The sequence below is a fragment of the Dendrobium catenatum genome, unplaced genomic scaffold (genome assembly GCF_001605985.2).
Source record: "Dendrobium catenatum unplaced genomic scaffold, ASM160598v2 original_scaffold_237497, whole genome shotgun sequence".
NCBI lineage: Eukaryota > Viridiplantae > Streptophyta > Magnoliopsida > Asparagales > Orchidaceae > Dendrobium > Dendrobium catenatum.
The window spans coordinates 81,021-153,109 of record NW_021555905.1 but is presented as its reverse complement, the minus strand read 5'-3'; the positions used below and the strand labels follow the sequence as shown (position 1 = coordinate 153,109).

Below are 72,089 nucleotides of genomic sequence, written 5' to 3'. Positions count from 1 at the left end.
TCCTCAAAAAGTATAAAATGGACAATGCTAAAGTTGTTAGTACACCTATGAGTTCCTCAGTTCAGTTGGATAAGGATCTTAAGGGAAAATTTATTGATCAAAAGAAATTTAGGGAAATTATTAGATCTTTACTTTACTTGGCAGCTAGTAGACCCGATATTATATTTAGTGTTTGTTTGTATGCTAGATTTCAGTCCGATCTAAAATAATCATATTTGATAGCAGTAAAAATGATTTTGAGATATCTCTTGGGAACTTAGAACTTAGGAATTTGGTATCCTAAGTTTAGCTTTTCATTTGAAATAATTAGATATTCAGATTCAGACTTTGCAGGTTGTAGGGTTGATAGAAAGAGTACTTCTAGAATATGTCAATTTATTAAAAATTCTTTAGTTTCTTGGTCCAGTATAAAACAAAATTCTATAGCCCTATCTACTACTGAAACTGAATATATTGCCTTAGAAAGTTGTGTAGCATAAGTACTTTGGTTGAAACAATAGTTGATTGATTTAGGATTAATAATAAGCACAATTCCCATTTATTATGATAACACTAGTGCCATTTATATTTTTTAAAATCCTATTCAACATTCAAGAATCAAAAACATATAAACATCAGGCATCTTTTCATAAGAGATCATGTATCCAAAGGAGAAATTAAACTCAATCATGTTTCAACTGAAAATTAACTTGAAGATATTTTCACAAAATCACAAACCTTTGATACTTTTAACTCGTTAAGAATAAGGCTTAGTGTGATCTATTTGAATGCTTAAATAAATATTTTTACAACATTGATATGTGTTTTTATAAGTGTGCTTTTGGTTTTGTGATTTTCCTTGTGTGTTTTTCAACTTTTTTGCATGTTTGCTTTCGCAATTTTATATGTTTATTTTATGTATTTTCAAAATATTTTCACATTAAAATTCATGTTTTAAAGCAATCATATAAAAGTTTCTAAGTATGACATTCGTCTGTACAAAATATTTTTGTACTGGATGAATCATGTAGCATATCAATCGTTGAGTTGAATAGTCTACATGCAATTTTTTTAGTTTTTATTACCATTCATCTATACGATCCCTAGATCGTCCGGACGATGTGTATGCATTTGTATGTACGCATATAGATGGTTATACGGATATAATTAGTTTTAATTTTTGATTGTACGTATTAAACTTTAGTTCATACATACAAACACGTGGCATTTCTGAGTGGGTGACGTTTCAAACTATCATAAAAATGATCTTAAATAACTGATCATCCTGAACGAACACCTATTCATCTGTACAATCCTTTGGTCAAAAGTCTGTATGAAAGGACGCATCATAACTTACATGATTATGAAAAGTCATTTTATTTTGGACATATTTATTCATATATACAAAATTTTATTTCGTACGTATGAACTTGATATCGTACAGGATGAAACCAGTTTCATACGTACAAAAGTTTATTTTTTTTTCTTTAAATAGAAGGGTTTAAAACTCTATTTTCATACACTTCAAAAACCTTTCAAAATCTCTCGTCTTTCCAAACCAATTAACTGGCAAGCTCAAGCAAAAGGATTAGAGTGGCTAAGGAACTGACTAGGGGACCTTCCTCTAGAAATCCTGAAGAAAATTTTCTGTCCAAAGAAAATGAAGACTCTTTTCCTAGGTTCAATTCTGCTAAAATCACCCCTTCTAGAATTCTTCTCCATGAGCACCTTACCTTTCAAGTAATGCACATTTTTGCTTCTACCCAGTTTGCTTTTATTCTAACCCTAATCCACTTCAACAACAAGGAAACATTCCACTACTTCCTTGCAAACATGACTTTTAATACTGACCAAAATGTGATTAGACCTTAAACTGATCTTCAGCAGCATAATTTTTAATATCAGCAGGATATGGGCTGGGTAGGAGGTCAATTTGAACCAGTCAACACAAATATAGCTATGATGAATAACTATTTTAATTTATTCAACAAACCACCTCTTCCAGATCAGGGCTCCTCAAAATGATGATTGTACTTCTTTTATGATTCTCTACCAGTTGTGATGTGATGTGTTGTTAGTTTTTTATGTCTTTATATTTTATGTTTCATGAATATTTGTGTATTGATATCAATCGTGCTTAATGTATTATCATTTTACCTTGATATCGATAAAAACTATCTTGTCTTATTTTAGTTATTTTTGATCTCTTTCAAAAATGTTTGTTAGCCCATATGATTATCCTAACAAATTGATCTCACAAGTGGTATACTTTGAAATGCAATACAAAATTGAATTCATTAGAAAATCTAATTTTTTAAAAATTTAAGTTAAGTTATAACTCGATCAAGTTAAGGCCATCAAAATCATGTCTCTTATTAGACTAACATAATTTTAATATTATTATTGCAATTTTGATATTTTCTTATTTTTATTTCTCTTTTCAATATAAATATATTTATACTTAAAGAAATTTGAGATTTTAGATTATTGATTTTAGAAAGATCAATTAAAAACTTGAAAATGTATAAATATATAAAAATCAAAAGAATATGCAATGGTTCACAAATTAAAAAAGAGACACAAATTAGCCCATAAATATAAAAGATGAACAAAGTGTGTCACAAATATTGAAAAGATGCGTAAAGCACCATACGTATATGTTCTTTCCTCTATCTTTTAATCTTTAAATTCAAATGAATCTTCAGTTTAATTTTATTTTTTATTAAAATTTGAAATACATAAATTTTCATTTCATCTACTTTGTAATAATTTTATTTATCTTATTGTCTAAATTGATTCATAACCTTGATATTTTTTTCTTATCTATTTTATATTTATACTTAAATCATATGAATCCTTCATTTTCTCTAATGACATTTATCTTTTTTATTACAAATATAACTTAATCTTTTTCAGGATCAATTATCAAAGGCTTTTCATATGATTTCTTATATTTTTGTGTTTGTTCGTTTCTTCTTCTCTTTTTGTTGTTATCAAAAAGGGGAAGAAATATTGTTTGACATTTGATTGTGTTGTTCGTGTTCCTATATGTTTTGTTCATGTCTTTTAAAAAATTTTTAGTATTTGTTTTGGCGTTTTAGTGTCTTTTTTTGTGATTATTTGTGTGTGTTGAAAAACTTTAAAATTAAATTTTTGATTTGTTCAAAGTAAATGCCCCTTATTCTCACATGCTTATTAATTCAAGGGGAGTTTAGGAGAAACTTAGGACTTTCAAATTTACACAAATAATAATTATTTTTCTATCATCAAAAAGGGAGAGATTATTGAGAGAGTTGCTACTAAGCTTTGCATGTTTTACACTCTTGCAACTTTTATATTTTTTATGATTCTAAATATTATTATTTTGATTATTTATTTTCTCCAAACACATTTTGAAATATTTGTTTTTGCTCTTGTGTGTACTAACATTTTACTGAAATCATACTCCAGATTTTTGAAGACTTCAAATCAAGATTAGCTTAGAATATTTTGTTAATTTAAATTTGTATTTTTTATTTTTATTGAGCATGAGAGAGTATGATTTTAATTGAGTAACTAAGCGCACACATACACACCTGGGGAAGAGTTTTAAAATTCATAATGTTTAAACTGATCGTACAGTACGAACCATATTCGTATGGGACAATCTAGTTAGTTATATTTCCAAATGAGCAATGGAACAAACAGAGAAGGCAAAATTTTTTCTAAGTATAAATCGTCCAGACGATATTCTATATTTATCCTAGGATGATCTCCTCAGTACTTGCAAATAACTCTGTTCATCCAGATGATATTTATGATTCATCCCTAGACGAAGAGCTCTGCACTTGCCAAATGACCATTCATCCAGACAATATTTATGGTTCGTCCCAGAACGAAGGGCTCTGGACTTGCCAAAATGACCATTCATCCAGACGATATTCATGGTTCATCCCTGGACGAAGAGCTCTGGACTTGCCAAATGACTGATTCGTCCAGATGATATTTATGCCTCATCCCAGGACGAAGGGATCTAGACTTTCCAAATGACCATTTGTCCAGATAATATTCATGGTTCATCCCAGAATGAAGAGCTCTGGACTTGCCAAATGACCGGTTCGTCTAGACGATATTTGTGATTCGTCCCAAGGTGGAGGGCTATGGATTTGCCAAGTGACCGGTTCATCTAGATGATATTTGTGGTTCATACCAGGACGATCTTCTTTATTCTGTAAACTTGTAGTCCATCCTGTATTTTCGTACCAACAAACTTTGGGAATAACTGTTCATACCGGACGAACCCTATTCGTACGAGATGATGATCGGGTATGTAGGCAATTTGTACCAATTTTTTTTGAGTTCGTATGCAGAAGTTTTTATACTGTTCATACGTATGAAATTCGACTATACAGAACGATTGTGGACGGTCAAAAATTGAAAATTACAGTTTTTGGATGATTTTTCGTGTCTTTTCTATAAAAGGTCCACTTAAAACAGTCATGCAATCTTTTTGTCACTTGGTCTTCGTGCATACTAAAGGGATTTTGAAAGAGAGAGTGAGAGAGAGTGTTTGAAGAAGATTTCTTACTATTGGAGCATCAAGGGTTCACTTGGTTACTCAAAGATAAGGATCTCTGTGTGTAATTTGAGATTTCTTCACTCTTTTCTCTTGTCTTTCTAGATTTCTCGAAAGAAGATTTTTCAAGAAGATCCAGTTCTCTGCCGACACTTGAGGAGTGTGAATAACGAAAGGTTCTCTGTCTATACTTGGAGAGTGTGAATAGTGGAAGATACTCTGCCTACACTTGGAGAGTGTAAAAGGACGACGATACTCTACCTACACTTAGAGGGTGTAAAAGGAAAATGGTACTCTACCTCCACTTGGAGGGTGTAAAAGGACATCGGTTCTCTACCGCACCGAGTAGTGGGGTAAGAGAGTTTTTGTGAAGGCTTCTACGCCTTAGTGTGGGGGCAAAAGGAGAGACACTAGTGGTAATAGTGTAATACCTGAAGTGGGAGACTTCAGGGAGTGGATGTAGGTCGTGTTTGACCGAACCGCTATAAATCTTGTGTCTTTTATTTTCTACTGTTTTTTATTTTTCTATCTTGTTATCATCTGTGGTTGAAAATTAGTTTTAAAATTTACCAAAAAAATATTTCATCGATTTTAAACTTTTAAAATTTTAATTAAGAGGAGATTTTTAAATTACCAATTCACACCCCCCCCCCTCTTGGTTAGCCGTTGGGACATAAGCTTAGATCTAACAACTTAACTCATAATTAACAAATTTCAATAAATATTATAACCCTTTATAACATAACCTTCTTCAACCCAATCTTGAGCTTTGATTATTTGTTTGATGTTGCATAGTGTTCCTAAAATGTTAGTATACACACAAATAAAAATATATTGCAAATAACTGTAGATAATAGGATATGAGCCACAATATTTGTTATCATCAAAAATATAAACTCATAAGCTCGCATTGCAACACAAAGGAAGTAAGTGATTGAGCCAAGAAATTAAGGAAGAGATTTGAAATCAAGTAAAGGTGATTTGGGTTAATTTGGGTCAACCTAGGTTGATCTGGTCAACTAAGTTGACCCAAGGCCTCGATCTGGGCTCAATAGACCTGGTTTGACCCACTAAACACAAGGGAGGTGGTCTTAGGACCTGGCTTGGTCAATTTGACCAAGTTAACCCCTTGACCCAAGTTTGGGTGAAAATAAGGTCAACACCACCAAACTAGTGAACTGGTCCTAATTTTTAAGAATCCGTCGGTTCAATAATTATCAATTTTATATAATTAATTTTTTTTAAATAAATTTAATAATGTAAATTAAATTTAAACTTGAAATAACATTAAATTTATTGTAATAATCAATGTTTACATAAGAACCAAAAAAGATTACTCATATGACATTACCTTTGCTCATTTAATTCAGTAAAAGCTATATAAAGTTATAAATAATACTAATCTAAAATGTCTAGGTGACCTCAGACTAAAGAACTAAAACAAACATCTCATGTTAGCAACCTGAATTATAGATTTTTAAACATAACTTTTAATTAATCTTTGCAATGTAAATAATATTTATTTTTATTTAATAATATTTAATAATATTTATTAAGCTATTTAATTATAAATTATATTATCATTTAAATATTTTTAATATTTAGTACGTCAGGTAGTTCAACCCAAGTAAAACTATTTGAAAGTTCGTTAAGGATGTTAAGCTCTTATGAATTAGCCCAAGGCTAATTAAGAGAGAGGTGAATTAAAATTTTAAAAAATCATTCGCATTAAAAAAATCCTAAACCAAAATCCACCACAAAGAAAATCAAAGTGTGCAGATTAAATACGAAAATAATAAAGGAAAGAACACACCAGATTTATAATGGTTCAATTAAATCTTGACCTATGTCCACCCCTCGAAGGCACTCTCCGAGTATTGCACTAAACTCAGTGTCTCTCCTTTAGCCCGCACAGCTAGGCGGAGAAGCCCTTACAAAATCACTTCCACCTTCCTCGGTGCGGTAGAGTCGTCGGGTCCTTTGACATCAAAGAGATCTTCTTCTTCCCAAAACTTCCCTCAAGACAAGCCTTGAATTCGATGGTACTAAGGTGCAAGTTCGTCGGAGAAATCATGTGGAACCCCCTCCACACTCCCTTGAAACCCCCTCCACACTCCCTTGAAACCCCCTCCAAGGATCTTCTACCTCTCTCAAACTCCACCCTTTCCTCTCTCCCTTTCAAGCTCTCTTCAAGTTTCCTCCAAAAAATGAAGCTGCAATAGCTGCCAAAAACACTCTTCATGAGAAAGAAATATGTCTTTAAATAGATTTGTAAAACTGACATTATCATCCAAGATGATCGCTGGATTGTCCCGGACGATATGCATAAAAAGAGAGCTTTCGAAAACTCTAAAAACTCAATTTTGGGGCCAAACATCATCCAGGACGATCGTATGATCGTTATGTACGATGTTCTTAAAAAGAGGGCTTCAGAAAACCCTAAAAACTCAATTTTGGTGCCCAGAATCATCCTGGACGATCGCAGGATTGTCCAGAACGTTGTGCAGAATTTGACCTGATAGTCCTGGATGATATTAGGATAGTCCAGGACGGTTAGTACAAAAATGTACATATTGTCCAAGACGATATTTGGATCATCCGAGATGATGTAGAAGAGAAATTATGGTATTTCATCCTAATCAATTTGGAAAAATCAAGAATGTCGGCAAACATCGGCCTGGACGATATACAGATCGTCCAGGACAATATGATTGAGAAATTTAACCATGATTAGTCCCTTAATCACATGATCAATTTAGGCATGATTTGTATTGATCATCCTGGACGATCCAGATCGTCCGGGACGATTAGAACAAAAAATAAATCTTAAAATCTTGCCTAAATTGTCATTGTCGGCTCTTTTCCAAGATCATAAAGGATCGTCCTGAATGATCCAAAATCATCCAGTACGATTAGTTCAAAACATGATTTTTTAGATTTGACTAAATCTCACTTCCTTGAGTGTGTGTGTGCATAGTAACCAAGCAAGTATATACCCTCATAAGACTTGACTCAAGAAATCAAAAATTACATCAATGAATATTACAAACCCTTTTACATCATAACATTATTCAACCCAGTTTTGAGCTCTAATTCTTTGTTTGATGTTGCATGGTATTCCTGAAATATTAGTATACACACAAACAAATAAATATTATAAATATAAGTAGACAACATAAAGTGAGCCATAATATTTGTTATCATCAAAAACAGAAACTCATAAGCTTGAGTTGCAACAATCTCCCCATTTTTTATGATAACAAATATTACTGGTTGAATATGCAAAATTGAAAATATTTTCTCCTAATCTCCCCCTCACTAGAATAAAAATACAAAAATAAGGGAAGATAATTTTTTTTTGAAAGAAATAAAAGATACAAATACAACAGTACGTTCTCCCCCTTTGACATTAACAAAAAGAGAAGGGGCACGCAAAAGTTTAAAAAAAAAAAAGAAAAAGTTACCTATTAATTTTATTCAAAAAGACTTAGTAGGGAATGGATTGACACCGCATAATCCAGTAAATGTAAGAAATTCAAAAATTGTTAATCCAAGCTCAAGTTCTTTTAAATGATTAAAAAAATTTTAATTCAATATCTAAATCAAGGAATGAATTAGAAAAAGAAATACTGATTTTTTCCAAAAACTCCTTTCATAAAACATATCTCACAGAAGATTAATGCAAAAATTGGTGAATCAATAATCATGATTTTTAAGATCAAGTATCGAAAATATAAAGGGTTTTCTTAAGCTTTGAGTAAAACAAAAGAAGTAAGCATACTCTTTGTGGGCTCATTTTATGGCTCTTGTCAGGTTTTTGGCGCACTTTGCGAATCTTTTTCTTTTGATACACTTTGTCTATCTTTCTCAATTTGGTGTCATTGTACATCTTTTAATTTGGCATCATTGGACACTTTTTTATTTTGATTTGGCGTCATTGGCCCTTTTTTATAATATGCTACCTTCCTAAAATTTTAAAAACAAAAGTAAACCCATTCTATTGACACAACAAACTACTTGATTAAAAGAATAATGATGTAGATTCAACAACTTATAAAAGATTATTATGCGATAGATAAAATGTAGGGAGATGAAAAAGTTCAGTTTCAAAATTCAATTCAAAATATGATGAAGATTTTAAATCAAAAGTAGAATAACCTCTTTATGAAATAGAGATTGAGAGTCAAAATTATGAGTTTCTTTCTTATGACTATTTTTAGATAAGTCAATCATCACTTACATAAAAATTCAAGAAAAATAGGAGGTAGATTTTTCATTTTTAAAATTTTAATCCCCTTAAAAAAATTTAAAATAGAAAACACTACATAAAAGAAAAAGAAAAAACAAAATTAAAAATTTTAACAAAAAAGAAAATAAAGAAGGAAAAAAAGAGTGAAAAAGAAAAAAAAACACAGAAAACAAACAGAAATGAACAAAACATGCAAACATAGAAAAATAAAGCACACAAATAATGGTTTAAACATCATCTTGCTCCTGGTCAAATGATTCAGAAGCTAGGTCTGCCCAGGAGATTTTTTTATTTCATTATTTGTCATTTTTATAATTTGCTTAGTTTTACCATTTTCTTTTGTATGAAGAGTTCTCAAATTTGGGCACTGATTTTTCATATGTCCAAGTTTCTTATATCTAAAGAAAACAACATCAGAAGAAATCTTAGCATTCTTACCATTTTTACCTTTATTCCACTTTTGTTGAGGCTTATGCTTTGGTGAGCTTTTTAATTTGCTTGACAAGTTATCGCTTTCATCACCAACTAAGTCACTTTTCTCCGAGTCTTCAGCGTTTAGCACTATCATCTCACCTACATCATAAATTCTTTGACCCAAACTTTGTTCATATGCAATGATTGAGTCAATCAAATTATCAATAGAATATTCATTCAAATTTTTAGACTCACAAATAACAACAACTTTGGCATCAAACTTATAAAGTAGAAAACGAAGAATTGTATTGATTTTTTCAAAATTTGAAAACTCCTTACCTAAAGCATGTAATGATGACACAATTTGAATAAATCTAGTATACATCTCCAAGATCGTCTCATAAGGTTTCATGCAAAAAAGTTCATAATCATGCATTAAAATATTCAACTTGGATTGCTTGATTTCACTAGTACCTTCGAATATGGTGTGTAATTTATCCCAAATTTTCTTACCAAATATGCATGTTGAAACTAACATAAAATCATCAGAATTTAAAGCACAGAAAAAACAGTTTAAAGATTTTGCATTCAATTGAGCATCGATTCGTTCATCCCCATTCCATTGATTAAAAGGAATATCACTTTTAATTCCATCTATAACACGTGACGATAAAGAATTATCTGTTAAAATCATATACCACATATGAAAATCAATTAATTGTAAAAATATAGACATGTGAATTTTCTAAAAATCAAATATAATATTTTTAAACAAAGGCGGTCTGGTGATTGAATAACCTTCTGTAAAATTAAGATTATAAAAATTAGCCATGGATCAAAATTCAAAAGTTTTCAAAAACTTGTTTTTATGAAACCCTCTTTGATACCACTTGAAAGTTCGTTAGAGATGTTAAGCTCTTATGAACTAGCCCAAAGCTAATTAAGAGAGAGGTGAATTGATATTTTAAAAAATCTTTCGCAATAAAAAAAAAAGCTAAACCAAAATCCACCACAAAGAAAATCAAAGTCCGTAAATTAAATGCGGAAATAATAAATGAAAGAACACACCAAATTTATAGTGGTTCGATCAAACCTTGACCTATGTCCACTCCTCTGAGGCACCCTCCAAGTATTGCACTAAACTCAGTGTCTCTCCTTTAGCCCCCACAGCTAGGCAGAGAAGCCCTTATAAAATCACTTCCACCTTCTCCGGTGTGGCGGAGTCGCAGGGTCCTTTGACATCAAAGAGATCTTCTTCTTCCCAAAACTTCTCTCAAGACAAGCCTTGAATCCGATGGTACTAAGGTGCAAGCTCACCGAAGAAATCGTGTGGAACCACCTCCACACTCCCTTGAAACCCCCTCCAAGGATCATCTCCCTCTCTCAAACTCCACCCTTTTCTCTCTCTCTTTTAAGCTCTCTCTTCAATTTTCCTCTAGAAGAAAGAAGCTACAATGGCTATCAAAGACACTTTTCATGAGAAAGCAGGATGTTTTTAAATAGATTTACAAAATTGACATTATCATCCAGGACGATCGCCGGATTGTCCCGGACCATATGCATAAAAAGAGAGCTTTCGAAAACACTAAAAACTCAATTTTGGTGCCAAACATCATCCGGGATGATCATATGATCGTCCTGTACGATATGCTTAAAAAGAGGGCTTCAGAAAACCCTAAAAACTCAATTTCAGCGCCCAGAATTGTCCTGGACGATCGCAGGATCGTCTAGTACGATGTGCAGAATTTGACCTGATAGTCCTAGACGATATTAGGATAGTCCATGACGATTAGTACAAAAAATGTACATATCATACAGGATGATATTTGGATTGTATGGGATGATACAGAAGAGAAATTATGGTATTTCGTCCTAACCAATTTAGAAAAATCAAGTATGTTGGCAAACATCGGCTAGGACGAAATACAGTTCGTCCAGGACAATCTGATTGAGAAATTTAACCATAATTAGTCCCTTAAACACATGATCAATTTATGCATGATTTGTATTGATCGTCATGGATGATCCAGATCGTCCAGGATGATTAGAATAAAAAATAAATCTTAAATCTAGCCTAAATTGTCATTGTCAGCTCTTTTCCAAGATCATAAAGGATCATCCTGGACGATCCAAAATCGTCCAGTACAATTCATTCAAAACATAATCTTCTGGATTTGATTAGATCTCACTCCCTTGAGAGTGTGTGTGTGCATGATCACCAAGCAAGCATACACCCTCATAAGACTTGACTCAAGAAATCAAAAATTACATCAATGAATATTATAAACCTTTTTACAACATAACATTATTCAGCCCAGTCTTGAGCTCTGATTCTTTGTTTGATGTTGCATGGTATTCCTGAAATATTAGTATACACAAATAAATATATATTGTAAATACAAGTAGACAACATAAAGTGAGTCATAATATTTGTTATCATCAAAAATATAAACTCATAAGCTTGAGTTGCAACACCATTGAATCTTGAACCTCTTGCTTTTTCAGTTTTATCTCTGATCCAATTTTTACAATCTTGGATTTTGTCATAGGATTGCCCAGTACAACACGAGGATATGATAACTTTTGTAGTAGTTGATATGTTCTCTAAAATGACCCATTTCCTAATGTGTTTGAAAATAAATGATACTTCTCATATTGCTAGACTATTCTTTAAGAAAAATGTATGTTTAAATTGCATTCCTATAAACATTATCTCTGATCATAATGTTAGGTTTTTCATACTTTTAGAAGGCCTAATGAAAATTTTTTGGCACTAAATTTAAATTCCTTTATGATTTTCATCCTCAAAGTGATGGATAAATTGTAGTAAATCGAATAATAGGAAATCTACTAGGATGCCTCGTAGGAAAAAGCTTAAGAAATTAGGACTTAAATTTGCCTACATTTGAATTTGTATCTAATAGTACTATCTCTAGATCAACAAAAGCATCACCTTTTGAAATATTATTTAGTTAAACCCTAGGTGACAAATTGATGTAACCAATCTCCCATCACATACATTTTTTGATTCTGCATTCACTTTTGCTAAGGACTTTCTATTGTAAATTCGGTTTCATGGATTATGTTTTGATGATTAGCAAACACTCTTGCTTCTTTTCGACTATCTTTTATTACTGACATTTTTAGGATTCAAAGATCAGACGGAAATTGGAATCAGCTCAAGACTGGGTAAATTAGAGGTTGAGTCAGTTTGTAATTTTCTTTTTTCCCTTTCTTGAGTCAATTGTAAATATTTGAAGTGACTGATGTTAAGTAACCCTACACACACATGAGAGATTTAGAATTTCTATTTTTACTCACATCGTCCTGAATGATATTTATATCGGCCAGGACAATCGAGTTCAAAATAGAAGTTCTAATCAGAATTTCTTAGTTAAGGCAACCGTAATTAACTGATCGTCCTGGACGATACATTTATCGGACAGGACAATATGTTCAAAATAGAAAGAAATAGTCGCCATGATCAATTTAAGTATTCTGTATTTTTGGAAATAGGCTAGGACGATCGTGAAATCGGCCTGGACAATATGGCACAATTATGCCTAAATTGATCTGGTAATTAAGGCAGCAATTAAGGATGATTGATACGATCATATCATCCTGGACGATCACAGGATCAGCCGAGACGACATAGTCAAAAATCCTTAGTTGCTCCTGGACGATAAATATTGGCCAGCACAAATTCAGGGCGATGTTCTGGCCGATCATAATCAGACAGTTCGAATTCAGGGCGATGCTATGGACGATTTGTTTCTGATTTGAACTAATCGTCCGGGATGATCGTGAGATCGGCCTGGACGATCAAGCCAATTTTCAATCATCCAGATCATTTTCAAGGCGATGTTCTGGCCGATCATCTCTGATTTGAACTGATCGTACATGACGATATGATGATCATCTTGAATGATAAAGTCGGCAACTTATAATTATTGAGCTCCTTTTAAGCTCTTCTATTTAAGAGCTCTTGTTCAACATTTTTGAACATCTTTGGCTGCTGCCTTGACCTGAGAAAACCTAAAGGAGAGAGAGAGAGGGAGAGAGAGAGAGAGAGGATCTTGTGAGAGAGTTCACAAGGGTTCTCCAAGCATTGTTCCCCCTCTTCTTCCCTAGAGTCTCTTGTCCTTGGAAGGGTTGGGAGAGGAAATCTTCAGCGATCGATCGAGGTTCTCTGCATGCTTCAGGAGGAAGCAAAAGGAGTGGGGTTCTCTGCCTCGCCGGAGTGGTAAAAAGGAGGCATTTTTGTAAGGGCTTCTCTACCTAGCTGTGGGGGCTAAAGGAGAGTCACATTGGTAGTGCAATACTCGGAGGGCGCCTCCGGGGAGTGGACGTAGGTCAAGTTGACCGAACCACTACAAACCCTTGTGTTCTTTTTACTACTTCCGCACTTTAATTTTCGCACTTGTTTTTTTGTGGTGACTTTGGTTTGAGATAATTGTCCTTTTTAAAGATTTTTAAAATACCAATTCACCCCCCCCCCCCTTGGTTAGCCTCGAGACTAGTTCATATGGCCTAACATCCCTAACGAACTTTCAAGTGGTATCAGAGCGGGATTCATAAAAACTGAGTTTGAAAACTTTTTGAATTTTGATCCATGGCTACTTTGGGAATCGTAATACAACTGAAGGATATTCTATTACATGACCTCCATTGTTTGACAACCTCCCTTTTGATTTTTGAAAAACTCGCATGTCTCCTTTTCTACAATCACTGACTATCGCATGTGGATGCCTATTAAAGAAGAATATTCTCCACCTTCTCGTGAAATTAATGGAATTAAAACTGAAGTTGCTTTTACTGAATGGAATTTTGATGAAAGAGATTTAGCTCAATTAAGTGCGAAGTATTTGAACTATTTTTATTGTGCCTTAAAATCTGAGGATTACATGTGTGTCTCTACTTGCTCTATTGATAAAAAGATTTAGGATAGGTTATACATTACTTATGAAGGAACCAATAAAGTGAAATAATCTTGTTTGAATATTCTCTTGCATGATTATGAACTTTTTCGTATGAAGCCTTCTAAATCAATTTCTGATATGTATATAAGGTTCACTCAAATTATTACTTATTTGCATGCCTAGGAAGAGAACTTTCAAATTATGAAAAAGTAAATAAGATTTTGAGATGCTTGCCTTCGTCTTTTGATGCTAAAATTATTGTAATAACTAAATATAAGGATTTAAACATATATTCGATTGATAACTTACTTGGCTCACTCATTGCTTACAAGCAAGGGGTAAATCAAATAAATCTTAATGCATGTCAAAAAAAAGAGAAAATAGTGGCACTGAAGGCACACAAATCAGACTCTGACTCTTCCAGGTCTGAAAGTGATGACTTTGTCTTAATCACAAGGCAATTTAAAAGCTTTCTAAGGAAGAATCAAAAGCATCACCAAAATTAGAGAAAAGGTAAGGATAACAAATATTCTAAAGGATCGTCTGATGTGGTTTGTTATGAATGCAGGAAGCTCGAACACGTGAAAGCTGATTGCCCTACACTTAAGACGCACACAAGCAAGGAAAAGAGTGAGAAGAAATCCAAGTCTAGAAAATACAAAAAGAGACTTCAAAAGGCATTTTGGGCGGATTCTGCATCGGATTCATCGAAGATGGAACCAGAAGATGAGACAATAAACTTGTGTTTAATGGCGATGACCATCTTGATCAAGAAGAGGTATGTGAACTTCCCTAAGATCAACTTCTTGAAGTTTCTAAAAAAATTCATACATCATATAAAAAACTTAAGAAAACACATACTAACTTGAAATTAGAATTTTTGAATTTACAAAAAGAGCATGAAATTTTGACTAAAGATCACTCAACAATTGATTCAAATCATATGTCTCTACTTGATGAATTTGATGAGTTAAATAAAAAGCATTGTGAATTAATTGAAGAGTATGATTCACTAAAAACTTCACACATCTCACTTGAATTTGATCTTAAGAAATCAAAAGAGATAGAGAAGAATTTGAGGATTGAGAATGAGGTTATAAAAGGTACTAACTTGAGGATTCAAAAAGAATTAGATACATGTAAGAAAACTCGGATGACACCCACACTTAATCAAAATCCAAAACCTAGGAAGAGACATTATAACTCAAACCATTTAAGAAATCCTTTTCCTAGAGTTAGATGTTTTTCATGTGGCATGTTAGGACACATCTCACACACTTGCACAGTTCATCATAGTACACATTGGGTGTGGAGATCTAAGGTGCATGATCCACAACATACCACACATGCATTGCATTCTACTTTTCATAAGAAGGGACCCAAACCTGTTTAGGTTCCTATATCTGACATTTGATGATCTTGTAGGTAGACTCTCACAAAAGGCCTCGTGAGAGTATGTGATACCTGGACAGCGGATGCTCTCGAAATATGATTAGTGATGCCAATCAATTTATTTTACTGGAGGCAAGGTTACTCTTGGAGACAACACCACTATGAAGGTGGTAGGCTCAGGTATAATTGGTAATTCCAAGAACCTTATGATTGAAAATATTTTGCTTGTAGATGGATTAAAACACAACCTACTCAGCATCAGTCAACTCTTTGACAAGGGCTTCATCATATAATTCTTTGCAAATTCATGCATTGTAAGTTTAAGTAACAACACTATTTTACAGGGAAAAAGGATCAACAACGTGTACATGCTTGATTTAAATAACATAGAATGCGCTGCATCATTTTGCTTAGAAATTGATGTTGATGATTCATGGTTGTGGCACAGTAGATTATGTCATGCAAGTATGAAAACCCTTAGGAAAGTGACCCAAAAAGACCTAGTTAGAGGTGTCCCCAAACTCAAGTTTTCAAAATACTACCTTTGTGATGACTACCAACTAGGAAAGCAAGTCCACTCCACTTTTCACCCCATTATGGACATTAACACCTCTAGACCTTTAGAAGTCCTTCACATGGATTTGTTTGAACCCATTAGCACTGCCAGCTTGGGAGGAAAAGTCTATGATTTTGTGATTGTTGATGACTACTCGATGTTCACTTGGATTAGATTTCTTTCATATAAAAATGAGTCTTTTGAAAAGTTTAGAACATTTTCTACTTAGATTCAGAAAAAGCTAGGTTGTGAGATCTTGACCAACCATAGTGACCATGGGGGAGAGTTTGAGAATGAAAGATTTGGAGATTTTATTGAGGACAAGGGGATTAGGCACAACTTCTTAGCTCCTAGGACCCCTCAGCAGAACGGGGTAGCTGAAAGGAAGAATCGGACCTTGGTAGAAGCCGTTAGAGTCATGTTTACTGAGTATTCACTTTCAAAATACTTTTGGACTGAAGCGGTTAACACAACTTATTATGTATTGAATAGGGTAAATGTTAGAGCCAAACTAGATAAGACACCCTATGAGATCCTTAAGGGTAGGACACCCAATCTTTCCCACCTTCATGTCTTTGGTTGTAAGATTTTTATTCACAATAATGGGAAGTCTCACTTGGGCAAATTTGATCCTAAATCTGATGAAGGAATATTCTTGGAATATTCTAGTGTTGAGAAGTCTTTTAGGGTGTTTAACAAGAGGACTTTGATGGTGGAAGAGACTACACATGTAGTATTTGATAAGTCTGATCCTAAAAAGCCTGGAGTTGAGGATGATGATGATGTTGGAGAGATTACCACTGGAGTAGAAAATTTGGAGAAGGGAGTAGGTCATCAAAATATTGATGGAGTAGGAGATGTCACCCAAGGAGTAGAAAATATAGATCTGGAGGAAAGGGTTGGACCTTCTCACACCTTGCCTAGAGATTGGAGATGCTCTACAAGTCATCCTAAGGATTTGATCTTAGGAGACCCTTCTGATGGAGTTAGGACTAGACATGGACTTAGGAAGGATGTGAACCACTCTGTCTTTATCTCAATGACTGAACCCACTAACATAAACTAAGACCTTACTGATGAGTTTTGAATTTTAGCCAAACAAGAGGAGTTGAATCAATTTGTTAAGAATGATGTTTGGGAGCTTGTAGAAAGACCTAAGGGACAAAGTGTAGTTGGAACAAAGTGGGTCTTTAAGAACAAGGTGAATGATTCTGGAGTGATGGTTAGGAATAAAGCATGATTAGTGGCTAAGGGGTATAACCAAATAGAAGGGATAGACTTTGAGGAGACTTTTGCCCCTGTAGCTAGATTGGAAGCCATTAAAGTGCTATTAGCCTTTGCCTGTTATGAAGGATTTAAACTTTTTCAAATGGATGTTAAGAGTGCCTTTTTAAATGGGGAAATAAAAGAGGATATGCTTGTAGAATAACGACCATGTTTTGAGAGTTCTCAATTTCTAAATCATGTGTTTAAATTAAAAAAGACTTTGTATGGTTTAAAGCAGGCACCAAAATCTTGGTATAAGAGGCTTAGCACATTCTAACTAGAAAGGGAGTTTGTTAAGGGGAGCGTAGACACCACCCTTTTTTTTAGGAAAGTTGGAGATGATTTGCTCATTGTTCAGATTTATGTGGATGATATACTTTTTGGATCTTCTGATAAGAAACTTTGTGATGAGTTCTCTAAAATAATGAGTAGAGAGTTTGAGATGAGTATGATAGGAGAGTTATCCTACTTTTTGGGATTTAGCATAAAATAATTGGAAGATGGAACCTTTCTAAATCAAACAAAATATATTAAGGAAATTTTGAAGAAGTTTGAGATGGATAAAGCTAAGTCAATTAATACTCCCATGACTTCTAGTGTTCCGTTAGATAAATACCCAAGTGGTAAGTCTGTTAATCAGAAGAAGTACAAAGGCATGATTGGATCCTTATTTTACCTGAATGCTAGCCGACCTGATATGATGTTTAGTGTTTGCCTTTGTGCTAGGTTTCAAGCTGAACCCAAGGAGTCTCACCTGACTGCAGTTAAGAGAATTTTTAGATACCTTTTGGAGAACCAAAGCTTAGGGATTTGGTATCCAAGGCACAGCACTTCTTTTGAGATTATTGGATTTTCTGACTCTGATTTTGCAGGATGCAAGGTGGATAGGAAAAGCACTTCATGAACTTATCAATTCATAGGATAATCTTTGGTCTCATGGTTTAATAGAAAATAAAACTATGTTGCACTTTTCACTGCTGAAACTGAGTACATTGCTCTTGGAAGTTGTGTGGCCCAAGTCCTTTGGTTGAAACAACAGGCATTGGATTTAGGATTACCTGTAGGCACCATCTCAATCTTTTGTGACAACACTAGTGCCATATGCATCTCTAAGAATCCTATCCAACATTCAAGGACTAAAAACATTGACATTAGGCATCACTTTATTAGAGATCATGTGACTAAGGGAGACATTGAGTTACACCATTACACTATGTGACAACTGAAAATCAACTAGCTGACATCTTTACTAAACCACTGGCCTTCGACACTTTCAGCTCTTTAAGGATCAGATTGGGTGTGATTGACATAAATGCATGAACTTGATATGTTACTTGCTTTCTTTCTATTTTGTTCTTTTTCATTTCTTTTATTTGCTTTTCTTTTTTTACTCTTTGTTTTCTTTTCTTCTTTTTGCTTTACTTTTAGTTTTTGTTTGGTTTAATTTACTTTCATATTTTTTTTAAATTTGATTTTCAAAATCATCGCTGAAATAATATCATATGCCTTGTCCTTACTTTTGAAAATTTGTAGTCATTGTTTTACATCTCTTAATCTATTAGATGGTAAAAATATACCGTTGATTGTGTCTCTTTCTTTAACCTATTTTAGTGGCATAGTTTTCTTTTCTAATCAAAAATCTATTTCAAATTAATGATTGTGTATGAAATTAAGATTTTTTCTAATCTTGCTAAAGCAAATCTATCTTATATTTATAATGATACTTTTTATCACATCAAGATCCTTCGTTACTCTTGTTATTGATTATTAATTCTATTTTGTGAATTATTCTTCCCTATGTTAGAGAGAGAGCTCCTTTTCTCTAATATCTAGAAGATATACTCACAAATAAGGTTATTTTTAAGAGTTGTTGAAAGATAATGGAGCTTGCAAAAATTAAAAAAAAAATTGGTCAATGATGCCAACAAAAGATGTGCAATAACGCCAAATTGAAAAAGAATATATACAAAGTGTATCAAAAATATACGCAAAGTGCCATTCAATTGACAAGAGGCATAAAATGAGCCCACTAAAAGCAAGCTCTCCTCTTTTTTCAAATATTTTAAAACTTAGAAATTTTCATATATCAAAGGCTTGATTTCAATTATTTTGCGATTATGACAAATTTACTTTGGTACATTATTCTATAAGATATTTTTTCTTAAAACAAGTGATGAATGGATCTTTTTTTCTTATATCCAATTGAATTTTTGAGTTAGATCATTGATTTCCAAAGACAATTCTACTCTAAAAGAAAGTCTGAACTAAGGGCAACCATGATCGGATATTATACTGTTTTATGGATTTTTTTATGTTGATTTATTAGCTTATAAATTTTTTAAATCAATCACATGGAATACTACATCATGTTAATGCCTTGGTAAAAAAAAAGGGGGGGGGGGGTCTTTTGATTGCTTTGTTTCTTAGTTTCCTCCTCCTTTTTGAGATTCAAAAGGGGGAGAGGTGTCTTTTGTATGCTTGCACTTTCAATTCCGTGTTTTACACTACTATTTTTGAAATAATTGTCAAAGTGTTTACCATCATTAAAAAGGGAGAGATTGTTGCAAATTCGATTTCATGGATTATGTTTTGATGATTAGCAAACACTCTTGCTTCTTTTCGATTGTCTTTTACTACTGACATTTTCAGGATTCAAAGATCGGACGGAAATCAGAATCAGCTTAAGACTGGGTAGATTAGGGTTGAGTCAGTCTGTAATTTTCTTTTTTCCCTTTCTTGAGTCAATTGTAAATGTTTGAACTGGCTGATGTTAAGTAACCCTACACACTCACACTTGAGAGATTTAGAATTTCTATTTTTACTCACATCGTCCCGAACGATATTTATATCGGCCTGAACGATCGAGTTCAAAACAGAAGTTCTAATTAGGATTTCTTAGTTAAGGAAACCGTAATTAACTGATCATCCTGGATTATACATTTATCGGATAGGACAATATGCTCAAAATAGAAAGAAATAGCCACCATGATCAATTTAAGTATTCTGTATTTTTGAAAATCAGCCAGGACGATCGTGAGATCGGCCTGGATGATATGGCATAATTATGTCTAAATTGATCGAGCAATCAAGGAAGCAATTAAGGATGATTGATACGATCACATCGTCCTGGACGTTCGCATGATCGGCCAAAACGATATACTCAAAAATCCTTAGTTTCTTCTGGACGATAAATATTGGCCAGCACAAATTCTGGACAATGTTCTGGCCGATCATAATCGAACAGTTCGAATTCTGGGCGATGCTCTGGACGATTTGTCTCTGATTTGAACTAATCATCCGGGACGATCGTGAGATCGGCCTGGATGATCAAGCCAATTTTCAATCATCCAGATCATTTTCAGGGCGATGTTCTGGCCGATCATCTGTGATTTGAACTGATCATACAGGACAATATGATGATCGTCCTGGACGATAAAGTCGACAACTTGCAATTATTGAGCTCCTTTGAAGCTTTTCTTTTTAAGAGCTCTTGTTCAACATTTTTTAACATCCTTGGCAGGTCTTGACCTGAGAAAACCTAAAGGAGAGAGAGAGGGAGGATCTTGTGAGGGGGATCTTATAAGGGAGTTCACAAGGGTTGCTCCAAGCATTGTTCCACTTCTTCTTCCCTAGAGTCTCTTGTCCTTAGAAGGGTTGGGAGAGATAAGCTTTAGCGATCGATCGAGGTTCTCTGCCTACTTCAGGAGGAAGCAAAAGGAGTGGGGTTCTCTGCCTCGTCGGGGTGGCAAAAAGGAGGCGTTTTTGTAAGGGCTTCTCTACCTAGCTGTGGGGGCTAAAGGAGAGTCACGTTGGTAGTGCAATACTCGGAGAGCGCCTCTGGGGAGTGGACATAGGTCAAGTTGACCAAACCACTATAAACCCTTGAGTTCTTTTTACTGCTTCCGCACTTGTTTTTTTGTGGTGACTTTGGTTTGAGATAATTATTCTTTTTGTTTAAAGATTTTTAAAATACCAATTCACCCCTCCCCCCCCCTCTTGGTTAGCCTCGGGACTAATTCATAGGGCCTAACATTCCTAACGAACTTTTACTTTCAAAGCTTACATAATACCATAAGACAACAAATAACTTCAAGTAATGATAAATATGCTTCTAAGATAAACCATAATCGGTTAATAAAAGAATTTTGAAAAAGTTTATTATATTTTAATTTTCATCCACCTTGAGCGTTATCAAACATTAAAGTTCAAGAACTTACATGCCAAGGCTTATCGTACATTCAAAATTCTTAAAAAAATTAAATCAAATGCTTATCAAATTAATTTTTTTACAGATATATTAATCCATATTACTATTAATATTTAATATACTATATCATATGAAGATATTAACAAACCTCGACTTATTCAATCTAACTCTTTAATAACAAACATAGTTCCCCACTTAAAAAATCCTTTATTCTTGGAGGTCGATTATATCATCACTAAGGAAGCACCAACAAATCTAGCTGTTGAGAGGAAACTAATGCATCTTTCACAAATTATGTTCTAGTTTGAGAAACTCCCATTTCTAGTGAGAGAAACTCCCATTTGTTTTGAAATTCCGCTCTTCCTGGTTATGGCAGGAGTTGATCGCAAGATTTCGTAGGTGATCCCTCCGCCGCCTTTGTTAATTCCATATCATAAATCTTGGGGTGAATCTCCATTGATTATCAAAGATGTTGCAGAACCACCCATTTCATCATCTATCGGCATTCAAATGAATTCGTTGGAAAGGGCAAAGGCCTTATGTTTAATGAGAATGGGATTCCTCTGAAAAAGAACGTCCCTGATGAGATAATGATCCATAATAATAATCTTGAAGCTTCTTCATCCTCTAGTGCCAAACTATTTGTTAATATGTCTTCAAAACCTATAAAGAATGAGGTTGCAGCCCCCACTTCTTACGCTCATGCAGTTCGTAGTTCATCAAATGAAAATCCAAATACTGGTGTTTTGACTTCTATAAATAAAATGATTCTCAACTCTCCAATGAGAGTTATTGCCTCGGAGAATAACACTGAAGTTTGTAAATCAAATGTGCTTCCTCAAAGAGAAACAAATGCTTGGAAAAGGTTGTCGAATATCATGATTGTTGATTTCTTAAATACCATAGAAATGTCTGAGGATGGTGTCGCAGTTAAGTTATATGAAGAAAATGAGAAAGCCAATATTCATAAACTCCACAATTCGTTGGTGGTGAAAATCTTTGGAAATTCAGTCCCTATATCAGTTATTAGCAATGACCTAAGGAAGCAATGGAGCCAATATGGTGCATTTCATTTAACCAATCTAGGAATGGATTGGTTAATGTGTTCTTTTCATTCAGATGAAGTGAAGGAAGCAATGCTTAGTGGAGGCCCTTGGTATGTAGGAGGGCACATCATCGGTATGGAAAATTGGAGCACTGAGTTCTCTCCATTAACTATGAAGAATATTTTCTCATCGATATGGATCAAATTTCCACACCTTCCATTATTCTCTTGGGATGAGATGAATATCTCTAGAATAGCATCAATGGTGGGCACACCATTATATCTGGATGGTAATATGTTCAATTTGGGAAGAAGAGAATTTGCAAGGGTATTTGTTCGTATGAAGCTAGATGAGAAACTACCTCTAGATGTTTGGGTGGAAGGTAGTTCAAGGAGATTTTTTCAAAAAATCCAGTATGAAAAAATTTCTTCATTCTGTTATAAATGTGATATGATCTATCATGATCAAACAAAGTGTAGTAAGAGGGAAATGTAAGTTAAATGTTCTGGAGATGTCCCTTCTTGACAAGTAGGTAATGTCTAAAGTAGTGTTCAAACTAGAGGTTCTTTTGTTGTTAACAAAGGCATATTACCTAAGCAAGATGGTATGAAGGAAACTCTCAATTATAAGGACCCTGAAGAAAATGGCCCATGGATTCACATGAGCTATGGAAGGAAGAAATATTACAACAGTGTTAAACCAAGAAATGTCGTTAACCCCTCAGTTGGTAATGTTGGTAGTAAAGCAAAAGCAAGCATTTATAAGCCAGTTAATGTCACTCATAATGTTGTTTGTGTGACAGATGATAATGTTCTTGCATGTTTGAAGAATCAAAACATCAACTTGAAGCAAGATGGAACAAAAGGAACCAAGGTGATGGATGGCGATGCAGTTGTTATTTCGGCTGTGGAAGAAGCTAAATTGGTTTATGCTACACAAGAAGTTGTTAATAAAATGTCAGTTCATGAGGCTGATTATTATGCTAAGCAAAATATTGTGAATAAAGTGAACATAACTATCGATAATGCTGTCACAAAGGCCAATGTGGAGGAAAGTTGCGAGGACAACTAGAGAGGATGGTGGATTTCTCCATGAAGATGGTGTCTGTAATGATGTTGGAGAAATTTCAGAGGCACTCAAAGCAGGGTCTGAAGTGGTGTCCTCCCAGATGCTGCTTGGTGGTGATAAATGTTTGGATATGGCTCCTATTCATGCTATTCTAGATGCTGATGTGGAAGATAGCTTTAATACAGGTAGATGGATTGAGGCAGATAAACATGTATTAGAAGGTTTATCCTGCAAGGTTTTGCTTGAGGGTGATGTATGCTCAGAAAAGATGTTGTATCCATTCATTTTTAGTTGCCAAAGGTACTATAAGCAAAGTAAGAGGTGTTCTAAAGAATTCAGGATCATCAAACTCTATTAATCTCAAGAGAAGACTAAAGAAAGACGGAGGTTCATTTGGTCCCATTAAAGGAAGTATCAAAGGCACGAGAGGAGATGACAAGTTAGATAGTGCTGGGGGCCCATCCCCATTGGATTTATAATGTCTTCTATACTATTTTGGAATTGCTGGGAAGCAAAGAAAAAAGAGGCTTCCCATTACTTACATGGTTTGGTTGGTGATTATGGTATTTTTTTCATTGGCCTTTTGAAAACTAAGTTAAGCTCTATGTATACTAATGAGGAGAAAAGAATCATTGGTAGTGAGTGGGATTTTTTCATGTCAATGCAAGAAGGACTTCAGGTGGCATTTTGGTGTTGTGGAGAAGTAAGATTTCTTCCTTTAATATCTTAAACTCTTCTATTCAATGTGTTATTGGCTGTTTAAAAAGTCCTAATGGTATTTTGTGGAACATTTTCATTGTATATGGTAATAAGGATAAATATGAGAGGAGGAAATTATGGGAGTTAATTGAAGGTTATATTCCTAAGGATATGCCTTGTATTATAGGAGGTGATTTTAATTGCATTCTTTCCAAAGGTGATAAAAAGGGTAGAAAGAGGTTTATGTTCACTCAAGGGCCTCAAGAGATGAAGGAATTCCTTTCAAAAAATAATTTTCATGATATAGGGGCTGTTGGTCCCAAATTTACTTGGTGCAACAATAAAGAAGGGCTTGCTCGGATTTGGGAGAGATTGGATAGAATTTGTCTAAATTCAAAAGCTTTATATCATATTCCTTTTGCTGTTACTAAGCATTTGCCTAGAGTTGCCTCTGATCATTGCCCTCTTCTTCTTAATATCTTCAATTCGATTGTGGTCAATCAAAAACCCATTAAATTTGAGAATGCTTGGTGCTCCTATGAAGCCTTGAGGGGTGTAGTAATCAATGCTTGGAGTAAGAATGATTTTGGCAACCCATCTGAAATCCTCCAAAGGAAATTAAAAAGGTCCCTTAAAAACCTTTTCTTTTGGAGTAAGAACAAGCTTAAAGAACTAAACAAGTCCAAGGTTGAGTTGCAGAAGGATATCCTATCTTTACAAGAAGAGGAAAGTTTGAGTTGGTTGGATTCGGTTAAGCTACTTGAGCTGAGTAGAAAGGTGAATGATCTCAATGTGACACTTGCTAGATTGGCTATGTGGTGGAAACAGCGTTCCAAATCTAACCGGATGGAGAAGGGAGATCGAAATTCACACTTCTTCCATGCTTTTGCATCACCTAGAAGGAATAGTAACGTGATCAATCAGGTGGTAGATTCGGATGGTTTCTTGATTATGGAACTTGAGGAGATTCATGCTTTGTTTGAAAACTTCTTTAGAAAGAAATGGAGGAAAAGACAATGCTCTTTCTCTGATTTGTCTGGTTTCTCGACTGAAGGTGTGTTAAATGATGTTCAGAAGGCTCAATTAACTGCAACTATATGAAATAAGAGCTTTTCTCGGTGGTAATGAAAATGAATAATAATACATCACCCGACAATGATGGAGTGAATGCCTACTTTTTCAAACACTTTTGGAATATTATTAATGCTGAGTTGTGGAATGCAGCCCTTAACTTCTTTAATACGAGTGTAATACCTGATAATTGGAAGGATACATTGGTCGTGATGATTCCAAAGACTCCAAATGCTTCTGAACTTGATAATATCCGTCCTATTAGCTAATGTAAAATGCTTTACAAGATGGTTGATGGCATGATGTTTAGTAGGTTGAAAGTTTGTCTTCCTACAATTATATCAGAGTCTCAAGGTGCTTTTTTTCCAGGAAGAATGATTTTAGAAAACTGCCTTTTGGCCCATGAGTTGGTCAATAAGCTAAGAATTACTAAATATAAACTTGGCTTTATGTTACTTAAGCTTGATATGGAACAAGTATATGATAACATGTGCTGGGAGACTATTTATAAGATCATGTATGAAATTGGATTTCCTGATGTGTTCATAAATCTTATCAAACAATGTATTAGTAACCCAAGATTTTTTGTTATTATCAATGGGAAAAGAAGCATATGGATTAATGCAGAATGTGGTTTTAGACAAGGATGCCTGTTATCTCCTAGTTTTTTTATTATATGTTATGAACTTTTGTCAAAAGCTTTTGTGGAAAGAGGCAATGAACTTGGTGTAAGTTGGCTCCTAACACACCTAAGGTAACGCACTTGTTATATGCTGATGATGTTTTTATTGCAGCCAAAGCTTTATGAAGAAGTACAAAGATCATTTCATCAATCCTCTCTAATTATAGTGCCTGGACAGGACCGAGCATTAATAGAAGCAAATCAATTGTCATGTATGGAAGATCTGTAACTCGGCGTAGAAGGAAGAAGTTGAATAAATTATTTTGCTATAGAATGGTGGATGAATTTAATTATCTTGGCATAAAGATGGCTCTCAGAAGATTGAAGGAAATTCTGGAGAAGGTTATGGACAGACTCAACACTTAGGGCTCACGCAATCTTTCCATGGCTGGGAAGTTGGTGTTAATAAATTTTATTTAATCTTCCATCCCTTTATTTAGCATGGCTCGCTCTTTGATTCCTAAAATTATTCTTAAGGAATTGGACAAGTATTGTAGGAGTTATTTGTGGCAAAAAGAGCAAGGGCGGAATGGTATGCATTATGTTTCTTAGGACATGCTATGTACATCGGTGACGCAAGGTGGTATTGGCATTCAAGGTGCAGCAGAGAGATAAGATCTGGTAAGAGCACACGTTGCTTGGAATTTTGTTAATTGGAAAGAGGTCCTTCTAAATAAAATCTTTTCAAGCAAATATGGTAAGGATATTTGGGACTCTGAAGTGAAGCAATCATCAACACCTGCGTGGCGAATTATCATAGATGGTGTTCGTTTCTTGAAGCCAATTATCAGGTGGAAAGTATCTAATGGAGCAAGAATCAATATCCTAAATAATAATTGGATACTTGATAGCAGCTTGAATAGGTGGCCAGCTTTGTGTGACTTTGAGGAGATGGAACATAATTATGTTTCTATATTGATCGATAGAGAAGGAAATTGGGATAAGGTGATGCTAAGTAAGCTATTTTCTAAAGAGTTAATGGAGATCATTTGAGTATCCCAATTCATCCTAAAGATGGGGAAGACACACTGTAATTGATGCAGAGTGATTCTGGTAAGTCTATTGTTTCTTGGCTTGTCAAGCTTCGGGTGAACATCCAACTCTTGTTAATGAAGTAAATTAGTTGAGGAAACTAAAAGTATCCCCCAAGGAGTTCTTATTTTGGTGGAGATTGATTAATCAGTCTATACCAACAAAATTGTGGCTGTGCAGTAGGAAATTAAGTTATTCTTGTAATTGTCAGTGGGGATGTTTAGCACTGTAAGATAGTTGCCACATAGTTTTCCAGTGTACAAAGCTCAAAGGATTTTTTTCTTCGTTGAATAAGTGGGGTATTTTCCTCCCCATGTTTAATGATTTTACTCATTGTGTGAATATGTTGGAGAACTTTGCTGGAAGTAATCCAGGAACTGTTAGGCTATATATATCTGCAATATACCATAATTGGAAAGAAAGGAACCTTTTTACTCATGGGATCAAGGCAAGGAGTGTTGGACTGGCTGTTGTTAAAATAATGGCTGGTTTTGTGTATCCGATCACACTTCCAATTTGTAAGAACTGGGAAACTAACCAGTATAAGCTATCTAAAACTTGGTTTCCCTTTCCTAGAAGTTGGATCAAGTTGAATATTAATGCGTCCTTAATGCAAAACAGGGAAGCAAGTATAGCTGGAGTCTTAAGGGATCACAAAGGCAGATTCTTGATGGCATATGAAAGGAAATTGGTGCATTGGGATATCTCTATGTTAGAACTGATTTTGATTTTTAACTTCAAAGAGGTTATTAAAGATTGGATGACTAAAAAGCAAGGAATTGGGATTGAAGGTGATAACATTAATATTACCAAATTGCTACACAAGTCGCTTTGTTTGGAGAATCGAAGCAACAAGGTTCTAAACTTGGATTTTTCTTTTCTTGATGTTTTTATAAATGTAAATTTTCACTATGTTTCTAGAGATAGCAATTGTGTGGCGGAATCTTGTGCCCACTTTTCTCTTTTGGGTGATTTTATTTGGGAGGATTTTCTTTTGGATGAACTTCCATCAAGCATTTCTGACTTGATTAGGAAGGATTGTGATAGGGTAGCTATCAACTTAGGTTCTTTATATTTCTCTCTTTTTTATGGTTTAATACAATTTGCACATCTTCAAAAATAAATAAATAAATCTAGCTGTTGAGCATCATTTTTTTAGTTCATTGGAAGAATAAACCACCTAGCAATGATATGTGAGTGATGCATACTGACTTAGACACTTTAGCCTTATAATTAGTAGAAGACTACTTGGATTTTAACTTTACATATCAGAGTTCAACTGAGCCCAAGAGAGTTGATGTAGAATATCACGTGGATAAAGATAATCAAAATAAAAACACAATTATAAGAGCTAAGACCAAAGCCAGACAAAAGGATCAAATAAAATGACCAATTACAAAAGCTCAGTCAAGAGCATAATAATGAGCTCATAGTTTAAAATACTTTAAATGTAATATATGTTTTATTTACTATCTTGAAGCTTGTATGATCAACCATGAAATGATTTGGTATGGATGAGGCAATTAGTCAAAATGGGTTGGTTGAATGTGTAGGTGAAATGGGTAGGTGGAACTCCTCTTTAATAGCCACCTACCCCCTCCATTTTTTTTTCTTTTTATTCAATTTTTCAATAGTTATATTGTAATGCCTATAAATATAAGTTGATATGTATTATAGTTTTTATCTTTTAAATGAAATAATTTTGTGAAAAAGTTCTCATTTTTTTGGTGCTTTGTGACTTCAATTGTGTGCGTTTTCTTTAGTGAGATTAAGTACTTATCCTTCTCTCTTTTATGCTACTTATAAAATATCTTAAATACCTGCTCTAAACTATTCACAAATCCTCCACCACTTTATAAGCATCACCTAAGATCAATAACCTAGCAATTAAAATCATAAAGCATTATAAATACCTCTATGTAGTCATTAGCCCAAATAGGGAACACCAATACCTAGTCATATTCCCTATACTTGAACATCCACTTAAACTCTACCAAACTCTACCATTAACTTCATATCACAAGTTCACATTCTAATCTAACATTTCACTATCATTTACAGCCATTTATCTCACATAAAGGTCAATCTCTAAAGTAATTTTCCAAATCATTCCAAATTGGACTAGTCTTGGCATTTCTACTAATATACCTCTCTAAACCTCTCATCATTCCATCATAAACTCTAGAACACTTCTATAAATATTAAATTAAAGATTCATAGCCTTTTCAAGCCATTAATCTCACTAAAAGGCTACCCACCACCATCACTTAGTGTTTATACTATGAATTTTATGATAAAATGGCTAAGAAAAGACAATTAAATTAAGTAAAACAGTTGTGGAGTGAAGTGTGGGTCGGCCAAGCAAGTGACTAAGGAGAGTAGAGTGACTGGCCAAGCATGAAGGAGGGAGTAGTTAAGATGGTTGCAAGTGAGTAGCCCCTCATTCTTTTCGTCAACTTTTCTGATTTCAAATTTATATTAAATAATTTATATAAATATTTAATTGGTTATAGAATGAAGAAAATTGATGTGTTTTGTTATTGAATTTTGAAGAAAAATTTGTTGGTGGAGCATGGTAGTTAACCAAATTAGGATAGGTTGGATGATCCTTCCCAATATTACTATTTGAGTGAGTATGTCTAGAGGTATCGATATTTAACACAACCCAAAAACTCAACCCAAATATCTTGGGTTTAGGTCAACCCATTTAAAAAATGGGTCGAGTTCAAGTTTCAAATTCGAACCATATTACAAATTCTGGTCAAGTTTAGGTCAACTCAAAGCCTCAAAATCAACCTACCAACTCGCTCTCGACCTCCTTCTTGCATAATGCACTCGCACTCCCGGTCACCCGCACATGCTTGCCCACACATTATACATGCTTGCATGCATGCCAACTCACCTGTTCCCTCTCACCCTCCCATGCTCGCCTGCACCAACTCATCCCAAACACATCAACTCATCGCACTCATAGTTACCCTCGCTAGGTCAACAATTTATGTTGATTCGACCTAGATTCGAACCGGGTTGAGTTCGACTCTAGTTCTATGACCCATTTTCCTAATTGGGTTGGGTTCAAGTCATCACAGTTGATGGCTGGTCATTTTCTGTTTGGACCCAAACTCAACCCGAAACACATTTTAACACCCCTAAGTATTTTTTTTTTTCTTTTATGTTTTTTTTTTTTTTTTTTTTTTTTTATTCCTACACCAGATTTTTTTTTTTTTGTTAGTTATTCCTACACCAGAAAATTATAATCATAATTTCCTAGCAATCATATCCATCATTTAAGGGATTTGTGAGAATCAACCAAACTAGGTTAGAACTAACCTAACTTTAGATAAACTTTACTTAGGTGACTTCAACTCCTTTAAATAATTCAAAAATCTCCATATATATAGTATACCCCCTAAGCTTTAATCTTCATATATTTTTTTAGGGCTCTTATTCACCAAAATCCAACATTCTATAAGCCCTAAGTCACTTACTGCCTTTAGTCAAAAAGACCCAATGTTAAAGACAAAGTTCTGAGTCTTTTTTATATTAATATGCTTTCTATCAAGAGCTTTAAGAACAACTACTTTGTTGCTACTGACTTAGGCCTCAGCTAGGGTGAGGTCTAACCCTATCTCAAAACTTCATTATGTGTATTGGGTAAACCTTCTATGAACTGTTATAAACTGAATGTTGGTGGTTTTGATAAAGGGTACACCTTGGGGTGTGGTGGGATCATCAGAGACAGTCAAGGGAATATTATTTTGGCTTTTGCGGTTCCTTTACATAATGATAATTTGCAATTTATTATGCTTAATGCTATCCTTTATGAGCTGAGAATTTGTATGTCTCTTGATATTCCTAACATTGGAATTGAGGTTGATTCTATTTATAGTATTCAAAGCATTAACAATGTTGAGGAGTCGGTTTCCAATCCTGCGATTTTATATTTGGTTAGGGATATTAAACAGTTGATGATCTTTGTTAATGCTTCCTTCTCTCAAGTTTATAGGGAGGGTAATGCATGTGCTAATTGGCTTGCCAATTTTGGGAGTGAGTTAGATTGTTTCATTGATTTTATGGCTGCTAATTTACCTAGCCCTTTAAAAGGGCTCTTAAGACTGGATAAAATCATTATGCCTTATGTCAGGTGATAATTTGGCTGTTTTTCTAGTGTTTGTGGGATTTTCCCTCTTGCTGTTGTGCTATGATGTGCGTTCTTGCAGGTTGTGTTGCTTGGTTGGTTCTTTTCTGGTGGTTCTAGGACCTTGTTGCTGGTTTCCTTCTGGAGCCTTTCTATGATGGTTTTTGTTGAGATATGTGGCAATTTAGTGTTATTATTTTTCATCTGGTGGTTGGTTTTTATCGCTGTGTTCTGATGCGGGATCCAGGTTTTATTAGGATATTTTTCTTCTATCATTTTGTCTTTGCGCTGTTTGGTGGGTTTTAATTGGCCTGCCTTTTCGTGGTCTCTGGTGGGGCCTGCCTTTTCCTTGGGAGCTCCATATGAGTAATATCTTCTCTTATTATTCTGCTCTTCAGTTAATTAACTTCCATTTATATTACCCTGCTTCTTTGTACTTTAGCTTTTTTATTTTGCAGCCTTTTTGATTCTCATGAGGATTCCTTTATGGTTGTGATCAGGATTTTTTTTAGAAAGATTGTGCTTCATGTTTCTATCAGTATCTTTTTTTTTATGCTTTTCTTTAGCATCATTAGCATGTTACTAGGTATTCTTGTATTTTGACTTAGTGGGGACTATCGGCTTATAGGTTTTCTTTTGCTTTGTTTTGTAGCTTTTTTGAGCATTAGAGAGTTGAGGGGTCTCCTTTAAGGACTTTGTAATTATTTTGTTATTTAACATGTAGGTTCCTCAGTGGGTTTTAACTAAAAAAATAAAAAAAATAAAAAAAGAGAAATCTCAAACCAATTTGTGGGGAATTAAAAAAAAAAAATTATGAAACCTCTCCCAAATTCTCCATATTCTAACTAGACATCTTAGCATTTAATTTGGTTTTATTTCATATCATTTGGACTTCTGGGGAGAAAGTTATATGGTTTTGAACATAAGAAACAAGATAATGGTCAGTTGCTAGAATTGGATTGACCGACCGTTAACGTCTTCCCTACCATGATTCCACTCAAATTTAAACTCCACAAAACATAGAATTAGTCTCCTAAGCATCCACCAATTGGATCACATCAATGATCTAAATCCCACATAAGCAGCATTAATCAACTGGTTTAAGATATCCTTTTCTAGCTGAAGGCTGTAAGTAACTTAGGGCTTCTAGACTTTAGATTTTAGTGAATAAAACCCCCACATAAATACATAAAGATTAACATATAATGTATCTACTATGGATCTAGAGTTGTTGGGAATTTTTAGAGGAGTTTTAAGTCACGCAAAAGAAGGCAATTTAAGACCAGGTTAGTTTTAACCTAATTTGGCTAATCCTCACAAAAGCCCTCAAATTATGTGTTTGATTGTTAGGAAAATAATGATTATAATTTTTCGGAGTGGAGAATGATTGATGGGTCAACTAAAAAAGAAAACATGAAGTAAAGCAAGATAAATCCTACTCCTCACTCAAGTACTAATACCATAAAGGATTAGCAACCTCTCCTAATTTGGTCGGCTACCAAGATCGAACCAATAATTTTTTTCTTCAAATTTTGAAAAATAGTAAGGTTCGAGCAACGCTAAAGGAGATTGGGAGTAGATGAAACAAATGAAAAATAAATTTTTTTTTAAATTAAATTTTTTTAGATCTTATCTAATAATTAATTAATATATTATTATTTGAAACTATTCAATTTTTAGTATTTGTAAATTCTTAATAAAAGTTTGAATAAATTTAGAAGATGCTATTATTAAAATTTAATTTAAAACTTTTATGACCTTATATTTTGAAAAATATTAAAGTTACAAATTAAAAGATAAATTTAAATAACATAATAAATAAATTTTATTTAAATTTGAAATGTGTTATTATACTTAGGTATATATACATAGAGAGAGAGAGAGAGCAATTTATATTGTATGAAAATAGTATTTAAGATTTTAATTATTATTATTAATTATTAAATTTATGATATTTTAAGTAATAAATTGAATTTATGCAGGGGTTAGATACTAGAAGTGAAGAATATCTTTTAAATAGAGAGAAATTATAATATATGGCAGTCAGAATGCAATTATATATAGGTATTAATTTGATAACAGGGTGATGATTAAAGCAAATTGTCAAGACATCTTATTACAATAATAATGCTGCTTCCTCTGATCTAATTGCATTGAATCAATTGATAATTGTCCGGTTAATGTTTATTATAAATTTCATGTAATTTTTTATCTCTTTTTTTTTAACTAAAATGGTGATTTCAAAGTTATTTATAGCATGATAATTCAACATATATACTATATAAAGTTCTTGAATAACATATGAATGAAATAACTAAATGACTAGACGAAAATATTTGCATGCACATTTTGATTAATGAAATACACCCCCTTATGTGATAAAATATACCCGCATGTCAATTATTTTATTTAATAACAAAATTACGCATATGTTAAATATGCCATTTTTTATTCTACAAATCTTTTTTTTTTTTTCTATTCAAACTTCAATTTATTTGCTCGCTCTTTGCTCATTCTAATTCAAACAAAGGCCTCATAATAAACCTAAGAATTCTATTTTACATCTCGGGATTACAACACAGTTTCAACATTATTTCTAAATATTCAGAATACATAATGTGTCTTTTATTGTGGTGCATTTTAGACTAAGGCTTCGTCTGTGACGATTTTTAACTGCTTTCTAAAGTAGCTTTATAGTATTAAAAATTTATTTTTTGTGCTATAAAATTGCTTCAAGAAGCAGTAAGAGAACCGTCCCAAACAAAACCAAAGGATTAGTTTGGGACAATTTTCTCACTGCTTCTTAAAGCAGCTTTTTAATATAAAAATTTTAATTTTGTACTAAAAAGTTTCGTTAAGAATCAGTGAGAAAGCCATCCGAGGCTTCGTTTAGGATAGTTTTTTTACTGCTGTCTAAACCAGTTTTCTAGTTCAAAAAATTGTTATTCTAAAAAGTTGCTTTATAAAGTTATAAGAAAGCTAAAACATAGTTTTAGAACTAAAAATTTTCATACTAAAAGGTTGTTTTAAAAAGCAATAAAAAAGCCGTCCGAAACGAGCTTTTTTTTTTTTTTTTTTGTAAAATCTCACTAATAAGTTAATGAAAGCATATTTATATACAAAATGTGAGGGCATAACTTGTCAGGTGAATCAAACTTACGCCATGTTTAACATCGAGTTCCTGGGAAAAATAATTCCACTCCATTCTCCTTCACTTGGAAGTGAAAGTTGCTCGCTTTGTCTGTGTATTGGCTGTCGTTGAAAGTTCCTTTCTTCAAAACGGTCAACTGAGAAAAAAACCAGTCAGCAAAAACAAGAGGAAAGAAAAAATTTTGAGCTGGAAAGCCATTTTATTTGAATGTTTGTAATGAGCGCAGTTTGTTTATTATAGAGGACTTCTAAAACAAAACTTCGAATTCAAAAGAAATTGAGAATGTGATAGGAAATACTTGATTTCAAGTATTTCCTAATCACTCTGGCAACAAATCACAAATCCAACCGCTGTCCACAGCAGGAAAACAGCCCAAATCTGAAGAAAAACAGAAAAAAACTGCAGGAAACGTGGAGAAAGGACTTGTATTTTACTAATAGATGCAAGGAAAATAGCAAAGATACAAGGATCCTCTATTCGAGAGGAGGATCGCACTCTCCCAATCTCTAGAATTCGATCTAGAGCCTAGCCACCAAAGAAGAACAAGAAAGAACTACAAGCAAATTCAACATAACCCTAATCTATCCTTTCTCTACCTATTTAATGCATATAATTCAAAAATAACATAAAAGGACTTAATTGCCCTTGCTTCCCCTCCTTTTGGCTCCAAGATTCAATTTGAAAAACAAGTGGACCCCACCTATTGCTTCCCTGCTGTGTCCGCCGGCTCCCTGGCTCCCTCCGCCTGTTTTCTTCTCCCGTAAACTTTTATAGCCGGTCCTCTATGGACCGGCTGGACCGGTCCTCTCTGGACCGGTCTAACAGAATGATAAGCACCACGGATCCTATTCATCATTATATTTTCTTATTGGAAAAAAGATTAAACAACATGGTTTTGTTACATATAAAATCATTGCGCTAATACTTTCAAGGGAAAACTAAGCGCGGAAAATTTTCCTTGGAAAGCTTTAGAAGGGAAGAGGATGTTAAGCCTCATATGGTGGCGAAAATGAAAGAATAATTGATCGCAGGCAAAAAAGAACAGTCCTTAGATGGGTTTCTTAACATTAATCGATTTAGATTGGCAGCAGGTGATGCATATGGATTTTCTTTCCTTTTTTTTATGACTATTTTATATTCCAAGCCTAAAAGCGACTACATCCTTAGATATAGCTTGAGATATAGAGTTGAAGTTGCAAGGTCATGACTACTCACTCTTCATCTAAGCCCATCTTTTAAGCAATTCAAAGCATTTCAAACTGTCCTACAATTGTAAGACGGTCTGCCTACAGATGCCATGCCCTCATACACTCATTCTCGCACATCTCTCCAAGTCCTTCGTTTTTCTATCTTGTTTAGCAGCCTCTTGCAAGCTCAAAATACAATGTTGGGATGCCCCCTTTAAATTATGATTGAACACCACCAAGGATATATGGAAATTCAAAACCTAATATGAAGCCCTGGAATAAAGTTCAGTAATATCCTTTATGGTTCTGGCCTCCACAGGGCATACATATGGTTGAAAATCAAAGTATCGTTTGCAAAGAACAAATAAGAGTATTTCGATGCACCCCTGGATGCAACAACAATTCATTCAAATGGGAAATGGCCATCCCTTTTAGATTTTTAAAGCACGCATGACAATGCCTCAATGTAAATGATCAAGAGAGAAATCAACAATGAATCACCCTAGCAGATATCCCTATCTAGATGTATGTTCCCAAAAGTCCCTACCTTTAACAATAAATGAATATTTTACAGTCATCGTGCAGAGCTTAACTAGCCTAACCGGATGCCCAACCTTCTAAGCATGCCTAAAAAAAAATACCATTCCATTCTGTCATATGCCTTGCTCCTACCCAAGCTTGATAGCCATGGACCCAACTGCTTCCCCTCCTATTGTTATGATCAATTTCAAAAGAACCAGTCACATTGTCAGAGAGATCAACTTTATTGGCATTATGAAATACTGCAAGGAAGAAGAGGCTTCAACATATTGACCAACACCTTTGTTACGATTTTATGCAACACATTTGCAAAGCAAATGGGCCTTACAAATAATGGGACAAGTCCATAGGAAACGAACACTAGAGAATAAGAAGATTATGATTTTTTATTAAAGTTAAATCATAAATTAAAATTAATTGCTCAGCTCATTAGTTTAAATTTTAAATGTATTTCAAAATTATTTAGTTATTTTAATTTGATTATTAATTAAATTGGTTGTTCAAATTTAAAGATTTAATTTTAAATCAATTAGTCCAATTAATTAGGGTTTTCATTTGTTTTAATTAATTATGATTAAATTGTAATTTCATCATTTTTTAATTAATTAAAGTTTAGTAAATTTATTTAATTTAAGTGAATTTATTTTTTAAGTTTTATTTTAAATATGATAATTAATATTTAATTAATTGATTAATTAATATTTTAATGAATTTAAATTGTTTAATTAATGTTTAATTAATTAGGACTCTCCAATTTTTTAATTTGGTAGCCTCCTCGTCTAATTTCGGAAGCCTTCCGGCTCCCCCTCACCATGAAAGGAGGTCGAGAGGGCGCTTGCCCTTTCAAGTATGCTCAGCTGGATCAAATCAACGACAAGAGCTTTGAGAGAGCGAATCAACCCTGGTATCGGCCTTCGAGCACCTGTTTGCAAATTTGGTATTTTCCTAAATTTTCGGTAGCCTTTCAGCACCCCCTTCCTGTGAGGGGAGGCTGGGGAGGGCGCTTGCCCTTTTGATCGGATCAACTGGATCAAATAGACGGCCGAGGGCTTCGGGGGATATATCAACCTTGAAATGCGTCTTCAGATCTTCCAATTGATGATCATGGGGCCTGCCTTTTTATAATCATTCTTATCATTATTAATTATAGTAATTATTATTAATAATTTTTAATTAATAATAATTATAACATATAATACACCTCTCTTCTTCCTCAATCACTTGGGTTTCAAGAAGCAGAGAGGCCAAGCACCGGATGTGGGTTTCGTTTATGGGAGAAGGTAGATCGGGAACAAAGGGCTCAGCCAGATGCAGGTCGCATTCACCTAATGAGGTGGACGGTGAAAGAGGGGCTCAGCCAGAGGCGAAGCCCGATTGAGCTTGGATTGTGGACTGGGACTGGACAGCGTGTCTACAGTAGGCGGATCGAGAAGTTTGGGCTCGGGAGATCAGTCGTTCGTTCCCATATAGAACGTGTGGGAGGCAGACAAGTGGCTTGAGAGATCGGAATCGGTGAGTTTGGTCGGATCGAAGGTTTTAGCCTTGCTCGGAATCGGACACATACGTAGGAAGGAGATCGGAGAGGGTCTGTCGCGTGGATTCGTGCTAAGGCGGATGGCGACTGGGGCTTTCATCTAAGCACGTAAGGATCGGAGCAAAGAGGACGAGAATAGGTGCTCGGTTCTAATAGAGTTCGAATGTTTTTGGGCCTTTGGATCGTGCCGCATGAGGGAGTTTTTGTGCCGTGAAGAGCGAACGTGGGGAGTTATGTGGAGATCGTGGGATTGTAAGAGCCGGCTAGTTAAAGATCAATACTCATCAGCCCAACTCTAGGCATTAGCAAGAATTTGATTCTAGATTCAACTCATAGATTTAACAACAAGCCAAACCAAATCCTAAAGAAAATTAAACACGAATTCGCCGTATCACAAGAGCAAGTAAACACTCACAACACAATAATATATGTAGTACTCAAAAACATAAATATAAAGAAAATTTGAAGATTCTCATGATATCTGAAGAAGACACTTGAGCAATAAGGATCTAACCCAATCCCATACCTCAAGGGATAAAGAACCAGGAAAAAGCCGAAAATTCCCGCATAAAATGTAAGAATTAAGGGTTACATCAACAAACCTAATCCTAGAGAATCAAAGAAAAGAGATTACCACGCAGCATTTCCACAGTTTGACCATGTCATCAGCCTCACCATAGAACAATCGAGAACAGGAGGGAAGGGTTCTATGGCATTCGAGTGAACATCATGCAGAGAAGAGACTCACAAGAATGAGATACCAAAATACATGAATTTGTTGGTGAACCGTCAAGTTCAGTAAGAACCTTTGATCAACTGAAAATTGAAGTTTCTCAGATCATGCATTAAGATAACGCCTAAATCTAGCTATTTGCTCATGTTCGGATTTTTTCATCAAGATGCTTTGGCTTTTCTAAGAGAAATCTGCCAGTAATAGGCAAGGGTTGCTTGTTGACTTACAGGCTAAGAAACCTTTGTTTGATTGCGAAGCTTAGAAGTAGGAAGAACATAAGTTGAATACGTAATTCTATTCACCTAGAATACTGGCTATGAAGATGTTTGCTCGTGAAGCCCTTCAATGCTTTTGACAGTGTAAAGTAATAATGTGAAATGCCACTCATCTACTTTTTCTCACAATCAAAAGATGTTGGCAGGGATCGAAACACAGCATAATCAAATGTGAATTTACCAAAATACATCATATATTGCAGTATTGGCAATCCAACCATCACAATAACATTTACAGGAAATTAAAATTCATGAGATTGTTAAGCATGGGGATTTACAGCTAAAAAGAAAACTGATGCATCTTCTGCTCTCTCCCATTCAAGCTAAAAGTAAATTGTCGGGCTTGATAATATTTTCATATTATTCTTATTATAAAAACAAAATTCTATATATTGCATTTGGGTCCATATGCGAACTAAAATTCGAGTTAGAAGTTTAGAAGGTTAATTGAAAGTCTTTACACAAAACAAGTGGTTGTCATCATCACCACTGATACTATCATGTGATTAATAATTATCTACCTGCAAACACCAGAAAAATTGAAGCAAACCTGTCCATGCACATCAGCAGCTATGCCAGTAACCAGTGGCTCTGCCTTTATAACAAAATCTGCTAGGTATATTAGATGGGAAAGAAGCCTTGGAGCTTCCATTTCTGGATAGATATCTTCATGATTCAGAATCACCAGTGAACAATCCTGAAATATACATGATTAAGGAAAGAAGAATGAAGCACGCTAAAAAGAAAGCATGTGTTAGAAAAAAAAATTAAAAACATATAAAATAAGCAAAGGGATTTAGCAAACCTGTTCTGATGTAAGGGTAATACAATAGTGCAGAAAGTCTAACACATGATCCACTGAACCATGAGCAACTATCTCCAAAATCGACAGGTCATCTATCACAATAGAAATGTGAGCCCTACTGTAGTCCCCTGAGGAGCTAACTTCTACGGCCTTCAGGATCTTTGAATACAAATCAACTAGTCCGTGTTCTACGGCATTTTTCTGGATCTCATCTATATAGTTCAAGCATAACATAATAAATTCATGCTTACTATCCTGTAGTTCAAGCTATTAACAAAATAAATGAAGGAAAACAGAACAAATGATGAAAATGCCAATTTGTCTTGCAACTCACTTGGAAACTCCACTTTAAGCATATCTACGAAATGAAACCTATTGTGCTCCCTATGCATTGAAAGATTGCATCCCTGGTTAACATTATAGGAAAAGATTCATCCCCGCCTCTACCAAAGCATAGCAAACAGAATATATAAACATTAAAAAAATTCTAGAAACAACACGTAATAAAGGAAAGAGGAATGAGTACCCAAGTAACATTTCGATGTATTATGGATACACATATGTCAGAAAATGGCTAAAAAAAGCTTCTATAACTACAATGCAAATCATGATTCCTTTAATTATGTTGAGTGTTCTATGGGTGTCAACTCTATTTTTGTGCAGATTTAAACACCGCATAAACAATATTACCTTTGGTCCGAATATTTTTCATTATTGTTCTTTCAAAATGAGCATATACGTGAAAAGGTTGGAGTAGCTCCAGTAGAAGATAAGATTAGAGAGAGTCGCCTTAGATGGTTTGGTCACATAAAAAGGCGGCCTTCCGACGACCCAGTTAGGAGAGTAGAGGTATTAGAGTTGACTTGTGTTAAGAAAGGTAGGGGTAGACCTAAAAAGACTTGGTTAGAAAATATTAGGAATGACCTTTCTTTATTAGATTTAAACGAGAATTTGGCTTTTAATAGGACACAATGGAGAAAAAGGATTCATGTAGCCGACCCCACGTAGTGGGATAAAGGCTTGATGTTGTTGTTGTTGTATTGTTCTTTCAAACAATTTTATTTAGCTACCTAACTGGTTCATCAACTACTCTCCATTGTACATGTGAAAAACAACTTAGACAATTTTTAGTATTTTAAACTTGATAGGTGCCATTGCTTCAACAATCTCTCAAACAATCATATAACATTCTGATAGGAAGTGGATGCACTTTTCACAAAAATCAGTGAATGAAATATGAAAAATTGGGAAGAAAAATACCCCAAAATAATTTGTATTGAAAGAACTATAAAAAAAAATGTAAGATATAATTGGATATTCAATTGTAGAGGAAGATTTGCCCCTTTCAAATCCCTAGCCGCCTGCTAGAGCCCAAATAACTTAAGAATAATCTAAATTCAGCAAACTCCAAAACATCATCCTGAAACCACCCCATACCTGTTAACGGCGAATGGCGCACTACGGTGCAAAGGTCCCTTTGGAATCATGGCGCATAGCACACGGCGAGGCGCACGCCATTTTGAACATGGCGCAAACTATATAAGAACTATAAAATAATAAGTATGAATATGAAATATAATTAAAAATGAAAAACAAGCTATCATAATAATGAAAAATAACCATAACATATATAAGTTCGACTAAGCAACATCCAAATATCTCATAATTCGAATATTACAATATTTTTTAAAAGATAAAATAAGAATTTAATATACTCTTTTTTGGAATCATCATCAGCAGCAAATGTTAAAAAAACTTCATTATCTTCATCAACATTGTCTCCTACTTCATAATCCTCTTCATCACCCTCCTCATCCTCATTCTCAATAGCAACATCATGCCTAATTTAAGATTCTCTCTTTCCCTTTCGATCTTTCACAAATATTATAGCTTTTATCATAAACACCAGTAGTCTTAGCAACACTTGTCCAAGTTAAATTTTCCTCTCCAACAATAAAGTCATTTTCTTCATCAAAATCATCATCTAATTTTCCTATTAAGTACTCATTTGCATCATCTATCTCAGTCAAAGAAATAGGATCAATCACATCACGATGATTGAATCTCTGAATCAGTGCTCTATTATATTTCACATAAACTAAATCCTTTAAGCAACCATGATCCAATTTGCTTCTTCGTTTGCTATGACGCTGCAATTAAAATATTATTACATTACTATATTATGAACATATATAAAAAAGCAACACATATATTGTAAAATACTTACATGTTCAAAAATACTTCAATTGCGTTCGCATATAAATAAACTACATCTTAGACTTAGGACTTTGATAGCAAATTGGGAGCTCCTTGTCCATATGCCAACCATGAATCAACTGGAAGAAATGAATTTTTTTTCAATATCGATTCCCGAAATGCCTTTTTGGATCTTCCTTTATATACTTGCAAATCAGTCTTAATTTTTTTTGTAAATAATAATACATGGAGATCAGATAATTCTTTGTCTTACAACTGGAGAAATACTAAATAGTCCTTCACCCCTAATGTATAAACTTGATTCATTACTGATTTTATCTTCTTTAACTACATCTTGAGATAATCTTTGAATACATTAATAAAGACCATCAGTTATTTCCTTATCCTTGGCAATATCAGAGTTATTAAAGAAATATTCAGAATTTTAAAAATGTTCCAACTAACCTAAGAATAAATTAAATTCAACAAACTCCAAAACATCATCTTGAAATCACCCTATTGTTAGCCTTAAATAGGTTCTCATAATTCCCTCCCAAATCAGCCCGCTTTTTCTAAATAATTCCCTCTCATATTTGTATTCAAATTAGATTTATTTTTCTAATTAATTCCCTCCTAATTGTGATTAAAACTTTTCTAAACAATCTCCCCTTGAATCTTCCTCCTTTTCCCTAAATAATTCTATCTTAAATTTCAAATTCAAAATATCTCTTGCCCTAAATAATTTTCTCCCAATTATAATTTAAACATTCCTAAACAATTCCCTTTCGAATAATAACCTTCCAAAATAGCTACCTCTTTATTAGAAAACTTCCTAATTTCATCCTAATCAAATCGACCAGTCCATCACATTCTCATACTATCTCTTCTAAATTATCATAGATTTATCTTAAAATTCTCACTTTTTCATACATAAGTTGGCTATAAGTGACTCGTTTGTTATATAACACTTGGATAAATATAGTTGATTTATTTGTAATTTCATAGAATTTATTTTAAATCTCCATAATATTTTATTAATGCACTAGAATCCTAAAGCATGTATCCATGTCACCCACATATCTTTTAGCAAAATTTTTATGCCACCATTTATATCATCATTCTTTAATATGATAAGTCCAAAAGGCAAAAATGTCACAATTAAATATCTCTTAACATTTCAACATTAATAATTATTGGATTTCATATTATTACGATAATGTAAAATATGCTTATGGTTGTTAAAAATAATAAAAAATGTGATCTGAGATTTAGCTCTATCAAAAATTGAGAAGAGTCAAAACTCCACTCCAAATAACTAAAAAGTACTTGATTTTGAGTTGATTTCAAGCTCGCCTGAATATAGTGTACAACAATAAAGAAACAAAACATGATTCACTTGAAAATAGTTAGAGTAAACATGTATGTATATTTATATATATGAACGCGCACGCAAGCATTCCATTATTGATAACTTTCTCTTTCATAAAAACTTAGTCCTTAAATCCCATGTATTTTATATATATATAAAGGTCTATATATATATATATATATATATATATATATATATAAGTGATTAAATGTACAACAAAAAGAAACATAACATTCCATTATTGATAGAAATGTCCCCCTCAAACATAATGAAAAATTTTATAAGATGGTAGTTAGACCTACAATGCTTTATGGTGCAAAATGTTGGTCATTAAAAGAGAAGCATAATATTAAGTTAAGTGTTGCAAAGATGAGGATGCTCAGGTGGATGAGTGGCTTTACTCTTAGAGACAAGATATGAAATGAGCATATATGTGAAAAGGTTAGAGTAGCTCCAGTGGAAGATAAGATTCGAGAGAGTCGCCTTAGATGGTTTGGTCACATAAAACGGCAACCTTCTGATGACCAGGTTAGGAAAGTAGATGTGTTATATTTTACTTATGTCAAAAAAAGGTAGATGTAGACCTAAAAAGACTTGATTAGAAAATATTAGAATGACCTTTCTTTATTAGATTTAAATGAGAATTTAACTTTTAACATTGCACAATAAAGAAAAAGGATTAGCCAACCACACATGATGGGATAAAGGCTTGATGTTGTTGTTTTTGTATATAAAAGTCCATATAGTTTAACTTTGTTGTAAAAGGGATGTCATTGTTAGTAACTTAGTGCTCAAGTTTTCAACTTTTTATAAACAAAAACCATGAAAAAATTCTAATGATTTTTGAACCCTAACAAATACACTAAGGTTGAACAAACTATTATAAATTTACTAAAAAAAAATAATATAAATTTACTAAGGTTATCTAGAACTTGGGAAATTTGATTGGGCTTGATGATGAATTACTAAATTGCATCAATCATGGAAAATTTTTTAGGTTATAGAAACCCAAATAATTTTACAAAGGTTCAATGAAACCAATAGATTTTTCCTTAGAGTTTTAATGAAGATAACCCAATTAATTAACCATAATTGTACTAAACTCTATTAATTTCATTAGATTTAGCCAAATATTGGTAATTTTACCTTTGTTTTAAAATTTTATCAAATTTTATAATATAATGATGGTTAAATATCTAAGATGATTCAGTTGACTGAAGCATATTTAATTAAAACTCTTGTCCAAACAAACTAAGAAAGAGCATTTATTTCACTAATATCCTATAGTTTCTCATAGTTGAGCTAAAAAGATCTCGAATGTGGGATCCCACTTAGTCGGATCATGTCAATGCATCGACTTTGAAGGAAGTCCACTTAGTGGGATCCCTCCAAGAAACCCTATCAACAAGTTTCACGATATAGTTGGCAAGCTCTTAGCTCTTAAGAGTTCTATTGGATGCAAATTCAGGTACTTTTGAATCGCTAGTAGAAGAAGTATTGAGAGAGAATTTAAATTAAATAATCATTAAGCTGTTGAGAAAAATTTTATAAAAAAAACATAATATTCAGAAAATATTCATTAAAGCTAAAAAATGATGTCATTCTTTACAATAGACCAAGTTTGAGAACTATAGTATAAATTTAACTTAATTATTTCACAAATTATCCATCATTCACTCACGTCTTTACCTTTAACTAAAGTTTCTTATCTTCAACATTAAGGCTTCGTTTAGTTATCCGGTACCTTTTGTAAAAGGTAGTTTTAGAAATATTGGTTAAGAGAATGGAGCTTTTTAATGGAAAAGCAAATATCAAAAAGCTTCTCAAAACAACAGAAAAATGAAGTTCCCTAAAAAGCATTTCTATAGAAGTGTCTCATCCAAACAGCGACCAAAAAATAATTTCTTCGTTTCTAAACAGAAAAGGCAAAAAAATGCCCTCTCAAACGAGGCCTAAATCATATATCTTGACCAAAGTTTCTAAATATCATTTCTCTTAAGCTATTTAATATTTTCCTTTCTCTATTCTTTTGTAAATAACCTAGCATAGAAATCAAGAGATGTAATTTTATTTGCTTACTGCTCTCTTTGCAAAATTTGTTTCTTTTTGTACTCTTATATCATAGTATTGATTTTTGTCATTCCTTAAAAGTGTATCTTTGCAAAATTTCTTTTAACTTTTTCTCCCTCCACTACAAATTGTAATAAAGACAAACCATCAACAAGTCCAATTAATATATCAATCAATCATGGTCACCTTCGTCTAGGGGTTTCAATATTTAACTCGACCAAAAATCCGACCCGGACCCAACCCGAAAAATATCAAGTTTGGGTTAACCCATTTGCCAGATGAGTCGGGTTCGGGTTTCGTTTGTCGACCCGTTTATAAAATCGGGTCGGGTTTGAGTTGACACAGAAACCTGAAATCAACTCGGGTTGACCCACAAACAACCTCACCACAAAGCAATCCCCCACTCGCATCTGCCTGCAGTTTGCACTCGCTCGTGTGCACCCTGATTGTGTCCGCTTGCAGCCGCCCGCAGTCTGTAGCACAATCTGTGCTTACACCGCAGTCCGCTCATCCTCACCCAGCACAGGCTAGCACAATTTGTGTTCTAGGTTCGCGGGTCCGGTCGAGTCAACCTGGTAACCCATATGGGTCGAGCCCTGGTTGGAATTTTTGACATGTCTACAAAAACAGGTCATGTCAAACAATAGCGGGTCAACCCGACCCACAACCTGATTTTACACCCCTGCCTTTGCCTTTAAATAATATTCTCTTATCTTCACCCTTAGAACTTGTTATCAAAATATCGAAATCACATTTCTCTTGCCTAACAATAACAACAACATCAAGCATTTACCCTCTATGTGATATCGGCTACATGAATCCTTTGTCTCTGGTTATATTTTCATTAACATCTAATTAAAAATGGTCATTTCTAATACTTTCCAACCTAGCCTTTTTAGGTTTACTTATACCTTTCTTAATATAGGCAATCTACTCTCCGAATTGGATCATCGGAAGGCCAACCTTTTATGTGACCAAACCATCTAAGAAAACTCTCTTTAATCTTATATGTCATTGGTGCTACTCCAACTTTTTCATGTATACACTCGTTTCACATTCTATCCCTAAGAGTGAAGCCACTCATCTACCTAAGCATCCTCATCTCTGCAACAATTAACTTAATTTTATGCTTCTCTTTTAATGGCCAGCAGGTCTCACCATCATCTTATAGAATTTTCCCTTAAGTTTGAGGAATACTTTTCTATCACACAACAAACGCGGTGCATTTTCTCCATTTTTTTAGTAAATAGCCTGATGTCAGTTAGTCCCCTGGCTAAGTCTCTTTGATATATGGCTAACGAATAGTGTCAGCCTTACAGCCAAGTGGCATACACAAGACATTTATGGTGCGAGACAAGCAAGGTGACTTGAGCACCATCAACATTTGATGTACACAGCAAAGCAGAGCAGCCTTCATATTGTTGACAGTGCACACAATACAAATGTTGCATGCAAACCAGTACTGCCATGTGCAAGCCAGTGGTTCTGCGAGCAAACAGAATGGGTTGGCAGTTGCAAAACATTCAAGTGCATGTACAAGACTCATTCAACTAGTAGTTTCATGAGCATGCAAAGTCGCGCTAGCAATTGCAGCAACACTTTGTCAAGGTAAAAACTGTTGCAACAATTTCCTAGACGTTGAAAGGTGGACAGACAAACAATTGCATGATAGAATGATTTAAAAGTTTAATTTAAGGCCCCTTAACGGATATGTGGGTCACACAAGTCAAAAAACAAATACTCTTCATAAATTGGTTGATTTCAAGAACACTCTATTGTTATTTATGATCGATCCGAATTTTCATGCATTTGAAAGCTTTTAATTTAATTTTATTACTTTTAGTATTACGACATCTCATTAATCCATATAATAATATTTTATTGACTCTTAAGACTTTTCAAAGTTGTCTAGGCTTGGAAAAGGCATATAAATAGGACCTTGCTTTATGCTTTTGATTCATTGAATAAAAATTTATTTTTTGCTTGTGCAAATTTTGTGGGGAAATGCTTGATAGTTGTTCTACTCATTGGTGAACCTTGGTGGCTGATTGTCGAAGGCTTTGGCGAGTCCTTAGTTATCTCTTCCTACCTTTTTTTCTCCTCTTTCCCGGTACAATTTTCATGCCATCTATTTAGCCTCAAACTTAGTATCCCTTAACCCCCAAACATATCCAAACTCTCCAAAACTCTCCTAAATAGCCCCACAAATCTCTCAAAACCTTCAAAGGTCTTAACTCCCTAACACCCCTAATATACCATAGTCAAAGTTTCAATATAAGTAATTTCCTGCAATGAAAAATCAAGTTAAAAGTTTCATAACGTCTCAACCACTTATCCAAAATTCATAAAAACATCATGATTAGTTACCTAACATCCCAAACCTTTTACCTGGAGTTTCTCATTATTTTTCTTCAAGGAAAACCTATCTTTTTGGAGCTTCGAAGTTTCAGACCCAAATCTGTCCAAAAACTTGAATTCAAGTTTCTCCATCACCAAAATAATCATTCCATCACCACCCTAAGGGAACACCAATCAAGTTACTACCTTCACCATAAAGATCCCATTGACACTACATCACTTTGGTATCAGAGCAAAGAGACCTAACGAAGTTAAGATTAAGGAGCTTGAAGGCACACGTCACTCGCTACAAAAGCCAAAAAAAATTTGTGACAACATCTAGTTTTTTCAATAGAAGAACTTGGTAAAAACTAACCACCACATCATATTAATATCATATATTTATGGTGAAGAATTGAGTAAATTCAAGTTGTTTTCCTTACTGTTGGTTAGTTTTTTTATAGTTTGTTGTTCTTTTCCTTTGGGATGGCTTGATAGCTAGTTTCCTATAAAATAATAATTAGACCCATGTCCAAACTATCACCTTTGGATAATTCATGAGTTTCCCCTTCCATCCCTCCACATTGTCCATCATATTGGTATGAGCAAAGAAGATCAACTTGTGCATGTGATGATAGATTTGGTGATCCATTTATCTTGTTGGAATAACTTTGGTGAGTTTGCCCAAACTTGCAATGAAGGTGTTCTTTTTCTTGTTCTCTTTGGCTTATTTTTTTAACATTATGGAAAAAAGTTATTTTCTCAACTCTATTCATTAGGTGTATTTCTTTGGTTTGGTAACATATATTACACCTTTGATAGGATTGATTTGATTAGAATTTTTTCTTTTATTGAACAAATAAATAGTTATCAAGATGCTTTTTTTGCATATGTTTATATATTTATCTTTATTCGGATGCATTTATATTTTTTCTTATTAATATTCTTTAACTTTTCAAGAGAAGAGTTCTTGTAGAAGAGGAGAGTTGATGCAACACTAAGATAAATGCTTATGACAAGATCACAAATTAATGGTCATCATCACAATTTGAGTTAGTCATCATACAAAATTCTCCATGCAACCCATGGACATCCCAGAATACATTTAAAATGATAGTAGAATAATTTAAAAGCTTAATTCAAGGCTTATTGATGGATAGGTGAATCATACAAGTAAAAAAGGCAAAGATCTTCATAAATTAATTGATTTCAAGACCACTCTACATGTCACGTGTGTCCAATCTGAAAATTTTCATGTATTTGAAAGCTTTTAATTTTATTTTTTTTCTTTTTTTTTCTTTCTTTTAGTATTAAGACATGTCATCAATCCATGCAATAATGTTTTATTGATTCTTAAGACTTTTCAAAGTTGTCTAGGCTTGGAAAAGGCCTATAAATAGGATTTAGCTTTGTACTTTTAATTCATTAAATAAATTTTTTATTTAAAAAGAAAAAAATATTTTTTATTCAATGAATCAAAAGTAAAAAAGCAATATTCTATTTATTTTTCAAGACTAAATAATTTTAGAAAGCCTTAAGAGCCAATAAAATATTATTAGATGGATTTATTATATGTGCTAACATTAAAAAAAAAGAAAATAAAAAACTTTAATTACATTAAAAACTTTTAAATATATGAAAATTCTGATTAGCCACAAATGGCAAATATAGTGGTTCTGAAATCAATCAATTTAAGAAGATATTTACTTTTTTTACTAGTATGGCTCATCTACCCATGAAGTGGCCTTAAATGAAACACTTAAATCATTCTATCATAATTTTAAAAGTATTATGGGATGTTCATGGATTTGCATGGAGAGTTTTTGAATGATAACTGGCCCAAATTGTGATGATGGGTCTTAAATTGTAATCTTGTTATTAGTCATTGTCTTGGTGTTGTATTAGAGGGTTATAGACTTATGGGTATTTTGATAGATTTGCCTAATAACGAGTGTAATCGTTTATATATTTGGTGGAAAAGAGAGAAGGTAGGGATTGTGACACCTGTAATGTTTGGTGCCTATTGATCTTCAGCACCCTTCCTTTGTACTAACTTACAAGTGAAGGTTGAAACAATGAAAACACCTGGCTATCATATAATGTCTGATTGTGTGTAGTTCATCTGCGATTTGCTCCACTCTTTTGAAACAAAAGAGTTCCTTAGAATTGATGCTGGGAAAACAATCATTAACTCTTTTAGATGCGGCCCATTAGTGAACGGGAAGTATCCTCACATAATACCCAAAATCTTGGCAAAATAAGCTTACGATTTTTCCCAAAATTATATCCTACTTTCGCCCACATAAATAAAAAATGGTAAATTTAATTTCATTAAATTCTATTTAAAATTCTAAGCATTTTGATATATAATAGTATATAATTATTCAGTCAATAGCTTAAAAATATGTGATTAATATTTATTTAACGTTTGCCATAATAAATGATTAACTGTTAATCAATTTTAAGTTAATTATTAATTGTAGTGACTTTCCACTAACATCAACTTTTCCACTAAGAGCAGCATGCAACCGTTGATTTGATCCTACGGCTGGTATTGAGAGCATTTAGTTAGTGGAATGTTAAGACTTAAGATATTATATTAGTAGTATATTAGCACTTAGCAATCAGCCCTTCCATTCCTCTCACCCATTCATCATATGGATCACTGGAAGCCACTGAAGGCCGCGGGCAAGAGGAGGAAAAAAACAAAGCTGCTATTGTACTCTACTGTGGAGGATAAATTCAGAACATACATCACATAAAGATAAGGAAATCAGTGTTGTTGTAGGCTGCTGTGGAGGATAAAGTCCAGGTCTCAAATCTGTAGTTGCTAAAAGGAATTCTGTAATGTTTGCTGAAATTTGTATTACTGAGTTGTTTATTTGTGAAATCTGCATTGTTGAAGGTTGTATGGTTGAAATCTGTATTGTTGAATTTCTGAAATCTGCATTGTTGAGGGTTTTATGGTTGAAATTTGTATTGTTGAAAGTGGTGCTGCTGAAATAAATGGTTATTTAAATTTATGTTTTGTGTTGAAAGAAGTGATTGCAAAGAGAAGAATAAAGTTGCTAGTATAGGACTGCTGCAGTAGTTGCAAAAACCAGTAAGGTGAAGATAGGAAATTCAGAAAATAATAAAGAAATAAAAGGAAGGGAAGTAGAGAGGCAAAAGGGAGTAAGAGGTGAGATTTTGGGTTGAATGAGTTCTTTTCAAGTAAACCTCTAAGAATTTTCATATAAGTTGTGTTATTTTTATATGCATGCATGCATAAAAGTGCTTGTATTTTAGGTTGTATACAAGAGGAAAAGAGACAAGTACTGTAAGAGCACAAATTCACCTGCCTATGCCAAAGAACAATGTGAGATATCCAACCTGTAGTGTAGGAAATGGGAGCATTTTTTGTACTTAATGTAAAGTGTAGTAACAATCATTTTACAATTAGCAGGTAACATCTAGCATGTTGTTGTATATTTTAGCATGTTTTATATTATTAGTAAACTGTGATGTTGAATTGTGATGCTTTAGAAAGATATTACAAATGAAGGGTAAAAAAATATACACATTTACGAAAATTAAAGGTAATTGAGATAAGTCGTAGATGGGGGATAGGCCCGCACAAATAAAGGCGAAAGACCTAACAATATAAGCCTTAGGGAAGCCGTACAGAAGGCATCCTACTCTCTCTCACTTTTAAAAGTTGGGAATTCGGACCAACCTTGAAGGAGAGAGCAGCCCTCAATTCTAAAAGTTGCGAAAATTCAGACCAAACCCTGAATTAGTAGTATATAGTCATTATATTACTTTCTTAAAGTATTGAACACTACACAGAACATGAAGGGTGGAAAGCTAAACATACGTTAGTATCTTGTATAGCTTATGATTAGTATAGAAATTCTCGTATATTTTAATTGACTGCAACTATGTTTATCTTTCTTCTACAATATTTGTGTATTTAATTGACATTTAACTCATTAGTAGTGGTTATACTACAATAAATGGGATGAAGTCAGTGGGGCACTAGGCAAGAAGGTTAACTGCACTTTTTGTATACATATATTTTTTTATACATAGAGGTCAAAGTAGAAGTTGTACAGACACTTTTGAGTATATAAATGTTATTTAAAAGATTAGTAAAGTTTTGTATTTTACTTTATGTGTTTACAAAATGTGTTTAAATATGCTTCCAGTTATGAAATATTGATTCTAATCTTAAGTTTTGAGAATTTTGAAGTTTTGGAAAAGTTTGAATTGACTATTTCCAACTCACTTGGTTCTGATAGAAGTATTTCAGGATAGGTATTAGTAAGAGATAGGTATGTTCAGATTCTTCCTCTCTGTTAGACTCTAGATTGACTATAGGGGGTCAAAATGAGGTGTCAGGGAATTGCTTGACAAGGCATAGGATCACGAGAAGACAGACTTTAGAGCTCAACATCCAAATACGAAAGAAGATTTCAGCAAAATAGTGTATCAAGAGCTGATTTTGTGGTACAAGTGCCTTTGAATTTGTGGGAAAGGTGTGGAAAGTGGCTTATCAATCAAAGTTATCAAAGATAAACTAAGGGGATCTCATATTCTTATCAGTTACCTCAAATATTTCCATGGAGATTTGAAGTATATGAATAGGAGCAAGGATGCTTAACCATAGACTCTTTTGAGTAAAAGTTAAACCAACCATAAGACAGAAGTCTTGGTAAAGTGGAAGTGGATGACTGGAAAAATATAATACCTCAAAGCAATTTTATGATTACAAGAGGTTGGCCATGTATACACAGGCCACTAATGACGTGAGATGGGCGAAATGGCTTAAGCAACATCAACATTTGTTGGATATGCATGGCCAAACAAAGCTGCATTCGTATGTTTAACAGTGGTGCTACGTTTATGATTAGTGATGCTACAAAAAAATCATTGATTGTGCTAGCAAGCCAGTGGTGTTACAATCAAATGGCAGGGCTGCAGTTGCAAAATATGCAAGGGCATATGCAAGACTTAAGATCCCTTTGGGGTGGCTCCAATTGCCAGCAAAATTAGTTCTAGAATTATTGTTGCAAAAGTTTTTTTTTTTTTTAATTATGATGAGCTTTATAGAGTTTTCTTTTTTGATAAAGTCAAACATCAATTTGCTTACAGCCACCACACTCAAGTATATCTAAGGTCTATTTGGAGCAATTTTTTCGTTGGTTTACTTTTCGGACTGCTGTCACACTTTTATTTAGCTATTTTTCCTTGTTATTTTTAAACCCCTAGTTGTAAAAAGCTACTTCTCATAACATAATTTTAATAAAAATTATAAGAATCATATAGCCAAAAAGAGCAATGACAACTTTCTAGAAAACAAAGCTATGAAAAAATTCCCCCTAGTAAAACCTTAGTTAACTAGTTGTTGCATAAGCATGCAAAATGGCATTTGCAATTGCAACAAAATTCAATCAAGCCGCCAAAAGTTGCTTAGACCTACAAAGTAGGCTAACCATCAGTTGCCTAGACATGAAAAATGGGTTGAACACATGTTGCAGCAATTTCCATTAAGAGTGCCTAGCAAACTTAGGCAGTTCAATGCCTATAAACTATAAATAGGCATGGTCGGCCATGTAGATGGCAAGGCAAGAGGCTGAGGGTTGTGAGCAAGTGCAAAATGTATTACAAGTGCATATTGTAACTGCACACGCGAAGAGGGTGTAAGTGAAATCTCTTAGCTATAGGTGAGTGCAAACTGAATTGCTAGTGTTCAGAGATTGTGCAATCGCGTAGAGAACATGTGTGAGCTGTTTTGTGGGTTCGCACACTTGAGAGCATTGTGGACATTTTGGTGCATAATAGTGGGCACTCCTTAATATATTTGGAGGAAAAGAAGAAATGGTTGGAAGGGTGGCTCTCATAAATTGCTTGTTGCCTCTCGATCTTTGCACTTCTTTGTACTAACTTGCAAGTGAAGGCCGACCCATGGAAAAGTCCTTGCTGTCATAGAGGTATAAAAAGCATCTAATTTTGAAACCTATCATACAAAGGTTAGTTGCCTTTCTTACTACTCATTGCATAAACTCATGATTCACATAATATTATTTGTAATATTTCATTTTTGATATTATAAACTACCAATTATTTTCCTGTGCATCTTCTATGCTTTCTATATCAACCACCATGGCTAAATATAGACAAACATTTACAACTCCAAATTCACAAAGACAATCCAATTGCTTGCCTATACTTCTAAAATGAAGATTTTAGCATATATAGCTAGCACCAAATGTCATACATCTTTTACTCAAATTGAACTTAAGAGAAACATTCTAAATTTGTTTATACATTTTGAGTTAGAACTGTGCCCTTAAAACGGTCATGCAATATCCTAGAAGGCCCCTTGTTGGCATAAAATGTGAGGTAATGAAAATTTTTATTGACCATAGTCATAAAACATAAAACTAACATATGACCATTGGTCCTAAAAAAAACTAGCTCAGGAGATACAGTCCAAGAACTTGGAATCCTAAGAAAAAAAACCATAAACCGCAAGATAATACGCAGCACTGCGGCTAGCAAAAAGCAACGCTTCACAAGATGTATTGTTTACATTCTAGAAGAAAATCTTTCAAGCAAAATGTCTCGCTAATATTAGAACTACTCCAACATAGATACAAACAAAAATAAATGCATACACACAATGATTTATCTGTATGGCATTCAAGAAAATAAAGATGCCAAAATAGCAAAAAATCACGACTATAGTATACCCTTTTTTGGAATAGTTAAAGAGCACTAGCAAACAAAGGTTAATTACAATATACAGTTTTAAGCAAAGTAGAAACTACAAGAAATTGAAGGAAAAACACAAATTTGCAGTAATCATAATATTAAAATATATTTTATTAAATTAATAAAAATTGAATCAGAATTGGAGGTGATATACGTAATAATCAAGTGTAAGGTTTGATGAATAACAAATCAGAGATAAACAACATGAATGCTGTTATACATGCTTTTGGTCAAGAATTCAAAACTTCATCGAAGAAGACAACAACATAGGCGTTGGTAAGCGGCTATTGAACCTCATAATTTTAAGGCAACAGGAAATTTATCCAGTTCAAGATATAATATAGCACCGCAATATGTTCCTATTCAACTTTACTCCATATAGTATAATCATAACCTGATCACTGCTTTATTCATATCAAAATAGATTGCTTTGAAAATATAAGTGTTTCCTTGTTCTCGAATTTGTTGTATACTTGTCTTAGATTTGCGTTTTAAGAAGTTTAGACATTAGAGCTTTGTTTGGTTATCCGGTACCCTTTGTAAAAGGTAGTTTTAGCAACGTTGGTTAAGGGAATGGAATTTTCTAACGGAGAAGCAAATATCAAAAAGCTTCTCAAAACAGCAGAAAAATGAAGTTCCCTAAAAAGTATAGAAGCGTCACATACAAACAGCGAGCAAAAAAATAATTTCGCCTTTTCTAAAAGGAAAAGGCAAAAAAACCCTCTCTCAGACAAGGCCTATTTGTATGATCAATACTCATTTTTATTGAATATATGGGAAAGAAAAAGACAATCTAACGAACTAAAATAAAGCTTGGAGAATTCCTAATGGGTTAACATATTCAAGTCCAATACATATTGTCATATTGCTCATATATTTTTTTTCTAGCTACACAGTGACTAATCCAACCATTGTGATTCTTAATACAAGAGTTATTGCATAGGAGTCCACTGGAAATCTTGTTTAGGAAGGTGAATCCATCATGCAAGCTTAATATATTATCATTATAACTGATAAAGAAAAATCAAAAGCACTGATTCTTTTTTTTTTTTTTTTTCATCTCTCCTCAGAGAACTGCAAGACCTTTTGAGTGTTGAATTCTTAGAATAAAAAGGATTTGAAAAATATATTTTTGTAATTTACTAATTTAAAAATATCAATTAAACAAAATAAATAAATAACAAAAAAGAAATGTTACACGTACTATATGAAAGAATCAACATAACTTAATAAATTCATCCAATTTAATTGCCACAAGAAGAACATAAGCCAGGAATGGGGAGACCTAAGTTGTTTGGGGTGATAGTGGAAAAGTTGACAGCTGTCACCGTGCAAAACAAAATAAATCAAATTATGCCAAATTCTAACAATCTAGTGTCAGTTCATGCTGTAATAAACCAACCAGTATCCACTTAGACCATCATTGAAGGCTCAAAACAAAAGCTGACAATACACTTGAAGAATAAGGTATTAGGAAACTACAACTAAATTAAATTAAACTCGATAACCGCCCTACAATTTCAAACAAAAAGGGTAACACAAAGTGATGGCTCTAGAGATATCTAGCTCTGAAACTTCAATCTTTATTATTACTTGGAGGAAAGAATAATCATGATGCTCACCGTGGCACAATATCTACAGGGAGAGGGAGAAAGATTAAAACTTCCACACGTAGAATTCATGTATACTCCCGGAAGTATGCAAGAGATGAAATGTCAATTAAGGTTTAATGAACTTCAGTTTCAATTTAGATTGCCATAGTTCGTGATAAAATAGCAAAGCAGAGAAAGGAAATGATGAAAGCAAAAATTAGTAAAAACTCTAATTTTTGCAAGCAAAAGAAAAATCTTCCTAAAAACTACATACAAATTAGGACACCCTCCAAAATGCCACCAAAATAATAAAATACAACAATTAAACCAAAAAACAACTTCACTTTTATAATAGAAAGACACTTACAACTTTTGACGCTTACAAACACAAACATAAACAACACCTAAAGGAGCTCTTCTTTGCTTGAGACGAAAGATACAGATGGCGTCGAACTTGCGGAGAGAAGAAAGAGGTAAGAAGCCCAAGACGAAGAGAGGATATGCTCGCAAGCTTTCCTAGAAGGAGAGGAAGAACGGAACAAGTTCGCAAGCTTTCCCAAAGAAGGAAGAAAAAACCCTCTGGTTTTTTTACTCCAAAAATAACATCATAATCTCTCTATTTAATCTATAAAACATATATTATATATAGGAGAAAAGGGGCAGCCAAAAAGACCATAAAACACCTCCAAATAAACCAATCAAGTAAGGGAAATGAAAGGCTAGAAATCATTCCAGAACAGCACCCGAAAAGGCCACACAGAAAACCGAGAAAAAGCAGTCACAGGATAGGCAACCAGGGGAGGAACCGAAGGGACAGCACAAGAAATCGAAACCAGCAGCCAGGGGAGCCGGAACCATGAGGGAAAAATGAAGAGACATAGGGAAGGGGAAAGGAATAGGCAACAAAAAAGGGGCACCAAAGAGCCATTTAGAGAGGGGGAATGAACCCAATTAATTGCAAATTATGAGCTGAAAAAGTAGTAGCTTTAGCATTAATAAGCTGAATTTAGAAGCTCACCAAAAATTAAAACCCAAAATATTTTGACCCCCCCCCCTAACTACATCAATTCTCCTCTAGTTGAGGAAGTTCATCTCCCGATGAGGTTGCTTTAGATTTATTCCGAGGAGACGAAGGAAGCGCATCTAGCTTTTGAATCTTTGCTTCATACCTTTTTAGAATAATCTCATGTTCTTTCTTGAATTGTTTTTGTAGCAATTTCTTTTTCTTCATATATTTCTCCGTACACATATGCATCTTCGACTGAAGTTTGTATAGTTCATTATGTAGGGGATCTATTGAACTTCCTTTCGTCGGAATCCACCTATCAATTAGAATATTTTCTTCAAAACCTTTTGGCTGAATTTCTGACTCAATATTTTTGCCTTTTTCCATTTTTCTAGACACTTAAAAAAAACCTAGGAATACACAAATCTAGGCTCTGATACAAAATTGATGCAAGCAAAAATTAGAAAAAAACTCTACTTTTTGCAAACAAAAGAAATACAAAGTAGGTCTCAAACTTACAACCATATATCGACATAAAAACTTAAATAAAATTACATAAGACAAAACGACAACACTTGAACAAAACAAAATACAACTTTAATGTTATAAAAATCATGCATACAACTTTATGACAAAGAAACGACACCTAAAGAAGCTTGTCAATCGTTTAGAAGAAAGATACAGGTGGGGTGGTCGCTTGCGGCGAGAAGAAAGGTTAGAAGTCGAGACGAAGAGAGGACAAGCTCGCAAACTTTCCTAGAGGGAGAGGAATGGAACAAGCTCGCAAGCTTTTCCACGAAGGAACCTGCAAGTTTTGGCTTCCAAAAATTAGTCACATAACTCTCTCTAAACTCTTTAAACATCACATATTTATAGGTGACAAAAGGCAGCCAAACAGTAACTTTATTCCTCCAATTAAACTAATCAAATAATGGGAGATGGAAGGCCAAACATTCAGTCCAAAAATAGCACCCAAACATCCACATAAAAACTGTAAAAAGGCTGCTCAGGGAATCGAAACAGCAGCCAAAGGGAACCAGAACAGGCAAGCAAAGGGGGAGAGGATCGGGCTTCATAGAGAATCAGGACAGTAGCCAGGGAAATGGGATGAACGGCCAGCAACCAGGGGAATCGAAACAACAACCAGGCAAAGAAAATCGAAGAGACGCAGGGGAGGGGAAAGGAACCAGGGGGAGGAAATCAAAGGGCCACATAGGGGGGAATGAATCTCAATAATCCTCAATTTATGAGCTTAATAAGTAGTGGCTAAGCATTTATGAGCTAATTGTTAGTTGAGAAAAAACAAACTCACCAAAATTAAAACACAAAATATTTTGACCCCCCCCCCCCCCCACCCCCCCCCCCCCCTCAATCGAACCTTCCCCAAACGAGCGCCAAGCCAAATAGCTACGGGACTGTTGTTGAAGCTGCACCTCATGCTTTAATGCAAAGTTCACTGCTTGGGAAAAGGACCAAACTGAGTTAAGCTCCACTTTGTCCTATATATTATCCTTCAAACACCCAAATATCAGTCGACTAACTGATTTTTTGTTTCATTTAAGTTGTTGTGGCACTGAGGCAATAAAATTCTTCAATATACTCACTAACAGGTCTTTGTCCTTGCCTACAATGTTGATATTGCAAATAGAGCATATGCTCATAATCAATGGGTAGGAAATGACTTCTAAGGAGTTGTTTATGTGAAGCTAGCTTTTCACAGGATCCCTACCTTCTCGTTCGCAACTTTTTTGCAACTGCAACCACCAAGCATTGGCTCCTCCCATCAACCGACACACAACGTATTTGACCTGCTTCTCTGGTATAATTTGCATGTACTCAAAGAAAGTATTGACCGCCCTTTCATAATCTAAGAAATCCTCTAAGTGAAGCCGCCCATCAAAGGTTGGAATATCCAACTTGACACGAAAACCCTCATACCCTTGGTGATGTGTCTGATGGTGCCTCAGTCGGTCATAAAACGGATGATGTTTTTCCTCGGTGGAATCAAATAGTTCCTGATGGGGAACGTAAATGCAATGCTAGGGAGTTGGGCTCTTTGATGACACCTTCCAGGGTAGGAGGAAGCACGCTGTACCAGTGTGGTTGCCGGAACAGGTTGGCAGGTTACTGGGTTGGTAGCTGCCCGAATCCGTCAAATCTCATTATGCATTTCAGTTGTATAACGAAAGAAAATGGTAATTAGGTCATCTAGCTGTTTGGAGATGCTGCTTTGAGCGAGCCACAATGCCTCCAAACTACACTTGTCCTCCGTGGTTGCTTGCTTGCTCCCCTCCGCCATTACGCCAGATTTCTAACTCTGATACCAAGCTGATAGAGAAAATAGCAAAGCGGAGAAAGGAAACCAAGCCACTAAAGCAATGTAAAGTAATAAGGGAAGATTCTTTGTTAAAAGTAGTCTGTTCTCTTCTTACATACATTTTGTATTTATATATTTGCAATGCCATCTGCTACTAGCAGTAGTACGTAACTAATTAAGCAAACATATAAAATAAAGATAGTGTATACTTGCAAACAGAAAAAGAAATAAGCTGATACGGGCTAGTGGAGCCATAAAAAGAGATGTGGTGTGCCTCAGATACACATTAGCTGCATCAGTTCGCTTCCTTATGGGAATTCCTTCCCAGGTGAGAGACTAAAATCAACAATGCCGCACAAAAAATAAGCCCTAAACGGGCGTAAACGCAACACTTGCTTACCAGCTTCCGAAGGATGCGGTCGTAGTGAGAGAAAGAGTGGGAAAGGGCGATGAAGATCACGTTCCCGCCACTGTCGGTGGAGAGAGCTCGCTTGACAAGGTGATGGAGGACGAAAGCGCCGCTCGTCTCGACACAGTCTTCGACCAGAACGACCCGCCCCTGCGAAAGAGCACCACAACCAAAACCACGTCCCGTGAGACCCAAGGCTTCGTCGAGAAGGTTAGGGCTATGGTTCATTGCCGCCGCGGAGGTTTTGGCTCCGAGATTCTTTCCGCTATAAAAACTGGAAGGGATTTGTAGATTAGTTACCGGCTTACCGCCGGCTTGTAATAATTTCCCCTCGGGGCTGGAATTTAGGGCTACAAAAGAACCTTAGTCTAGCATGTGAGTGCGCCTAGGGGTGTATATAGTCGAGTCAAGTATTTGTCGTATCAAGTCTGATTCGTTTAATCTTTAATGTGCTCGAGCTCGAGCTCGATAAGTGGGCTCGAGCTCGACTCGTTTAGTAAATATTAAACTCAAGCTCGACTTGAAAGCTCGAACTCGTTTGAAAAACTGTAGCTGCGGATATGTTTTTTTATAAAAAATACTTTCAAATATTATAAAAATTATATATATATATATATATATATATATATATATATCGAGTAGCTTGATAAGCTTTCGAGTCAAGTAGGGTTGAGCTCAAACTCTATCTCGTTTATCATACGAGCTCGATTGTAGGCTACACTACATATGCAAAAAGACCAAACTATAAAAGAATAAAAAATGCTAAACTAAAAATGTGCAGTACTACTGTTGGAATGAGGACCAAATCGGTATTTTAGTTGGACTAGTCCGCTTGACTTTTATAATGAAATCAAGTAACGTTGGGATATACTAAATGGCGTAAGCATCGACATGCAAGCATTGAGAGTTTAAATAAACACACATGACATGCAAATGCAAGGCAATAAATAGGAATAACCCCTACCAGACTTAAGACCCAATTGGTATTTCGGTTGGACTAGTCTACTTGATTTTTAGGATGAAACCAAGTAACCAAAGGATATACTCGATTGCTTGAGCATAGACATACAAGTATTTGGAATTTAAATAAACTCACATATGACATACCAATGCAACAAAACAAATGGGTAGAACCCCTACAAGACGTAAGACTAAATCACTATTTCATTTGGTTTAGTCCTCATAGTTTTTAGGACAAAACCATGTAACCATATGATATTCTTACTCGCATAAGCATATGTAAGCATTTTTGAATTTAAATAAATACACATATAACATAAAAATAAAAGATAATAAATAGGCATAAACCCCTACCAGACTTATGAAAAAATTTGTATTTCAGTTGGACTAGTTCATTTGGTTTTTAGGATAAAAGTAGTAACCATAAGATATGCTCACCAGCATAAGAATAGACATTCAAGTATTTGGAATTTAGTTAAATACACATTTGATATGCATACACAAGAAAATAAATAGGTAGATGTATAATCATAAGTTTATGTTGTACCAGATGACCTCATACAAAAATGAGGCCAACAAAGAAGAAATAAAATATGAGATAGTGAGAGAGATGGAGAGGAGGTTGATAGAGGATAGATAAAGCTAGAGGGGAGTGAGTGAGATATAAAAGAGAGAAAGATGGAGTGAGAGCAAGAGGGAGAGAGAGTAAGAGAGAGTGAGACGGAGAGATAGGGTAAGGGAGAGAGATAGAGTGAGAGAATGTATTTTTAGAGAAAGAGTGGTAGAGAGAATGAGAAAGAGGTAGATAGAGTGAGAGGGAGCATGAGTGAGAGATATGGGAGAGAGTGGGTAAGGGAGAGCTAGAGAGAGTGGGTGAGGGAGAGCTAGAGAGAGTGGGATAAAGAGAAAAAAGGAGAGGGAGTGTGAGAGAAAATTAGGGTGTTAAGGGGTGTGAGAGAAAGTGAGATAGAGATAGAGATAATGATAGAAGTGATAGAGAGAGGAGTGACGAGAGTTATAAGAGGTAGAGTAAAAGAGATAGAGACGTATATAGAGAAAGGAAAAATAGAGTGAGGAGAGAGATATATTGAGATAGAAAAAGAGTGTTGGAGAGAGAGATAGAGTCGGAGAGAGAGTGAGCGAGAGAGAGAGAGATAGATAGATAGATAGATAGATAGATAGAGAGAGAGAGAGAGAGAGAGAGAGAAGGGTGATGGATGGTAAAGAAAGTGAGAGGGAAAGATGTGTATTACAGAGATAGAAAAGGAAAGATAAGGATGAGATAAAGATAGAAAGAGTGAGAGATAGAGAGAGTAATAAGAGATAGTGATAGAGTGATGGAGAGATATAGAGTGTGTGTGAGATAAAGTGAGGGACAGAGAGAGCTAGTGAGATATAGTGAAAGAGAAGGAGAGATAGTTGGAATTAGATATTGAGCGAGAGAGAGAGAGAGAGTGAGCGAGTGAGGTAGATAGAAAGGGATATAGAAACAAAGAGAGGTAAAGAGAGTGAGTGAGAGGGAGGGATTGTTTGCGATAAAGGGAATTAAAGTGCGAGAGGAAAGAAGGGGAGAGTAATTGAGAGATTATTGAGAGAGAGAAAGATGGAAAGGAAGATAGAGCAAGAGGGACAGATGTTTTTTAGTGAGATAATGATACTGAGATAGAGGAGAGTAAAGAGAGTAGAGAGAGAGGGAATCCTAGAGAGGGAAGGAATGAGTATGTTTAAGATAAAGAAAGTTATGAGGGAGAGAGAGAGAGAGAGCTAGCGATAAAGTGCAATAGAAATGATTAAAGTGTGGGAGGAAGATTGCGAAAGAGAGGGTGAGTGAAGAGAGAGTTAGAGAGAGAGTGAGGAAGATGGAGAGTAATAGAGAATGAGTGTGTGTAAGAGAGAGAGAGAGAGAGAGAGAGAGAGAGAGAGAGAGATAGAATGAGAGCGGCAAGGAGATAGAGGAAGAGATGTTTTTTTAGAGAGGTAAGAGAGTGGGATAAATAGAGCAAGTGTGATGGAGTAGAAAGTTGTCTGAAAGAGAGAGTGAGAGAGACATGGACAATGAGGGTGAGAGATTGGGTGAGTGCAAGAGAGAAGTGAGAAAGTTAGAGAGATGCATTGATGATTAGTTTGTAATAGTTTTGTTTTTTTTCCTTAATGCATTTTTTTTTGCAAATCCATCTTCTTTGTATAGTATTTTGGAGAAGGAATATGACTGATGCATTGATGATTAGTTTTTAATAGAGAGAGGGAGGCAGAAAGGGAGATTTAGGGAGAGAAAGAGTAACAAAGAGAGAGAGTATGAGCAAGGGAGAGTGAAGAATGGGAGAGAGAGAAAGAGAGAGAGGAAGAGCGAAAGAGAGATATATATAAAGAGAGCTAGTGAGAGATAGAGAGATGGAGAGAGAGAAAGAGGTAGATATAATTTAAGAAAAAAAAATTATGCATCAAAGAGAAAGTGAGAGTGTTAGGAATATAGAGATAGAGCGAAAGAGAGAGTAGAAAGGTGAGAAAGAGAGAGAAGTGAGAGAGGGTAATAGAGTGAGCAATAGAGAGAGAGAGAATAGATAAAGATTGAAAGTTGAGAAATAGACCAAGAGTGGCAGTAAGTGAAGGGAGAAATGAGAGGGAGAGGGAAGGAGAGAGAGTGGAATAGTGGGATAAAGAGAGAGCAAGTGTGAGAGAGAGAGAGAGCAAGAGGAAGAATGAGAGAGAGAGCAAGTGATATAGATAAAGAAAGACATAGGGAGCAAGAGAGAGTGAGAGCGAGGTATAGAGAAAGGGAGGGAGAGAGAGAGGTAGGGAGTGAGAGAGGGAGAGAGAGAGAGAGAGAGGAAGTGGAGAAAAGGTATAAGAAGAGAGAGCAAGAGGTAGATAGATGCATTTTTATATAGATATAGAGGGAAAAAGAGTGGTAGTGAGAGATAGGGAGGAAGATAAAGAGAGAGCAAGAGAGAAGTGAGTGTGAGGGAGAGTGAGAGAGCAATCAAGATGATAGTGAAATAGAAATAAGGAAGAGTAATAGAGAGAGAGTGGGAAGGAGTGAGGGCCTCAAATTAAGGTAGAGAGAGCACTAGACAGAATGGGAGAGAGAAAGAGAGTGAGGAAGATAGAGATGGAAAGAGAAAGAGTGAGATATAGTGATTGATAGAGAGAGAGAGAAAGAAATGAGAGATACTACAATAAAGAGAGTGAGAATGAGAGAGAGAGAGAGAAGAGAGAGAGAGAGAGAGGGTGAGAGAGAGAGGGACGGAGGGGGACGTTGAGTGAAATTTAAAGAGTTAAAGGGAGAGAGAAAGAGAGAGGTACAAGTAAGACAAAAGGGAAAGAGTGAGTGATAATAGAGGGATAGGGGGAGAGAGTGAAAAAGAGTCATGTATTTATATAGAGAAAGGCTGATGGAGAGAGAAAGAAAAAGGAACAAAAAAGGTGTGAGAGATACAAATACAGTAAAAATAAGTGAAAGTGAAGTAAGAGAGAGGGGAAAGATACGAAAACATTGAAAGGGTGGTATGGAGAACGAGGGAGTTATATAATGAGAAATGGAGTGAATAAGAGAGAATTGAGAGGAGGGTGATAAAGTCAAATAAAGAATGATGGAGAGAGAGGCAAGAGAGGGAGAGTTATTAAGTGAGAGATAAGGAAGATGGAGGGCAAAGATAGTGAAAGGAAAGATGTATATTAGAGAGAAATAGAAAGGACAAGAGAGGTAGGAGATAGAGAGAGCATGAGTGAGAGAAAGAGAGAGTAGTAAGAGGGATAGTGAAAGTGATGGATAGAAAGGTGTGTATGTGTGTGTCTGTCAGATAAAGTGACCGAGAGAGAGAGCTAGCGAGAGATAGCAAAAGAAAAAGAGAGATAGTGAGTGAGAAAGAGAGAGAGAGTGAGCGAGCGAGGGCGAGAGCAAGTGAGGGAGATAGCAAGAAGCATAAAGATAGTGAGAGGGAAGGAGAGACAATTAGAGATGGTATTGGTAACTAAAGAGGGAGAGGGATAGTGATAAAGAGATTGTTTAAAAAGAGAAAGATGGAAATGAAGAGAGATCAAAAGGGAGACATGTTTTTTAGATAGATAGAAAGGGAGTGATAGATAAAGATATGGAGACAGTGGAGAGTAAAAGAGAGAAGAGTGTGTCGGATAGTTATAGAGAGATAGAAAGAGTGTGTAAGATAAACAAAGTGCAGAGAGAGAGAGAGAGAGAGAGAGAGAGAGAGAGAGAGAGAGAGCTAGGGAGAAAGTGCATGAGAAAGGGTGAGAGTGTGGGAGGGAGATTGCAAAATAGAGGATGACTGATGAGAGATTAAGAATGATAGAGACTAGCAGAGGAAGAAAGAGAATAAGTGGAGAGAAATAGAGAGGGAGAGAGTGATACATATATATATATATATATATATATATATATATATAATTCTATATAAGGAGATGGAAAGTGATAGAGAATGAGTAAGAGAGTGAGAGAAGGAGAAGGAGATAGAGGAAGTGATGTATTTTTAGAAAGATAATAGAGTGAGATAAATAAAATAAGTGAGATGGAGTAGAAAGTAGCCCAAGAGAGAGTGATAAAGAGATCGAATAAGATATATAGAGATGGAAAGATAGAGCAAGAGAAAGAACGAGAGAGAGAGCAACTGATATAGAGAAAGAGAGACATAGATAGCAAGGGAGAGTGAGAGAGAGGGATAGAGAAAGGGATGGAGAGAAAGAGGCAGGGAGTGATTGAGAGAGAGAGGAAGTGGAGATAAGTATAAGGAGAGAAAGCAAGGGGTAGAGAGATGCATTTTAACAGAAATATAGAGGGTGAAAGAGTGGTAGTGTTTGAGAGGGAGGAAGATGGAAAAAGAGCAGGAGAGAAGTGAGACTGAGGAAGAAAGAGAGAGAAATCAAGATTGATAGTTAGATATAAATGAGGAAGAGTGATAAAGGTAGAGTGGGAAGGAGTGAGAGTATTAAAGTGAGGTAGAGAGAGCACAAGAGAGAGAGAAAGAGAGAGAGAGAGAGAGAGAGAGAGAGAGAGAGAGAGAGAGAGAGAGAGAGAGAGAGAGGAAGATAGAGAAGGGAAGAGAAAGAGAAAGATATAGTTATTGATAGAGAGAGAGAGAGATAGAAATGAGAGATTCTTTAACAAAGAGAGTGAGAATGAGAGAGAGAGAGAGAGAGGCAGGGGAACAGAGAGTGAGATATAAAGAGTTAAAGGGAGAGATAAAGAGAGGTAGAAGTAAGAAAGGGAAAGAGTGAGTGAGTGAGTGAACGAGTGAGGGCGAGAGCGAGTGAGGGAGATAGCTAGAGATATAGAGATAGTGAGAGGGAAGGCGAGTGAGTGAGAAATGATAGAGGGAACTAAAGAGGGAGAGAGAGGGAGAGGGAGGCTGATAGATAGATTGTTAAAAGAGAGTGAGATGAAATGGAGGAGAGCAAGAGGGAGAGATATTTTTTAGATAGATAGAATGGGTGAGAGATAATGATAAGGAGATAGTGGGAGTAGAAGAGAGTAGAGAGAGTGAGGGATAGTAAGAGTATGATAGAAAGAGTGTGTAATACTAAGAGAGAGAAAGGAATGGAAGAGCGAGAAAGATATTTGTATAAAGAGAGTGAGTGAGTGATAAGAGATGGAGAGTGAGAAAAAGGGAGACATATTTTAAGAGAAAGGGATTGTGCATGAGAGAGAAAGTGAGAGACAAATTCACAAATATAAGTAGGGTTTTTTTCTAGAGAGAGAAGCTCCCGTTTTTTCTAGAGAGAGAAAATCTTATTTTTTTAATTTTTCTATCCGCGGACTTTGCGTGAGTGGACGATGTTGCTGCCGGATGATCGGCGATCTTTGTTGTTTGGACCATGTCGAACTCCCGTTCTTCTGGTATCTTTCGTGGTAATGGTCAGGCTAGCGATGGAATTGATATCAGGGAGGGTTTGAAACCTCTGATACGTCACGAAGTGATTGAAGGTAAAGGCAAAAAGATTGTTGTTGATCAGTGTTCTGATAATTTCAATGAATCTGTGAGTATAATGAAGATTCATGATCATATCCCTGATGTGTCTTCTTCTTTTGGCGCAATTTTGAAAGTGAATAAGTTTGCTATAAATCATGGAGAAATTGTAGGTCGTGCTTTGGCGTCTGAGATTGACAATGCTGATAAGGAGGTGGATGAATAAATTCCCTTGAAGAACTTAGTAATGGATGAGAATCAAGAATTTTCTGTTCTGCGAATCTCTGATTTGAGCAATTCGAAGAATAATTTTCAGGAAGCTTGGAAAAAAAAACAACATATCAAGATCTCTGCTGATAAGCTGATCACGGAAATGTCAGATGATGGGATAGCGGTCAAGCTGAATGCTGAGAAAGAAGCTTTGAATTTTGAAATTCTGAGACATTCGCTGGTTGTTAAGGTGTTGGGCGACAGAGTTTCCTTTCCATTGTGTAGCCAGGAATTGAGGAAGCAATGGAACAAGTTCGAGGGTTTTAATATGACATTGATTGGGTTAAATTGGATTCTTTGCTCTTTCAAGTCTGCAGAAGTGATGGAGGAGTTCTTAGAGGTTGGCACCTGGTTCGTGGGAGGCTACATTGTGGGGATGGATAAGTGGTCTCCTCTCTTTAATCCCAAATCCTTCAAAGGAATTTCGGCTCCGGTATGGATTCGTTTTCCTTATTTACCACTCCATTGCTAGGATGAGGAGAATATTATTAGGATTGCTTCTAGATTGGTGTACCTATGTTGTTGGATGGAAATTCCTTTAAATGTGGGAAGTGTGAATTTGCTTGGGTATGCGTTAGATTGAATTTGGAGAACAACCTTCCTCTTGGGATTTGGGTGGATGGAATTGCTGAACATTTTTTTTTTTCAAAAGATGGAATACGAGAAAATTGAATTGATCTGCTATCAAAGTGGTAAGGTTGGGCATGATAGCAAGGTTTGACCTGAGAATGTGAAAAAGAGAGATGGTGAGCAGCCGGGTAATAAGGCTGATGCTATAAAGAGTGTGGAGGATTTGACAGAAGTGCAAGGTGCTGAAGGAGAATATGGGCCCTGGATACACGTGAAATTTAAGAACAGAAGGTTTAGGAATGGTAAAGTGATTATGACTGGAAAGCCTGGTAGAAAAGCTGAGGGCATTGAAGCAATGGCTCGTAATCCTCAGCTAGATACCGGACAGAATCTTCTCAACTTTGATAGGGTGAGGAAACAAGAATAGCAGATTGATCAGGTGATTGAAGACATTGTAAAAAATGATAGTAACAAAGGAAATGTTAAGGAGAGTGCAATGGGGGTTTCTGTTACTAACAAATTTGACGTTTTGCTGTAAGATGTTGAAGAGGGGGAAGTGACAGATTTTCCATGTGTGGACCAACAGCAGGAGGCTGTTGTTGTTGAACTGCCTGAGAAAATTGAGGCTGTTGTTTCTCGGAGTAATAGTTTGGTGAAGATTAAGTTGGCTAAGGAGCTGAAGTCGTTGGCTCCTTTAGAACCACATCATAGGAACAAAAGGAAGGAGGCTAAGGGAAGTTTGCCAAGTTAAGGTGTCTCCCCATTGGTTAATAAATGAATTCATTGGTTTTTTGGAATTGCAGGGGGGCAGGAAAAAGGAAGCTTCCTTGTATCTCAAGGAGATTGTTAGGGGTCATGATGTTTGCTTTGTAGGGTTAATGGAAACCAAATTATCAAGTTTTAGTAGAAGTGAAGTGGATTTCATTATTGGGAAGGATTGGGATTACATCTTTTTTCCAGCTGTGGGTACTGCTGGTGTCATTATGGTTCTGTGGAATATGATGATTGTTTCCTTTGTGGTAGAGAAGAGCTCTTCTCAATTGGTGGTTTGTTCTCTTTTTACACCTTTTATGGGTGTCTGGAAGGTTGCTATGGTTTATGGCAGTAGGTCTCATAATGAGAGGAGTTGTTTGTGGAACTTGCTGGACACTTGTTCGATGGAGTCGGGTCCTGCCATTGGGGGGGGGGACTTCAATTGTATCTTAAACAAGGAAGAGAAGAAGGGGGGCAAACGGTTTTTATTCTCTAGGGGGGCAAGAGAGATGAAAGAATTTTTGACTAATGCTGATTTTCATGTTGCAGGTTTTGTTGGACCAAGTTTTACTTGGTGTAACAATAATGAGGGCTCTTCTAGGATTTGGGAGAGGCTTGATAAATGCTTACTCAATTCTTCTACTCTACGTTTGATGCCATTTCGGAAAGTTAAGCATCTTGCTCGGGTAGCCTCTGATCACTATCCAATTGTTTTTAATTTGGATGGGAAGAGGGTTAGTACGAGCAAGGCATCAGATTTGAAGATACTTGGAGGTCTTACCCGGCTGCATGGAGCATTGTCCATCATTCATGGAACAAGGCAGACTTTGGTGAGGGGGAGGAAATGCTTCATAGGAAGCTGAAGAGGACTTGAAGATCACTCTTTTTCTTGAATAGGAGTAAGTGCCGTGATATGTATAAGCTGAAAGAGCTGTTAAAGAAAGAGATTATAGAGTTGCAAACTAACGAAGCTTCGGGTGTTGTCTTTTCATGTGATGATTTGCTTATTCTTAGACATAAGATTCATGAGCTGAATGTAACTTTCAGAAGGCTTTCTATGTGGTGGAACCAAAGAGCTAAAAACAGATGGTATGAGGAAGGAGATACAAATTCAAAAATTTTCTAGAATTTTGCTTCAGCCCGTAGGAATGCAAAATGGATTGACAAGCCAAGTATGTAAACAACAATATGGTGGAGCAGGAGGATCAGATAGAACAAGCCTTCCTACATTTCTTTGAGAAAAAATGGGAATTCAGAAATTATGAATTGACTGGTTGGCCGGATCTAGCAGACAACCTGAAGCTGGATGCATTTGGAGCTGCTATATTGAATGCAAATTTCAGTTTAGAGGAATGCAGAACTGCTATTTTTCAACAGGGAAATAACAAGTCACTAGTCTTTATGGGGTGACTTCCTCCTTTTTAAATGTTATTGGAACTTGGTGGGTGTGACTACCTGGAATGCAATTAAGAAGTATTTAAATTGTGGAGTGATGCATAAGGAATGGAAAGACACGATTATTGTCTTAGTTCTAAAAATCATTAACCCGATAATGCCATCTAACTATAGGCTCACCAGCCTTTGCAAAAGCACATACAAGATTGTGTCTACAATGTTGGTTAATAGGTTGAAGAAGTGTTTGCCAAGGATGATTTCAGAGGAGCAGGTAGCATTTATACCAGGTAGATCTATATCTGAGCATTGTTTGTTGGCGCAAGAGATTTTTAATAAATTCAAAGTATCTAAGAACAAGCAAGATTTGATGGCAGTAAAACTGGACATGGAGCATGCTTATGACAGCATAGGTTGGCCAACGCTGAACCAGATTCTTCATTGGTATGGTTTTCCCTCTGTTTTTACGGAGCAAATTATTGAATGCGTGGTTAACGCAAGATTTTCAATTAGTATGAATGGAAGGTATTCAAAGTGGATTGATGCTCATTGCGGATTCAGGCAAGGCTGCCCTTTATCACCATACTAATACATTTTGTGCTCTCAGCTGTTGACTAGTGTTACTAAGCAAAGGGGTCAGTCATTAGGCATTCAAGTGTCTTCTAGATGTCCAAGGATCTCTCATCTTCTATATGTAGATGATGTACTCATTTTTTCCAAGGCTTCTGCTCCCTTGGCTCAGTTGATGAATGGCATTGTGAAGTTTTTCTATAATTAGACGGAACAAAGAGTTAATATTAACAAGTCTCAAGTAATCTTTGGTACGTTTGTAAAGGGATCTTGTAAGAAGAAGGTGGCCCATATCTTTGGATTCAAAGTGGTTAAGAAGTTGCACTATTTGGGGGGTACGATCTCCTTGAGTAAATTAGGTGTTGCTGATTTTCAAGATCTATTATGTAATGTTACTGATAGACTAAATGTTTGGGGGAGAAAATCTCTTTCTTTGGGAGGTAGAATCACGCTTATCAAATCCTCCTTGCTTTCAATTCCAAATTATATTATTACTCACTCTTTGGTTCCTAAGAGGGTGATGCTGGAGGTAGAAAGATCATGCAGAAATTTTTTATGGCAAAAACAAAATGGGAAGCAAGGGTTAAACCATGTATCTTTGGAGGATATTTGTAATCCAAGGAATGTTAGTGGACTGGGTGGGTGTGCAGTGTTTCTCTACCAAATCAAGTACTCTTTGAGCTCGATTAGCCTGGAATTTTATCTAGAAACTGGAGACTTTGTTTCATCGAACTATAAAGGCAAAATATGGTGATAATTTACTAAATGATGGTGGTTTGAAGTGCTCTTCTAATGTTTGGAAAATATTAAAGGAGGGAGGTAAATACTTGAAGCCTATTGTGAGGTGGAAAGTGGGAAAAGGAGATAGAATTCTAGTTTTAAGTGATATCTGGTTGTTGGATAGGTGTCTTAATGAGTGACAAACATTTCTAGATTATGGTTCTTTGGAGAATCTTTTTGTTCAACAACTTATTACTGATTCGGGAGATTGGGATGAAGCCAAATTAATCACCTGTTTTCATGAAGACCTGGTCTGCCTTATCAGGGAGGTGCAGGTTGATGTTCAACGGGATGATCAGCTGGAGATGGTTTACGAATTCTCTGGAAAATCCATTTCTACATTGGTCTATGATGAAGTCATGAGAACAAGAGGTATTTGTGATAATGATGGTTTTTTTAATTGGCTTAAGAGTTTGAAGCTTAACTATAATGTGGAAATTTTTTGGTGGAGGTTGTGTAAATTTGCCATTCCCACAAATCATTTCCTTAAGTTTCGAAGGCTTGCTGCTGAAGATCTTTGCGCTAGAGGTTGCTAGGACATGGAAAACTTTGAGCACATTATTGTCCACTGTAAATTCTTACAGGAAGTTCTTAATTGTATTCGTGCTTAGGGGTTTTGTATTATAGTTTTTTAATCTTTGGTGGGATGTCTTCAGGAGCTGAGAAAGAGACCTAGATAAAATTTTGGGCTTGCTAGAATTTATTGTGTAGCTGTGTTCTTAAACTGGAAGAACCATAACCTTCTTGAGCATGGTATGGCAGCTTTACCCTGTTCTGTAATAGCTGCAAATGTGCTTCTCCTTCTATTTTGAAGTCTTCTCCAATTATAGTTAGCTGGGGTGCTAATCTCTCTAAGGAGTTCTTTTCTTCTTGGCGCCCTCCACCACTAGATTGGATCAAGATCAATGTGGATGCTTCCATGTTGAATTCAAACAGAGGTGGTATTGGAGGTATTTTTAGAAACCATAGAGAGAGACTTCTGTTGTGGATATAATTTCATGGATTATTATTTTGATGATAGCAAACACTTCTATTCCACTATGACGGTCTTATTTACTAACATTTCAGGTTCACACGATTAGACAGCAATTTGGAACTAGCTCAATATTGGGTACACTAGGTCTAAGTCAGTTTATACATTTTTTTCTTTCTTAAGTCTGTTGTATTTGGTGTGGCTCCTAATGCTTTGTAACTTGGAAGATTTTCTAATTGTTCCCTAGAGTTTATTATTTTTGGTAACATCGTCTGGGATGATATTTATATCGGCTTGGGCGATCTGTTCAAAAGCAGAAACCCTAATTAGGGAATCCTAATTAAAGAAGCCGT

The 72,089-nt window shown here is 35.1% G+C and overlaps 1 protein-coding gene across 1 annotated transcript; it reads right to left on the bottom strand.

Annotated features, from left to right (window-relative positions):
- Positions 1 to 34,294: 34,294 nt before the first annotated feature.
- LOC110106774 (elongator complex protein 6) lies at positions 34,295 to 59,909 on the bottom strand. The gene is made up of 5 exons (XM_020836784.2): positions 59,542 to 59,909; positions 39,833 to 39,905; positions 39,499 to 39,710; positions 39,244 to 39,390; positions 34,295 to 34,560 (listed from the first exon to the last, which is right to left on the bottom strand). Exons 1-5 carry the CDS (start codon positions 59,776 to 59,778, stop codon positions 34,441 to 34,443), a joined length of 789 nt encoding a protein of 262 aa, XP_020692443.1. The 5' UTR covers positions 59,779 to 59,909; the 3' UTR covers positions 34,295 to 34,440.
- Between the last annotated feature and the right edge of the window lie 12,180 nt (positions 59,910 to 72,089).

Coding starts and splice junctions, on each gene's coding strand:
- LOC110106774 (XM_020836784.2), bottom strand. CDS start 59,778: ATGAACCATAGCCCTAACCTTCTCGACGAAGCCTTGGGTCTCACGGGA. Junction 39,906..59,541: donor ACCGCATCCTTCGGAAGCTG/GTAAGCAAGTGT, acceptor AATGTTAACCAG/GGATGCAATCTTTCAATGCA. Junction 34,561..39,243: donor CTGCTGATGTGCATGGACAG/GTTTGCTTCAAT, acceptor TTTTTTTCTCAG/TTGACCGTTTTGAAGAAAGG.